Below are 60252 nucleotides of genomic sequence, written 5' to 3'. Positions count from 1 at the left end.
CTACTGGCTGGCTGGACCCTGTCCTGATGACTGAAGGTAACTGTGACATCAATAACTGACAACCTGGTGGGTGTGGACAATGCTCAGTACAGCATTTACTAGACAGAAACTTTCTGACAGTTTGGATTTCAGTTACAGCAGGGGCTTCCTACACCAAAAGTTGAGAGTAAAACCTGAAGAAGGAAATAAAAAAGGTTTCATGAGTATAGTTCAAATGTAGGGGATAGTTATTGCTGTGGCCCTGAAAACCAATATCTAGTACAATTTAGACTGGCGCAGGGGGCCATTTGGGGATCAAATGTTACACTATGGGGCAAATTTACTAAAGGGAGGATTTTCGCCTCAGAAGCCTCCGCCATACTTCGTTCAACTTTGCCAGATGTTATTTTGCAGCGAATACGCATATTTATCAAAATGCCACAAATGTGGCATGAGCTTCAAATGGTTAAACTAATTTAAATAACATATATTTAACAGTTACAATTTGTAAACATAATCCCATATTAAAATATGAAAAAATATAAGCATTTTATTCTAATTCACTTTTTTCGTGATAAACCATGAGATACGGTTTTCTGAATTGAATTGCATCTCAGATTGAGCTTTCATGGGATCAACCTTTTTTCACTGAATTGAATCTGGCTGTTATTATTCATGTACACAAAAAACACACGGAGCAACTCATAAGAAACATTATCTTTAATGTGCAGGTAAAAAAAATAACATTTATGGCAAATATTATCTGCTAAAATGTTTTAGGGAAAATAAATATGTAAAACACGTTATAACACTCTAGTATCCAAATAATGTACAAAATGCAATGAAATAAATATAACTGAAAAAAAGCTTATCATAACACATCCATAATAAATGCTTCAGAGCTTGCATGAACCAAAACAGTTAAAAATATCAAACGCATTGGTCCAAATGTTTCCCTTGTAAGGTTTATGTATTTCTCTGATTATCCTTTATATTTTCTTTCCAACAATCGTGGCGCGGAGAAATACATAAAACACAATCACATTGTATTAACAACAGGAAACCAATTCAAAGTAAGCTATGCAGAGGCTAGCAACAAAAATGGAGGTTGTTGACCTTTGTTCAGATGGAATTTGATATGTGCAATAAGCACAAAAAAATAGTGAAATATTTTACTGAAAATGTCCCATTGTATGACTGATTTAACAGACCTGTTTATGCCATAGTTGGTAGTGAGAAGTGGGTTGTGGTAGGGCTAGCGGTTACAACAGAAAACAAGACACCAAGCCTTACCAGTGTGTTGATTTGCTACACTAAGTACAATCTCATGGGTAAGCCTAAGGCGCTAATTCATGAATCTGTATTCAGGCATGCATATACAGTAAATCACTAGTAATATTGTGACAAGTGGTTTAAAATGGAAGATAGAATACAATAAACACATGTATTTTCAGACTAAACATTAATACTATATAATAGCAATACACTGTTTCCACGCTGCCAGCATGCTTTGCAGTCACACTTTTCCTACAGCCTAATATCTGTAAACAAAACTGATATAGCTGCTCCAGCCACATCTTGGTACAGTATTGCACATAAAAAGGTTCGGATCTCAAGCACCAATAGGAAGGCAGAGTCACATGAAGTGCCTATGATTACGATAGTTTAATTAATGAGAAGAATGGTGGGTTTTTATTGGCCTTTGTTCCATTGTATTTGAGAATATTCAGGACAGATTTCACTTCTTGTTTGCTTAGGTTGCCTTTTATGTATAAAATGCCTTCAATGTGTTTTTTCCTGCAAAGAAGAGACAAAAGGTTTAACACATTTTGGAATTTCCAAATCCTAAATGACTAATTTAATGGTGACACATAAATTTCACAACGCTACTTTTGAATATAAGACAAATTAAGGCATCTGCAAACCATCTAAAATTCATTTTTATGGACTGAAAATTACATGTCACAATGTCATATATTCACCCATTTCTATTTACTATTCTTTCTTTCTTTCCATTAGTTTCATAAGCTCATGTTGCCTAACTGGTTGCCAGTTCTGACTCTTTAGGTAGAGGTTAGTCTCTGCCAACTGCATGTAAATGAGAGAACCCAGGGACATATTCCACCAAAGTCAGCGCTCCTTATAGAGTTTGACACTTTTGGCTGTTCTATCTTCTATCTACATAGATAATACGTATTATAATTCAATACACTATATATTGGACACACCGGGGCCCATTTACTAAGGGTTGAAGTGAATTTTCGAATTCAAAAACGTAGAATTTCAATGTAATTTTTGGGTACTTTGACCATCGAATGGGCCAAAATTAGTTTAGAATTGAAAAAACGTCGACTTCGAAAATCGAAGTACTTTCGAAAAAAAACTTTGATACTTCGCCACCTTAAACCTGCCGAATTGCTGTTTAGCCTATGGGGGACCTCCTATAAACTTTGGCTAAGTTTTGAGTAGTCAAAGTTTTTTTTTGTAAAATCATTAGATTCGAACGATTTAATCGATCGATCGAATGATTCTTACTTCGATCGAAAGCGGCCTTTTTCGATTGAAAAAATACTTAGACTATCGAAGTATCAAATTCGACGCTTAGTAAATGTGCCCCACCATGTAGCCTTCATATGAAATATTTGATGAACTTGAACAGAGCCTTATTAGCTTTGTCTCTGCATTTATTTTTACACTGCTATTTCAGCCACTTAATCAGAACATGCTGACTCAAGACTCTTACCCAACATCTGAGTACTCTTCTACAAGGGCTGCCACTTCAATCTGAATTGCTCCTATATCCTGAAGTCTGATGATTTCAGCAATTTTGTAAATCAGAGGTATCAGCCATACTCTGGGTGAATCCTAGAAACACACAACAAAAAAGTTAATGCTCTTAGCCTTTATATATTATTTATATTTCAAAGTGATATTAGCACAATTCAAAATGCCAAGGACCTGAAAAAAACGAACACTTGGAGCACATTTACTAAGCTCGAGTGACGGATTCGAATGAAAAAAACGTCAATTTTTTTTCTGGCTACATCGACCTTCGACTTCGAATGAACGATTCAAATGAAAAATCGTTCGACTATTCAATAGTCGAGGTACTGTCTCTTTAAAAAAAACTTCGACTACCTACTTCGCCAACTAAAACCTACCGAGCACCAATGTTAGCCTATGGGGACCTTCCCCATAAGCTTTCTTAGCAATTTCTGATCGAAGGAATAAAAATCCTTCGAATCATTCGATTCAAAGGATTTATTCATTCGATTGAACGATTTTTCCTTCGATTGTTCGATCGAACTAAATGCGGTAAATCCTTCGACTTTGATATTCGAGGTCAAAGGATTTTACTTCGATGGTCGAATATCTAGGGTTAATTAACCCTCGATATTCGACCAATAGTAAATGTGCCCCTAAAAATCAAATATTAACTAATACGTTCTATAAATGATAAAATAACTAAAACCAGGAAGACATTTAAAAATAAAATAACCATTCAAAATAGGTAGACTACTTAGAAAACTTTTGTAAAACCTCTTTATAATGGAAAAATTAACTGATTGTTTTTTATTTATTACATATATCTTAGTCTAAATATGTTCTAATATTTATGCTACTCTACAATACATTTTACCAAAAGAGTACTGACTTATGGGAAAACCCCTTATCCTGTGTCTATTATACAACACTTAGGGGCAGATTTAACAAGGGTCGAAGTGAATTCGAGGGAATTTACGAAGTAAAAAAATTCGAAATTTAAAGTAATTTTTGGGATACTTCGACCATCGAATAGGATACTATGACTTTAAATTTACTTCGATTCAAAGTAAAAATCATTTGACTATTCGACCATTCGATAATCGAAGTACTGTCTCTTTAAAAAAACTTCGACTTCAATACTTCGCCAACTTAAACCTGCTGAAGTGCTATGTTAGCCTATGGGGACCTGCCAGAGCATATTTCTAAGTTTTTGGGTTTCGAAGGAAAATCATACGATCGTACGATAAAATCGAATGTCGGAGGATTCTATTCGATGGTCGAATTTCGAAGTATTTTCCACTTCGAAATTCGACCCTTAATAAATCTGCCCCTTGGAGTGTTCATTATAATTTGCCCATGGTAGTTAATATGTTATGAAATGTTGGGGGTCACTGTGTGCACTTTGTGCGACTGATGAAGCCATTACAAACATGGAAATGTATGTGTTTTTGTAAAATGGCACAGTGTTTGGGCCACAGTGGAGGCTTGGCCAAAAATTTTGCCACAACATGCGGCAGATTTTTCTTTCTCTTCTTTATAAGGATTGGGAAGTATGCATCTGCCAGTATCCCCTGCCAAACTCTTTAGCTTAAGGTAAATCTGCTTACAAATTACTGAATAATAATTATTGTTATCCTATTATGTGGTGGGAAGTCCTCCTCGGAGAATCTACAATCCCAATTGTACATATGCACCTTCCACCATCATATTAAGAAAAAAAAACAATGGACCAAATTCAATCCAGTGAGAAAAAGGTTTATCACATGAGAAGAAATGGACAAGATTCAATTTGAGATGTAATTCAATTCAGAAAAATGTATCTCACAGTTTATCACTTGAAAACTCTATTGAAGTCTATGGGAAAAAACTGGAACTTAATTTGGAGAAAAGTATTTTCTCCTCAAATAGAATCGCGTCCATGAGTTTTCACATGATAAACCATAAAATAACTTTTTCTCACTGAATTGAATGTGGCCCATTAGGTAAAGGAAATGATACTTGATTTACCTGCGAGGAAAAGAAGTCATCAATCATTTTTGCACTCTCATTGATTTGGTTGGCAAGAGTTTTTAATTGGTCCATATTTTTGAGGCAGACCTTTTTCTTCATGAGTCTTGTGACATATTCTGTAACCAGGTAAAAATGAATCCTTCCAATCATTTCCTATGGAAAAAAAAAAGTATTTCTGTAACTGGGGAAACTGGGGAAATTTGTGGGAACAACTTTGGAAACTTTTTGAGTAATGGAAGAGAATCACATACATTTAAAATACATTGTCATAATATAAAATATGTCTTCTACTGGTTTCCATTCTAATGAAAGCTTGTTTGTATCTACAGGTGCTGGAGTTGTTGCACTAGCACCTAGACCCTGGGACCTAAGGAGGCCCACGTGTATCAAATGACCATTTCACAATCTCACAAAGAGGAGATAAGGGTTTTTTGGTTGATAGTGGAGGGTGGGATTAGGTTTGTAGGGAGATACCTATGCAGGAGTGGTTAGAAGGGAACCCACCACCACATTTTGCACAGGAGCACTTTGTGGGTGAATTGATAGCTGAAAATATGTCTTTTATTCCCTTGTGCAGTAGTTATTTTTTTTTTTAAAATTGCCACCTAAAACCTGGCAAGCTTTTATTTAGTTTTTTTCTTTCAAAATAACACAAGCAGGGGAAAAACAATGCAATGGATAATGGCAGTGCTCTGACTGTACCCATCAATCTAGAACAATTATTATCATCTAACGTATTATGATGTCACAATTCATTGTATTTTATTTTAAAAATGGAGCATCATTGCTTACCTGATGGCAAGATGTCTTTAGAGTCGTAAGAGGATCAATGTATTTTTCTACTTTTTCGATGATTTCTGACATGACCTTGTAGCTGCATAGGCCATTACCTTGGGATATTTTTTTGAAATGTGACTGAAAATAAACACATGCTGATTATTATTATACATTCAGATGAAATGGTTTAAACATTGTTGAGTAAATTATAATTAGGTCAAATAAAGTATATCTGCAAAATGTAGCCATCCATAAATATTTCTGTACATATGCAATCATGCCTCTGAACACTGACCTACATATCTATGGCCATAAACAGGTTTATATACATATATATCCTACTACATCTAATTTATATCCCACATTTTTCTACTGTCTCTGTCCTTAAAATTACATTAATATTATTTTATGTGTATGATAATAATAATAATAATAATAATAAAAAACAAGTTTGTAGTTACCTTTAATTCTTGAAACAGACTCTGCAGGAGGACATTGTAACCAAGATCTTCAAACTCAAGCAAGATGGAATTCATATTTTCTTTGTGTCTTTGTAACTGGGCATCATTAAAGTTGTGTGTTACAAAGTCCCTAAAAAAATAACAACATTTTTAATTCTGCCTCCCTAAATCTTCATTATGCTTCACATATGTATTCTCCAGATTGTAGGAAGGATGCCAGAAAGAGATCAAAACATCTGTTTAGTAAGGACATTGAATACTGAATAAATAATAAATTGGACCCAAAGGAAAGGGTACCCCATAATAGGCAGAGATCTATATGAAAGGCATCATTGCAGGCTTTATAATGCCTTATGATTTTTATTGTTAGATATGCTGCTTTCAGTACAGTAGAAATTATTTTTCTACCTTTTCCCCTGTGCTTTATACAGATAATGAATTTCACTAGGAATATGAAATGCATGTACATTTACCTGAAATTCCAGCAGCAATTCATATTAACGATGATTGTAGGCCTTAAATTTTGTTGGTTCTTATTTTTCTCTAGGAATTCTTCAAATAGGCTCTTGTACCTAAACACATAAAATGAAATATAAGACCAATAATGTGGCTTTCCAAGGTTTCTGGAAAAAGGGTGTCATGCCACAACTTTACAGCAGCAGTTGCTCTGATATCACTATATGGGTCAGCTCATCTTGGCAATGTGCATATTCCATTTAATATACTGTATGATGTAGCAAGATAAAGGGAAAAGCAACTATATTAGGACTGTGGGACGCCAGTGTCTGCCACTAAGAGAACATCTCCTGTGCTCTTCTATAGAAAGCTATGACATTCCATTAAAACTGTTTTTCACCATTTCATCATCGCAGTGGTCAAAATGATAAATTTGATAAAATGACAACGTTTTGAATAATAGCTACTTTAAGTTCACTTTACTTATCTTACTAAGCTGGCACTACTTGTATCATAACATTGTACTAATCTCTATGGTTCAGTGCATGGTTCCTTGGCAGATTAGAAAGTGAAAAGGAGCCACAACTCCGCTTTACTTCTAATCTTTAGACTAGCAGCTCGTATAAACAAAATAATAGAAAGATAGAGCCTCATGCACTAACCATCAGTTCACCCTGTAGACTAGTAGGCTGGATACCGTATGGGTAAAGTTGGGTAAATTGTTAATTGGGAAAAAAATGTTCAATGTTTAAGAAATATGTACCTTTTGGCAAATTCCACCAATTCTGCTGCCAGAAGTGGCTTGAGTCTATTTGTCAATCTCTCTGATATTTCCATGGCTCTCCTTATTCCACCACTAAAATTCTATTGGGCAAAAAAAAAGATTTGTCACTTAATGAAGAAAAAATCCAAACAACATGCTACAAGAATATTATTTACCTGTAGGACATCAATGTGTAATTCAGTATGGTATGTTTCATCCAGCTTCTCAGGTTCTTTTCCAACATTCCAGAGTTGGGCTTCCAGGTCTAAACTTTTATTAATCCATGTCTTTACAGTAAACTGTAGAGAAATGGAGATTATATTATATTAATTATATCACTTTTTCCTTATCTTAACTTCCAGTAACTTTTATAATATCCCAATATAAACGATCTGTTAAAATGAGGACTGACCTCTACCAAAGCATTTATTAAAAAATGTTCTAATTATTTGTATAGTTTTCTGTTTAAAATATAAAACTGTTAGACATTTTCCTTTTCCTGTTTATATGTTCTAGTTTTGAGTCTCTGACTTTGAGAGCTTTGTTCTAAATCAACACAATGTAACAGTAATGTTACTGAATGAATTTTAGCAAATCGATGTGTTTGTATTATATTTGGAGAGCGGAACAGATCAAGGTTTAATATCCTTTTGCTATTTAATAAAACAAATCATGACTTTTTACCTCTGCAATGCACCAATGCTGTTTGAAATTTGTACTTAATTAAGACAGCTGAATATATGCACTTACAATTTTAAGTAAAGCTTCTCTAAAATAAATTACATATGCAACTGAATTAGAACCTACCACTTCAGTGGAAACATAACTGCTTTCGTAGTCCCTGATTTTCTGTGGTGATAAAAGACTTTTTAACCTTGTCTCATCTATGTTCCCAGCTAAAGGTGGGTCTTTTAGGATAACACTGCAATGGAGAAGAGCATGAATTAGATACATGATACATGAATGAGTACAAGACTTGTATTTACCAAATGACTGAAACATTTTTGTTTAAGAAAAGAGAAGGTTTAATGGCCTGACTATTATTGTTATTGCAAATGAATTACAACCTCTAGTGCAAGCAAGGCCTGTTACATTGCACCTAAGGACCATGCAAAATCAAAATGACTTGTTCCAGATACTGAATTTCTCTTTCAGTGGGTAGAGTAGTGGGCCATCTGTCACTCTGCCAATCCAGAGTGATTCCCATTCTAGTGAATCAACACAAGTAGTACAGGTAGTTGTAAAAACACTATGGGGCCCATTCACTAAGTTCGAGTGAAGGAATAGAAGGAAAAATACTCGAATTTCGAGTCGTTTTTTGTGCTCCTCGACTATCGAATTGGCGTAAATTCGCCTGAGTAGAATGATTCAAATAGACGGAGCGCAAAAACGCTGCGACTATTCGCCCAGTCGATAGTTGAAGTACTGTCTCTTTTAAAAATACTTCGACTGCCTACTTCGCCACCTAAAACCTACCGAATTGCTTTAAAAGCCTATGGGAAAGTCCCATAGGCTTGTTTTCTAATAATATCGAATAAAAAGGCATTCGATCGATCATTTGATTGAATGAAAATCCTTCGATCGAATATTCGATCCTGTGACTATTTGCTGGGCGAATATTCGCCCATTCGACTATTCGCTGGCGCGTAGATTCGCCCGAATTGCCTATTCGATTCTATTCCCCAGTCGAATTTCGAGGGATTTAACCCCTCGAAATTCGACCCTTGATACATCTGCCCTATGTGTGCCATGAAACTAAAATTCTCTGTAGTTTGGACAAATCTGAACTAAAGAGTACCCCACCCCAGGGCTGAATCAGCTGCTTTCTGACACCTGTCTTAGCAGGTTCGGCCTCGCATAGAACATTATTGCCTCAATGAGGCCCCCTGTCTGCTCTTTACCAAAATCCCTTTAAAACTATGACCTATACTCTAATAGAGAAATAAAAATGTATACAAACACGTACTTTGGATAAATATCATGAACCCAACACAGCAGAAAAAAGATATCCTTGTCACTAAGTTCAAACTCTGTTATGGTATTGGTATGCGCCAAGAAAGCCTGGTGATAATGTTGTGCGTAGCTGTTGCAAACATCAAAATCATCGGGATAATGCTGCTTGAGATGGTATATTATGTGAGTTAAGTCCTTCTTGAATATTTTTCCCAGACTTGTAAAAGATTGTGAAAGAGATGAACTGGAATTGTTTGTTTCATCCTCAGGTAATTCTTTGACTCTATCATTCACCGACTCCTTGACAGTGCTGATCCACTTTTGCTTCCATTTTCTTGGCCGTTCTGGGTTGTAATCTTTGGAGTCTGTAATATACCTGTTGTCTTCCTTTTCTTGTTCTAGTATTGCCTGAACTGCTTGCTCTATCAATTCCTCGCATTCCATTGTGATTGAATCTTTTATTACTGTAAATACCATATCCTCCAATACCTTATAAAGAGACTCAACCTTTTTTTTGTTTTCATGGTGTAGTTCATCATCAGTATTACTGTAGCACTCTTGTTCCAACATGATCAGATCATTGCTGGCCTTAGAGAATAATTTTTGATCAATGTCCCTCTGAATACTTTCAGCTGTAAAAATGAAACACAATATTTTGAGGGTTATTTACTAAAATCTGAATTTATCTCATCAAAAACTGATCTTATTTATTATTTTAATTAATTGGTTTGGGGGAAAACCCGGAAAAATTGTACAAAAAATCGTTGTACGATTTTTCAGGCTTTTCCCCCGAATTGTATGATTTTTGGGGGTTTTTGCCTGAAATGATTGGATTTTTGGTTAAACCCAGCACAGGCCACAATAACTTCCAATTAGGATAGAGACCTCTGCTATTGACTTATACAAAACCTAGGCATGTCTGAGATGGCGGATTTTTGGATTCTGGCTTTTTGCTGCAACGGGCTTTAATAAATCTCGAAAAATTTGAGTTTTAAAAAAAAAAAAACTAATAAGGAAAAATTTGAGTTTTTAAAAAAAAAACCCAACCAAATAAATTTGGAGTTTAGTAAATAACCCCCATAATGTGCATATATAAAACTCTTTATATAAATATCTTGCTTCCATATCCATAAACTAATGTACATCATTATTATGGCATGTAACCTTCAACAAACACCCTGTTTCCTTGTTAATCATAATTTGTTCTTTGTAACCATTTGATTTGCCTTTATTACCATCTACTCTGATAAGATTATACACATTTTGTGCAAATACAGCATTAACTGTTGCTCTATTATGCCTGATGAATGAAATCAAATGTTGCCCTTCAGGTAATGTTTTACTTGGATATGTACATGACTGGTTTGGAAGTACAGTATGCACCGGGATGAAGTAAATGGTGTGCCGAATATATATATATATATATATATATATATATATATATATATATATATATATATATATAAATATATATATATATATATATATATATATATATATATATATATATATATAACTTGGATATTTAGCCCTAAAACTTGGATATTTAGCCCTGGCTCTGCTCCAGAAAGACATCACAACCACTCTTTCCATTGGGAAGTTTGGTTAATGCAGACCCATTTAATTTTCAGAGAAATGGCAATGATGTCGGAACAAGAATGCCATATCATAGCTGCCCCAATATTGCTGTGTGCATCTGCTTTAGATTATTTGGATTCACAATGTTAATTAAAGTAGCAACAGGATACATTGCATTAGGAATATAAAAGACAGATTCTGCTCATTTATCCCCCATAATGACAAATTCACACCTGTTATATTTTCATGGATAATCTGTTGGTTGTTTGGATCCCCTGTTGTTCTTTTACAGTAAAATAATTTTTTAATAGCCTTTATATGGAGTAATCTGTGTTTTTTCTTGCCAGGCGGGTCCCTGCTTGTACCATGTTCAATATCATTTTCTGTCAGCGGCTGCTTGCCTGCACACATTTTAAATACGTTGAATATGTTTGAGGACATTAATACTCTTGCCCCTGTAAACAGAATAAAACAGTAAAAAGTGATTAATCAGTAGCAAGGTACATACCAGATTAGCCATCTCAATAGCACATCACTTGTGGGGAATGTACAATTTTTGCCAGTTTTTACCAGGCATTCAACCTCTTTAAACCTCTGTAACTACATTGCATGACTGCACATTCCAATCTTCACTAAGACATCTCTACAACTTCAGCACACGGTTTATAGCAACCTTTAAGGCAGTCATATATGGCCCAATGGCCTGGTTGCCACACAGATGGACATCTACAAGGAGGATACTACACATTTCCTGTAACTTTGTTTTGCCTCCCATAGAGGTGATCGATATGCTGCTCTTCCATCTGACTTACATTTACAAGATCAGCATTGAAACAGTTGTTTGAGTTACTGTGGTATAGGCTATTGTAGGACTCAAGCCCAGCACTGATATCCTATGAACACTTACAGCACTTTCTTGCCAATGTATCACTGGGTCATTCATGTCACCCTATTAGCTGTGCTATCAATAGGTCAGCTCTGCCTGTGGGAAGTTTAGCATTTTCAGAAACAACTGGGTGTCACAATGAGGGCAGGGCTACCCAGCCAATGTCTCAGCAATGTTTCTGAAAGGTGGTGGGAACATGGGGAACTTAGATTCCATTAGGAAAACCTATTCATCTTTTGAAAAATATGCCCCATATCTTCTCTGGATAAGAGACAGCAAACAAAATTCCTGGAAATGACTAGGGTAATTTCCTATCATAAGTACCCTGTATAGTACATTCTCTAAAGCAGTGACCCCCAACCAGCAGCCCGCGAGCAACATGTTGCTCACCAACCCTTAGGATGTTGCTACCAGTGGTCCCAAAGCAGTTGCTTATTTTTGAATTCCAGGCTTGGAGGAAGAGAAGTTTTGGTTGCATAAAAACTTGTACTGCCAAACAGAGTCTCCTATAGGCTGACAGTCCACATAGGGGCTACCAAATAGCCAGTCACAGCCCTTTTTTGGCACACCAGGAAGTTTTTGCATGCCTGTGTTGCTCCCCAACTCTTTTTATTTTTGAATGTGGCTCACGAGTAAAAAACGGTTGGGGGCCCCTGCTCTAAAGTATATCATTTGCAGCAATTCCACATATTATTCTAAAGAAAAACCATGGCACTGGAAGCAGGGCATTTGCACGTACCATTATCCTAAAGCTCTCCATAAATCACATAACTATTTCAAGAGTCAATTCAAAATTTTACATTATCAGCTTATTCATTAAGGAAATGCACATATTCTCTAGATATCCCTCTACAAATATTACTGAGATGTAGAAAGACAAACTGTCTAGTTTTGACAAGCCTATTTTTATTACATCTTCATGAAGAATATAAGACCAACATTTTATGTGTTACATGAAAACATAATAAATTATCTTTATATAAGACTCTATACTTTCTAAACGAATAATAGCAGTTTCACATCATCATATTATCTACCAAGCTGCAAACAGCTGAAAACCTAGAGGAAGTCAATATTTTCAATGCATCCTCTTCAAACCAGAGCCGTCCGTGCAAAAACGTGCTCTTTTAATGTCAGAGTTTTTCATGATTTCATGATTTTGGTAGTAAAAATCATTGCGATAACATCGCCTTTTGCTCATATGTCTTGCAATGGTCAAATGCTAATTTAAAAAAAACAAAAAAACCTATAAGCCTTCTTGTATTTATTCATCATTATAACCTGATATCCTATTACTGTGGGACTAATCCCAATTGCATTATTTACAGAAAGCATTTAAAATGACCTTTCTCACCCACTATATTAATATAGTGATTAAACACAATAAAAACTGACTTGGTAAAGTTTTGTTTAGACAACAGATACAATATGTTAAGTTTATAGCAAACACAGTTATATGATACATAAGTATATACATGAATATGAAATCATAGGACATTGAACACTTCAGCATTTGCTTTAGGTGTCTGTCTTTTGATTAATATCCAAGCAAAACAATTTAATTATGCAGAAAAACATTTTATAGATGACTATTCCACACTGCTTGCAGTATCACGTGCATTTAAATGACTTTTGTACCTATTCCTATTTGTAATTGCAAAATGAACTGATCCATATTTGCCTATTTTTAAAACTTAAAGACTTAAAAATTCATTTTTATATGACTGGAGTGCTGAACATTTCTTTGCAGAACAAGCAGAGATACAGGAATGGTAAAGGTCGTATGAAAGCATTTACATCTCTTTGTTAAATTCATTTAGTAAAGGAAGTGCATGTTGTTATTGCTTACCTGACAAGATCTAGGAGCTGGAGTGTGAATAAATGATTTGATACTGCGTGCCTCTCAGTAGACCCTTATATATAGAGAGAGAGAGACACGGAGTGTCTCTCCTCCCACTGTTTCATCACTGCAACAGAGCACTGCAGGAAAAAGCTTAATGTGGCTGGGAAAACCCAGGTCAGAGACATTTGATTGAGTCATTTTGGAAAGGGGAGTTGTAATGCTCACACAATTCTGAAAGGCTCTAAAACAAAATCCAATCTCAGATTAAACCTAAATGCAGAGGCTTGTACTAAAACTATTATTTTGTAAGGGATGGATATAATACAGTTCTAAATCCAAGATACCATATGATGAGTAGCTAGCATTACATCAAAGGTAAATGTAATTCTAATGCTAGTGTTCTAGGGGGCACCAAGCTGGTATTCTATAGTGGAAGCCGAAAGTGAAAGTGAAACAACCTTCGGGGTACACACCCTAACTGTGCTGCATTGCAGATATCTGATTCAATGTTTACAAAATAAGCAGCTTGCCTTTTATTGATCACTATAAGAAGGATAAACATAAACACTGCTATAATATATTGTTTGGAGATTAAAATACTAAATCATCTCTGCAACATTTATATAAAGCACATATCTCACCCAAGATATCAATAAATGTTTAGACAAAAGATAAAAATTGTCTGTAGACACCTGAACTCATAGCAAACACACTTAAATGATATACTTTATATAGACAAGCATAGAACACTCACTGAGACTTCGAGCCATTGCTTCAGGCTTCTGTCTTTTAATTTTGTTCCAAGGAAAACATTTATATTATGCAGAGCAGAACAAGAGTTGTTGACTATTCATCCCTATATGCAGCATCACATGCATTCAAATTATTTGTTTTATGACACTGCTTGTAATTACACATTCACAGCAATGCACTGATCCTTATTTGTTTATTTAATTAAAGGAGAACTAAACCCTAAAATAAATATACTTAAAAATGCCATATTTTATATACTGAACTTATTGTACCAGCCTAAAATTTCAGCTTCCCAATAGCAGCAATGATCCCAGACTTCAAACTTGTCACAGGGGGTCACCATCTTGGAAAGTGTCTGTGACACGCACATGCTCAGTGGGCTCTGAGCAGCTGTTTGGAAGATAAGCTTAGGATTTGTTGCAAATTATCCATCAGAAAATGAGGTTGGCCTGTAATAAAAGCTGATGCTACACTGCTGGTTATTAAATTCTGATGCTAGTTGTACTGGTTTCTGTGCCTCCATGTAGTAATTATCTGTAAAATCAGCCTTATATTGTGACATTTATTTACTGTGTACTGTATATTTTGAGTCTGTCCCTACTGACAGCAGCACAGAGCATGGGCAGTGAATCAGCAGAAAAAAAGATGGGGACCTATTGGGGCATATTTAGAGACACAGCTTTACTGCAAAAGGACTGTGGTTGCCTTGGGCTGTAACAGAAGCACCAAACATAATGTACAACATTTCTCCCCTACTTCTTTAGTTCTCCTTTAAACTATTATGGGAGTCATTTTGATATCACTGCAGAATTCTAAAACAGGAACGAGAGAAATAAACATAATGGTTATGATTTGGAAATATATATTTGGATTTATATCATCTGGCTAATGTAAATGTCATCTTAGTGTCCAGGGCACCAGTCTAGCGTTCTTGAGGGGAAATCGAAACTGAAATTGAAATAGCCTTGGGGGGAGTATACCAACAGCTCTGCAGTCCAGCATTTTACTTGCAAAATCAGCATCTGTATCTAATTTGCTGGGAAAGTCCAATTCCAAAGAGATGACTTCACCAGATTTGTTTGTCTTTTTTTATTTATCGTCTTTATAGCAGTCTTCATCTCCTATGACCTAGCCTTTCTCTGGACAATTACAATTTAAAGGAAAGTTATGGAATTTAGCACATCTCAGTAAACAGAAATAACAAGTACTACTTTTTGCTTTTACCACCAGATTTTTTCTCAAGTTGCTTGCTAATTTTGCTATTCTAGGTCTGTGGTTGTTTTGCTATTCTAGGTCTGTGGTTGTTACAGTTGCTTCCCCATGTGTGTGGTGCCCTCAGTAGTTTCCATACTGCCCATATGATGCAAAGAATAGGAAATATTCACCTTGAATAAATGGCGTGACCATCACAGTCACTTTCACCTTATTAATGCTGAAGCTGCATGAACAGAAGCTGGAGAAGTTGCATCTCCCTGTACAGGGCCACTACATGTTTCCTACAGCTTTGTTTTCCCTGTAGATGTAATCCTTGAGCTGCTATTCCGGGCTTTCCGGCTATCGTCATTACCATCACCCAAAGCCCTCTAAATATCCCCAACATGCATACCCAACCAAGTGCACTACTGGTTTCCTCTGCATTTATTGTTACTATTCTAAAGGCTGGGGTCACAAGGGCAACTACTTGCACAGAGAACCCTGTCTAATGTACAATATCTTGTCTTGGTGATAAGGTATGTAAAAAAGATTAGCAAGAATAGATTGTTTGAATTGGTGTGGCATGAGGTGTTCTACCACTGAAGCCCCGGTGATGGCAGCACTTTTATTCCATGAAGGCTCACAGCAATTACTTTGCATGTATCACTGGGTCTTTCATGGCATCCTATGGTAAACACTTTCTATAAGCTAGCAATGCATGAAAGGAATTCCTAAAGGTTTACTATCCAATATCTTAGCTAACAATGTTTTTTCAGGCTGACGGTAGCCATATGTGATACTTTACAGCATCAATTAATTCCTTGCTTAGATTCAGCAAGATAGACCAACTGGGCTAGGCTTAAGCTGGCCATAGATGCAAAGATAAAGTCGTACAAATGTTTTTTCTTATGATTTTCAGACTGTGTGTGGATCGTGCCAACATTTTTTGTGCCACGGCCAGTGGCGGAACTACCGGGGGAGCAGAGTGTGTGAGCGGGCCAGGGCCCGCACCCCCTCAGGGCCCCCCCAGCAGCCTGTGCGCCACAGAAAATGCGGGCGTACAGAGGGGGCGGGGCCCGGCTGTGCATCACGCACCAGGGCCCGCCCCTCTCTAGTTACGCTACTGGCCATGGCAATCTGTTATTTAATCTATCGGTTAGAAGATTTCTGCCGGCTAACGATAATATTTCTGCATTTATTGCCTATCTGACAATATCAATGGGTGACTGTCACTACTATTTGTTGGTCCTAACTTTTGTATAATTGCTCTCATCAGCTGATTTGTTATTTGTACTACTTTATTTAATCTGAATGTTTAGTGGTAGGTCGAAAGCTTGTAACGAATGAGCGTTTTTTGGACATAAGGATATATCTGCACGTATATGGCCAGCTTTCATGAATAGAGTCATGTATGAAAAGAATGTTTTTTTAGAAGCAGAGAGGATTTATTCCTTCCCACTACAAGCTGAGTGTCATTTAAAGCAACAGATCATCTTCTCAATAGCAGGAAGACCCAAAGCAACCTTCTGTATTTGTAAATGACTAAACAAACAACAGTGACATCTGATTTATTCATAGAGATGAATGAAGATGGCATTCATAGTGTGAGCAGTTGAAATAAACTCCAATATTTAGCATGTTATAACTCCTTAAAGGGGGTAGTATATCCCCCTGTTCAACTTGAGTTCAATGAATATGCCTTGCACTGAACATACATTCTTACTTATTGCTGTTTTCTTACTTATTGCTATTTCTTGGGCTAAAAATTAAAGCTGAGGCTACTCCATGTTTGGTCCTTGCTAATTAGATCGGTTGTGATTGGTTGATTAGGAGGAGGCCATTATGCAGGGGGTTTATATGCACACTGGTTATATAATTATCTACCTCACAAGAACCAAACATGAGTTTACTAGTTTGTCCAGTTTAGTTCAAGAAAATATTGTTTTTTTCATCAGTAAAAAGCTAGACAAAAGGTATGTTCAGCACAAGCCCTATTCATAGAAATCACGTTGAACAAAGGGGGTATTTTGCCCTTTAAGGCACTCTTAGTTTAAATCTGAAGCACACCTAGGAGGTTAATTAATAAAACTCCAATTTATCAAATTTTTTCATTAAACCAAGCTCGACCAAACTCCAATCCACAATTTTATCTTATATATCAATAAAAAAAGTCAGGCCGGGAAAAGACGATAAAATCAAGTGGAAACTCGAATCATACAATTTTTTTTTATATTTGGCACCCAAATCACTCGATTTTTTCAAGAAACCCCCCATTTTTTCGGAATAATCACATGAAACCCATTGCAGATCCCGATATCTTCAGATTGTAAAGGGACATCTGCCATTTACTTCTACATGACCTCGTCAGTTTTTGCAGTTCTCTGAAGTTTTTGGCCAAAAAACCTCAACCAAGGTTTGGTAAAAACCCCCTCAAACCCCCTTAATGTAGGGATGAATACAGTCTGACACAGGTCTGTCGTCTCCGGATTTTTAGGTGTCCCTTATCATAGGCTGCTTTTGGTAACTTTCGCAAGCAGTGTCAGCAAGTAGCCATTATAACCATCTGCAACTATTGCATTTAATCATCAACACTAATGTGACAAAACACAACAGGTGCAGTAACCTCAACCAGTGATAAAAATATAGTATAGAAATTGCACAATGTTGCAGACACCACAAACAATACTCATTTTGCTATAGAAACACAAAGTGAGGATGTCCTAATCATATGGAAAATTACCCCTTTGTTAAAAACGAGATCATATCGTGACTTGTATTGTATGAAAAGATCCACAATTCAATTCTCAACAAAATCACATGGTTTTTTTTAACCTGACTAATAGGATATCCCGAGCCTGAGCTAACTGACCATGCACAGAGAAAAGTGACTAAGATGGTAAATCATTACTGTGTGTATGAAGTAGTTGGTTCACTGCTGTAATCTAATGACTTCTTAACTGAAAGTTGGCAATAGGTGTAAAATCAAGGTCAGGAAAGATCAGGGGCTGCTTGTTTCTCGTGTGATTTCATTCTCTAGCTAGGTCAATCAGGCCCTTGCAATGTGGCTATGTGTGGCCAAAATGAACACAATGTGGTTGGATTGCTTGTGAATCAGGATGGTCTGGCTATCTTACATTATAGATGATCAGCACAGTCCTTTAATTTGGGAATACACTTACCAGCAATCACCATTCCATAAGGGATTACACTCATTGCAATGGCATTTGTTTTTTAATACTTGTACCAATGTTGTATATTTCATAAGTGATATATGTTCCTAATTTCCAGTGAGAACACCTTTTTGTGGTTTGATTTTTATGGGATGCAAGCAGAGGTGACCATTAAGCAACCGTAACACCAAAAAAATGAAAGTGTTCTAAAGAAATGAACATATAGGGGCCGATTCACTAACTTCGAGTGAAGGATTCGAAGTAAAAAAACTTCGAATTTCGAAGGTTTTTTTGGGCTACTTCGACCATCGAATGGGCTACTTCGACCTTTGACTACGACTTCGAATCGAAGGATTCGGAGTAAAAATCGTTCGACTATTCGACCATTCGATAGTCGAAGTACTGTCTCTTTAAAAAAAAATTCGACCCCCTAGTTAGGCATCTAAAAGCTACCAAAGTCAATGTTAGCCTATGGGGAAGGTCCCCATAGGCTTGGCTAACTTTTTTTGATCGCAGGATATTCCTTCGGTCGTTGAATTTGAATCCTTCGAATCGTTCGATTCGAAGGATTTAATCGAACGTTCCTAGTCGAATATCGAGGGTTAATTAACCCTCGATATTCGACCCTTAGTGAATCAGCCCCAAAATATACTGTTAGCAATCGCTGGTAAAAGCTGCGTGTTTGCTTCAGAAAGACAACTATAGTTCATAAACAAGCTGCTGTGTAGCCATGGGCGCAGCCATTCAAGCTGGAAAGGAGACAAGGCATAGTTACATAGCACATAACAGATAAGCACTGGCCAAAACAATGGGGTTTTATCTGTTATCTGCTATGAAACCTGTGCCTTTTCTTCTTTCTTGTTTAGCTTGAATGGCTGCCTCCATGGCTACACAGCAGCATGTTCATATTAACTATAGTAGTCATTCTGAAGCAAACATGTCAGTTTTACCAGTGCAGAGCAACAGTACATTATGGGGGATATTTATCAAGGGTCGAATTTCGAATTTGAAATTGAAAAACTTCAAAATTCAAATTCAAAAAGACCAACCTAAATTAAGTAGAAGTTTTTTTTGCTGAATAGGTCAGTTTTTGATCGAATAGGTCCGTATTCAGCTGAATTTGAATCGTACGAATCGAAGTAATAGCGCAATCGATTGAATTGAATCAAAGTTTTTCCCAAAAAAACTTTGATTTTTCAAAGTCCACCAATTGACTCCAAATAGGTTTTAGGAGATCCGCCATAGGCTAAAACAGCAATTCGGCAGGTTTTAGATGGTGAATGGTTGATTTTAAAGAAACAATACATGATAAATTTCAATATTCAAATTTTTTACAAATTCAAATCGAATTTGAACTGTTCCCTAGTCAAGGTACACAACAATAGCTCAAAATTTTAATTTTTAAATTTGAAAATTCACCTCAACCTTTGATAAATCTGCCTCTATATTTTAAATACTTTCATACAATTTCAGTTTTTGATGTTACTGTTCCTTTAATGCTCCAACTATTTGTTTGGCCCCGCATACAGTAGCAAATGAAAGCAACTCAACTGGACCCTGCAAAGTTATCTATTTTCATGGAAAGGACAACAACAGTAAGTATAATAAGGTAAAAAAAGTATCAGCAAGATTTTAGCAGTGTCCAATATACAGCTTCCATCCTCCAAGCTTACTACTTGTTTAAGGTTTGATTGTCAAATGATTGTCAAATGTATTACCTATGTAATAAGAATATATATACAAAACAGCATGCAAAAGAAGTCATATCATTTTATAGAGATTAAATTGAGGCTAGTGTGTGTTTTACTGTGCAGCATTATAGAGATACTATGTGCATAATTTGCTTTAATTGCTTTAAAAAACACCATTAAAATCTTAAAATACACAACATAACAATTATACATATAAACTGATAAAATGTTGACTCTTTTTATGCATATAATTCAAGGATAATGTTTTCTTTCAGCCGGTCAGGTACCTGCTCCATAAAAGGGGTGTCCAGAAATTCTCATCAGGACTGGCCTGTGCAGTTCGTCAAGCTGACAAAATATTCACAGTCTTTTCTAATATTATTTTATGTCACAAACTTGGGGATTTTTTGGTAAATTAAATAAAAAGCAGAAGTGGTTTAATTCTCATACTTAGAAGAAGAAGCATTGTTCTGAAAACTATTCCTGTTACAGAAATCTCACTGTCTTCATCCTGCTGATCTGAAACTAGTAAATGTATGGGATCCAGTAACCGGGAACCTGAAAAGCTCTGAATTATGGCAAGGCCTCTTAACATAGACTTCATTTTTTTTAAATGCTTTTCTTTCTTTCTGTAATAATAAAGCAGTACCTTGTACTTGCTCTTAACTAAGATATAATCAATATTGAATACAAAACAATTCTGTTTGAGTTAATTTATGTTTAAATGATTTTGTAGCAGCCTATGTATCCATACAGAGAGAGAGAGAGAGAGAGAGAGAGAGAGAGAGAGAGAGAGAGAGAGAGAGAGAGAGAGAGAGAGAGAGAGAGGAAAAAACTTTAGGACCATATGAATTTAATTTATAGAAAAACGTGGCAATATTGGGAACAGTAAGACAAAAGTATGTCATTTGTATATCAAGGCAGTCTATGTTCTTTTATTACACCACCCCACTTCTAGCTAAAGGGTATTTCTGGCAAATGTCGAAATGTGTTACATTTGCAAGATAGCATTTTGTTCTTCTTCTCGCCAGATGTGCTGAAGGTCCTTAAAAGTAAGCTTGTGTAGAAATGTAGTACTCTAAAGGGCAGATTTATTTAATTGAAATTTTTTTATGGTCAAAACTGTCAAATTCAACTAGGGAATTATCCAAACTTGATTTTTTTTTTTTAAAAAAAAAATTTGAATAAAATTTCGGGATTTATCATACTCTGGCACTTTAAGAATTCGACTATTTGTCACCTAAAACCTGCCAAATTACTGTTTAAGTCAATGGGAGAGGTCCAGGGATCCATTTGGAGATGTTTGTAGCCTTCCTGACATTCAAGTTTGTTTTTGGAGAAAAAACTTGAATCGAGTTTGATCGAATTCCATTCAAGTTTTCAGGTTTTTGATTTTTTAAATAAATCTCCCCAAGTTGGATTTCGAATTCATTCAAATTTAAGGGAGTTTAAAAAAACTCCCTTGAATACGAAATTCAACCCTTGATAAATCTGCCTCCCCATGCCCCTATAAATTGACCACCTTCCATGTTGGTGTGAAAAGAGGGACTAACTTTTTCCAGTATATGCTGGCTTTAAACATCCCTAATACAGTACATACACAGAATCAGGTGACCCCCTGGTGAATATAAAGCAAGGAATAAGCTATATAGTATCTTTCTTGGATAAGTTGTCTTCAGAGAAGGGCTGAATGAGAATGGTTGACCATTGAAAATGCAGTTGCTCCTAAGGTGAGGTGCTATAGATGTACATGCTTGCCAACCAGCCTTAATATTGAAGGCCAAATGGGGAGTTTTAGTTAGGTCAGCACCCTGCTGGTAAAGACCAGATAATGAACCCAAGCCCTGATGATTTAGAGTAGAAATTATCTTTGATCTGTTCTGTTAAGTGTGTGGCCTGTAAGAGCTGAATGCGGCACTGACTGTGAGTCTAGAATTTAGAAAGTATTTTAAAACTGTATAAAGAGACCAAAATAGCCACGCAGATCTACTACTACTTACTGAGAGATTAAATACATATATCTGCATCACAACACCTGTACATGTGGCAGACAGGGGGACTTTCAGCACATGCAGTTGCATTTGGTGGCAAAACAGCAGAGCTTACTGAATATGGGTATAAAAAGAATAATTTTCCCATGCCATGAAGATTCTGTGATCTAATTAGAGTCAGTTCTTTTTAATGCCTGCAATTTGTTTTGCAACTCAAACATATACTGTATGAATTTGTTGTGATTACTGTTTGCCAAAAAGCTGTGTTTAAACAGTTAGAGGAACCACATGCATCATTCGTGATTAGAATATAACTGCTTTAAATTAAATGCTCATCTGCATTGGTATTTTTCTTCCACATGCCAAAAGTATAGGGCAATCCACTTTTCCCGAATACTAAAGTTCTAGCTAGTTTCCGCCTTTTTTGGATACTTGCATGTAAAAATTGAATGGGGCACAAAACATTTCACTAAAGCAGCCAGCAACACTGAAACACTAAGCAGTAGCCAATGAACTAATGTTTGTGAATTATGGAGATATTAACATAATTAAAGAAAATAACAGTTTCTATTGCTTTAAAGGACAACTTAAGGTGGCTATAGACCTGCAGATTACCTGCAATATCAGAAGAACGATCAGTCAGTGCCCTTTCCCGACCTGCCACTACTCATTCAGATAAAATAGAGCAGCAAAGAGAACAAACCAGCCGATGTCTTGCCCATCACAGCAATCGTATGAAAGTATGCCCGACAAATTCTACTGGGACGCTCACAGCGATATCGTTGGCAATACATGCAGAGATATTATCAGCAGCCGACAGAAATCTTTTAACCTGGCCGATCGTCCAAACGACCGATCTCCATGGGACGGAAAATGTTGGGACTCTCCACACAAGGTCAGAAAATAGTACGAATCGAGGATTCGTACGATCGGATCTTTGCGTCTATGGCCAGCTTAAAGCCAAAAGGTGAAACATATTAGAACAGCGGATTCAAAACAAAACATACAAACTCCAATGTCGTCCAAAACATTTACTATAGTAGAATTAATCAGTTAATTGATTTGTGCAGATGGATGCTATTATGTTCATTGCGTGTCTACACTAGGGCTCAATAGACATGGCCTTACCAGAAGGAAGAAGTAATATAAGGTGGTACATAGTGGGTGTAATGTAAGTATCACATGTCACACCATAGCTGTAGTTCCAAACAGGAAACAATATATATAGGTATTTACAGAGGAAGTTATGTTAAACAGAATATGCATTTAAATCTCTTCCTCTTGAAATGATACTTCCTAAACAGTATGTTCCTTGAGAAAGGACATACAGAGAACGTGATTTGCAGTCAGCTGGGAAGTATATTTAGCGTGTGGTATTGTGCATCTATTTTCTAGATAGGAAGGAATTTCTCTTATCAAGAATTGCAGGATGATGGAATTTAGAGAGCAACAGGGGCAAAAACGCATGCCCTGTTATGGCAGTTTCATACAGTTTGGTGTTGTAGACCTTCCATACAGTTACTTGGACCATTTTGATCTGTGAGTTGCTACAATGTTTTCAGTGAAAGACAAAGTTGTACAGTATGTCAAAAGATGGACGGTTTTGTAAAATTATTGTATATTTAAAGCACAGGTCTAGACAAATGGCACTTAAACTGTAGTATGGTCTACATACACCCAAAAACAGAAATGGAGAATATAGTTGCGCTCACTACTACCAAACTGCAGACATCATAGCCTTTAAACAATAGGGATGTAGCGAACGTCGGAAAAAAAGTTCGCGAACATATTCGCGAACTTGCGCAAAAATGCGAGCGGTTCGCGAACGGTTCGCGAACCCCATAGACTTCAATGGGAAGGCGAACTTTAACATCTAGAAAAGACATTTCTGGCCAGAAAAATGATTTTAAAGTTGTTTAAAGGGTGCAACGACCTGGACAGTGGCATGCCAGAGGGGGATCAAGGGCAAAAATGTATCTGAAAAATCTGCCTGTGTGTGCTTGGAAGAGATAGTGTAGGGGGAGAGCTGTTAGTGATTTCAGGGACAGATGATAGTAAGCTTGCTGGCTAGTAATCTGCTTGATACTGCTCTGTATTGGAGGGACAGAAGTCTGCAGGGATTTGAGGGACATTTTAGCTTAGGTAGCTTTGCTGGCTAGTAATCTACTGTTCTCTTTAAACAACTGCCATACGTTGACCTTGTAGGCATTGTTTGCCCAGTTTTTTTGGACGCAGCCACTGAAGCACAGTTGCCAGAAAAAATATGCCATATAAATGCTGAAAATAGTAATTTTTCGCCATACGTTGACCTTGTAGACATTGTTTGCCCAGTTTTTTTGGACGCAGCCACTGAAGCACAGTTGCCAGAAAAATTATGCCATATAAATGCTGAAAATATAAATTTTTTTGGTTGCAGCCACTGAAGCACAGAGGCCAGAAAAATTATGCCATATAAATGCAGAAAATATGCATTTTTTTGGTCGCAGCCACTGAAGCACAGTTGCCAGAATAATTATGCCATATAAATGCTGAAAATATAAATTTTTTTGGTTGCAGCCACTGAAGCACAGAGGCCAGAAAAATTATGCCATATAAATGCAGAAAATATGCATTTTTTTGGTCGCAGCCACTGAAGCACAGTTGCCAGAATAATTATGCCATATAAATGCTGAAAATATAAATTTTTTTGGTTGCAGCCACTGAAGCACAGAGGCCAGAAAAATTATGCCATATAAATGCAGAAAATATGCATTTTTTTGGTCGCAGCCACTGAAGCACAGTTGCCAGAAAAAATATGCCATATAAATGCTGAAAATAGTCATTTTTTGCCATATACGTTGAGTCAACGTATGGCAAAAAATTACTATTTTCAGCATTTATATGGCATATTTTTTCTGGCCTCTGTGCTTCAGTGGCTGCGGCCAAAAAAACTGGGCAAACAATGCCTACAAGGTCAACGTCGTTGACCTTGTAGGCATTGTTTGCCCAGTTTTTTTGGCCGCAGCCACTGAAGCACAGAGGCCAGAAAAAATATGCCATATAAATGCTGAAAATAGTAATTTTTTTGGTCGCAGCCACTGAAGCACAGTTGCCAGAAAAATTATGCCATATAAATGCTGAAAATATAAATTTTTTTGGTTGCAGCCACTGAAGCACAGAGGCCAGAAAAATTATGCCATATAAATGCTGAAAATATAAATTTTTTTGGTTGCAGCCACTGAAGCACAGAGGCCAGAAAAATTATGCCATATAAATGCAGAAAATATGCATTTTTTTGGTCGCAGCCACTGAAGCACAGTTGCCAGAAAAATTATGCCATATAAATGCAGAAAATATGCATTTTTTTGGACGCAGCCACTGAAGCACAGTTGCCAGAAAAAATATGCCATATAAATGCTGAAAATAGTCATTTTTTGCCATACGTTGACCTTGTAGACATTGTTTGCCCAGTTTTTTTGGTTGCAGCCACTGAAGCACAGAGGCCAGAAAAAATTAAACCAGTAGGGTTTGCACCCTAGTTTGTAACGGTGGCGGAGGGAGGAGGAGGACGCTAAAGGACAGCTGTGTGTGGAGTCATGAGGCTTGAAGAGAAGGACAGCTGCATAGAAGTCAGAACAAGTCTTCCGGCGTGCAGTAACCCTCCGAGATCCACCCCTCATTCATTTTAATAAAGGTCAGGTAATCGACACTTTTGTGACCTAGGCGAGTTCTCTTCTCAGTTACAATCCCTCCTGCTGCACTGAAGGTCCTTTCTGAGAGCACACTTGAGGCTGGGCAAGACAAGAGGTTCATGGCAAATTGTGACAGCTCTGGCCACAGATCAAGCCTGCGCACCCAGTAGTCCAGGGGTTCATCGCTCCTCAGAGTGTCGATATCTGCAGTTAATGCCAGGTAGTCCGCTACCTGCCGGTCGAGGCGTTCTTTGAGGGTGGATCCAGAAGGGTTGTGGCGCTGCCTTGGACAGAAAAACATTTGCATGTCTGACGTTACAGACTGGCCAAAGGGCTTTGTCCTTGCAGGTGTGCTCGTGGCAGGATTACTGGCACCTCTGCCCCTGGAATGTTGATGAGTTCCTGAAGTGACATCACCCTTAAAAGCATTGTACAACATGTTTTGCAGGCTGGTTTGTAAATGCCGCATCTTTTCGGACTTGTGGTATGTTGGTAACATTTCTGACACTTTATGCTTGTACCGAGGGTCTAGTAGCGTTGCGACCCAGTACAGGTCCTTCTCCTTAAGCCTCTTGATACGGGGGTCCTTCAACAGGCATGACAGCATGAAAGACCCCATTCTCACAAGGTTGGATGCAGAGCTATCCATCTCCGCTTCCTCATTATCAAGGACTGCATCATCCACGGTCTCCTCCCCCCAGCCACGTACAAGACCAGGGGTCCCCAAAAGGTCACCACTAGCCCCCTGGGAAGCCTGCTCCTGTTGGTCCTCCTCCTCCTCCTCCACAAAGCCACCTTCCTCCTCTGACTCCACTTCTGGCACCTCTCCCTGCGTTGCAGCAGGTGCCTGGGTTCGTTCTGGTGATTCCGACCAGAAATCGTGCGCTTCCAGCTCCTCGTCACGCTGGTCTACAGCCTCATCTGTCACTCGTCGCACGGCACGCTCCAGGAAGAAAGCGAAGGGTATTAGGTCGCTGATGGTGCCTTCGGTGCGACTGACCATATTTGTCACCTCTTCAAAAGGTCGCATGAGCCTGCAGGCATCGCGCATAAGCACCCAGTAACGGGGGAAAAAAATCCCCAGCTGTGCAGATCCAGTCCTACCACCCAGTTCAAAAAGGTACTCGTTGACGGCCCTTTGTTGTTGCAGCAGACGTTCCAACATAAGGAGCGTTGAATTCCAGCGAGTCTGGCTGTCAGAAATCAAACGCCTGACTGGCATGTTGTAGCGCTGCTGAATGTCAGCAAGGCGTGCCATGGCTGTGTAGGAACGTCTGAAATGGGCCGACACCTTTCTGGACTGGGTGAGAACGTCCTGGAATCCTGGGTACTTGGAGACAAAACGTTGGACTATTAAATTTAACACATGTGCCATGCAGGGCACATGTGTTAAATTGCCTAGTCTCAACGCTGCCAACAGATTGCTTCCATTGTCACACACCACTTTTCCGATCTGCAGTTGGTGTGGGGTCAGCCACCGATCGGCCTGTGACTGCAGAGATGACAGGAGTACAGATCCGGTATGGTTTTTGCTTTCCAGGCACGTCATCCCCAAGACAGCGTGACAACGGCGTACCTGGCACGTCGAATAGCCTAGGGGGAGCTGGGGGTGCACAGGTGTGGAGGAGGAGAAGGAGGACCCAGCAGCAGAGTAAGAAGAAGAAGAAGACGAGGTAGAGAGCGATGGAGGAGTAGAGGTGGTGGCAGAACCGCGTGCAATCCGTGGCGGTGACACCAACTCCACTGTTGTTGTTGAGCTACCCATTCCCTGCTTCCCAGCCATTACCAAGTTCACCCAGTGGGCAGTGTAGGTGACATACCTGCCCTGACCATGCTTGGAGGACCATGCGTCAGTAGTCATATGGACCTTTGGCCCAACACTAAGTGACAGAGATGCGGTAACTTGGCTCTGCACATGTTGGTACAGGTGTGGTATTCCCTTTTTAGAAAAAAAATTGCGGCTGGGTACCTTCCACTGCGGTGTCCCAATTGCTACAAATTTGCGGAAGGCCTCAGAGTCCACCAGCTGGTATGGTAAAAGCTGGCGGGCTAAGAGTGCAGACAAGCCAGCTGTCAGACGCCGGGCAAGGGGGTGACAGTCAGACATTGGCTTCTTACGCTCAAACATGGCCTTCACAGAAACTTGGCTGGTGGCAGATGACTGGGAATGGGAACAGGTGGTCAAGGTGGAAGGCGGAGTGGAGGGTGGTTCAGACGGGTCAAGGAGAGCAGAGGTAGAGCAGTAAGATGCTGGACCAGAAGGAGTGTGGCTTTTAGTTTGCCTGTTGCCTTTGAGGTGTTGCTCCCAAAGTGCTTTGTGCTTGCCGCTCATGTGCCTTCGCATAGAAGTTGTACCTATGTGGCTGTTGGGCTTACCAAGGCTCAGTTTCTGACTGCACTCATTGCAAATTACAATGCTTTTGTCAGAGGCACACACATTAAAAAAATCCCACACTGCTGACTTTTTGGAAGTGTGCGATCTGGCGGTAACAGTAGAAGTTGGCGGAGTTGGCGGTATTGGCGGCAATGGCGGGTGCGTTGGCCGGCTGAACACAGGTGCCGATACATGTTGTTGCCCTGCTGATCCCTGCGGGCTGTCCTCCCTGCTTCTTCTAAGTCTTATTCTCCTACTGCCTCTCTGACTCTCCGTCTCTCCATCTGAACTACCCTCCTCTTGCTCTCTTCTACTAGGCACCCACAAAACATCAATCTCCTCATCATCATTCTCCTCAGATGCATCAATTTCTTCTGACACATCACAGAAGGAAGCAGCAGCGGGGACCTCCTCCTCATCACTCATTATGTCCATCTCTATCGTGTTCTCTGCCAGAATTAAATCTGGTGTAAGGTCCTCATCTCCTTCATCTTCTTCTGGCAATAATGGTTGCGCATTACTCAGTTCAAGAAACTCATTGGAAAATAACTCCTCTGACCCCAGTGAAGAAGGGGCACCGGTGGTGGAGAAGTGTTACGTGGTGGCCATAGCAGTGGAGGATGAGGAGGATTTGTGGTAAGTTAGAAACGGTAGAGGATGGGGTGTGCTGTGTAAGCCAGTCAACTACCTCTTCAGCATTTTGGGAGTTCAGGGTCATTGGCTTTTTAAAACTGGGAAATTTGCTAGGGCACAGGATTGCATAGCAGCAGGGCCCTAGCACGGCTCTGCGTGGCGGCCTGCTTTGCTGGCATTATTTTAAAAAAACAACAACAACAAAACTCAGTTGGTTTTTCTGGAAACGATAATACACACAGCTAGATGGCGGGTTGAAGAAAACACTGTGCAAATAATGCCTACAAAGTCAACGTATACACTTACTCAGCGGTGATACGGATTACGTAAAATATATGAATGCTGCTTGAAAAAAAGTAACTCAAGTGGTTTTTCTAGAGACGATAATATTATCAATATTTAGACAAAATGTGAACAGGTCACACGCTCGATGGCGGGTTGAAGAAAACAGTGTGCAAATAATGCCTACAAGGTCAACGTATACACTACTACAGCGGTGGATACGGATTACGTAAAATATATGAATGCTGCTTGAAAAAAAGTAACTCAAGTGGTTTTTCTAGAGACGATAATATTATCAATATTTAGACAAAATGTGAACAAGCTCACACAGCTCGATGGCGGTTGAAGAAAACAGTGTGTAAATAATGCCTACAAGGTCAACGTATACACTACTACAGCGGTGGATACGGATTACGTAAAATATATGAATGCTGCTTGAAAAAAAGTAACTCAAGTGGTTTTTCTAGAGACGATAATATTATCAATATTTAGACAAAATGTGAACAAGCTCACACAGCTCGATGGCGGGTTGAAGAAAACACTGTGCAAATAATGCCTACAAGGTCAACGTATACACTACTACAGCGGTGGATACGGATTACGTAAAATATATGAATGCTGCTTGAAAAAAAGTAACTCAAGTGGTTTTTCTAGAGACGATAATATTATCAATATTTAGACAAAATGTGAACAAGCTCACACAGCTCGATGGCGGGTTGAAGAAAACAGTGTGCAAATAATGCCTACAAGGTCAACGTATACACTACTACAGCGGTGGATACGGATTACGTAAAATATATGAATGCTGCTTGAAAAAAAGTAACTCAAGTGGTTTTTCTAGAGACGATAATATTATCAATATTTAGACAAAATGTGAACAAGCTCACACAGCTCGATGGCGGGTTGAAGAAAACAGTGTGCAAATAATGCCTACAAGGTCAACGTATACACTACTACAGCGGGGGAAACTACGGATCTTATACGTCAAACAATTATGAATGAAATGCTTGGGGGCATGTGCAAAATAAGTAAGTAAACTCAAGGTGTGTTTTTTTCTTAAGTAGTGACGATAATATTATCAATATTTAGACAAAATGTGAACAAGCTCACACAGCTCGATGGCGGGTTGAAGAAAACAGTGTGCAAATAATGCCTACAAGGTCAACGTATACACTACTACAGCGGTGGATACGGATTACGTAAAATATATGAATGCTGCTTGAAAAAAAGTAACTCAAGTGGTTTTTCTAGAGACGATAATATTATCAATATTTAGACAAAATGTGAACAAGCTCACACAGCTCGATGGCGGGTTGAAGAAAACACTGTGCAAATAATGCCTACAAGGCCAACGTATACACTACTACAGCGGTGGATACGGATTACGTAAAATATATGAATGCTGCTTGAAAAAAGTGACTCCGGTGTTTTTTCTGGAGACGGTAATATTATGGATATTTAGACAGAATGGGAACAAGGTCACACAGCTCGATGGCGGGTTGAAGAAAACAGTGTGCAAATAATGCCTACAAGGCCAACGTATACACTACTACAGCGGTGGATACGGATTACGTAAAATATATGAATGCTGCTTGAAAAAAGTGACTCCGGTGTTTTTTCTGGAGACGGTAATATTATGGATATTTAGACAGAATGGGAACAAGGTCACACAGCTCGATGGCGGGTTGAAGAAAACAGTGTGCAAATAATGCCTACAAGGCCAACGTATACACTACTACAGCGGTGGATACGGATTACGTAAAATATATGAATGCTGCTTGAAAAAAGTGACTCCGGTGTTTTTTCTGGAGACGGTAATATTATGGATATTTAGACAGAATGGGAACAAGGTCACACAGCTCGATGGCGGGTTGAAGAAAACAGTGTGCAAATAATGCCTACAAGGCCAACGTATACACTACTACAGCGGTGGATACGGATTACGTAAAATATATTATGGCTGCTTGAAAAAAGTGACTCCGGTGTTTTTTCTGGAGACGGTAATATTATGGATATTTAGACAGAATGTGAACAAGGTCACACAGCTCGATGGCGGGTTGAAGAAAACAGTGTGCAAATAATGCCTACAGGGCAAATAATGCCTAAAAGGTCAACTTATACACTACTACAGCGGTAGTAAAATAAAAAAAAGTAAAATAAAAAAAAATGAATATTAAAAAAAAAAAAATTAAAGTTGGTGCTGCTGAACTACTAGGAGCAGCAGATTAGCACACCAGTCCCACTCCCCAACACTGCTAGACTAATAGCACTGGGCTCTTATAGTAGTAGTAGTAGTAGTAGTAGTAAAACAACAAAAAAATAAATAAAAGCAGTCCTTACAAGGACTACTGTTATTGCAGCAGTCAGCAGATGAGATCAGAAGCAGGACAGCTGCCCACTGCAGCTACATACAGAGCACTGCAGTAGAAGGTAGATTACTAGCCAGCAAAGCTACCTAAGCTTAAATGTCCCTCAAACCCCTGCAGACTTCTGTCCCTCCAATAACAGAGCAGTATCAAAACGATTACTAGCCAGCAAACTTTCAACTGTCCCTGAAATCACTAACAGGCAGCAGCTCTCTCCCTACACTATCTCTTCAGCACACACAGGCAGAGTGAAAAAACGCTGCAGGGCTTCGGTTTTTATAGGGAAGGGGAGTGGTCCAGGGAGAGCTTCCTGATTGGCTGCCATGTACCTGCTGGTCTGGGGTGAGAGGGCAAAAAAAAGCGCCAACAATGGCGAACCCAAAATGGCGAACGTCGCGCGACGTTCGCGAACTTCCGGCGAGCGCGAACACCCGATGTTCGCGCGAACAAGTTCGCCGGCGAACAGTTCGCGACATCTCTATTAAACAACCTTGTATGTATGTGTAACTTTATTTACACAATGGTTTGGGATTGCCACCTCCAATATCCAGTAACATAATAATACAGGTATGAGAGCCGTTATTCGGAAAACTGGAATACAGAAAGTTCAGAATTACGGAAAGGCCATCTCCCATAGGCTCCATTATAATCAAATAATCCAAATTTTTTAAAATAATTTACTTCTGTAATAATAAAATAGTAGCTTGTACTTGATTCAAGCAAAACCAGCCTATTGTGTTTATTTAATGTTTACATGGTTGTCTAGTAGACTTAAGGTATGAAGATCCAAATTACAGCAAGATTGGTTATCCAAAAAACCCCAGGTCCCGAGGATTCTGGATAACAAGTCCCATAGCTGTAGGGTCCTATTTATTAAACCTCAATTTTTGCTGGTCGAGTTTTTAAAGGGAAAAACTAAAAATTTTAGAGTAAAAAAAAAAAACACAAGTTTTTAGAGATTTTTCATACCCCAAAGCTGCTAAAAATCCTAAAATACTCCAGCTAAAACTTGTTGAGGTCATGTAGATGTCCCTGAAGATGTTTAGTGATCTGCGCCGGCTTTCGTTCGATAATCGGCTAAGTTGTCGCGGTGATATAAAGTCAAGTTTTCGGAGCATGAATTTGAAAAAGGTGCACGATTTGAATTGACGCCCAGTTTTGTCGCAATGTTTTTTAACACCCATAGTCTGGCCCATAGTGAGGATAGCCCATAGCTTTCTACCTGTCAGGTGAAAAAGATTGTGTTTTGTAACTTGCACCAGTACTGGGTTCATATAATAAAGTGCTTTACTGTAAAAAATCTGCAACCTTCAAACAATATTCTATGCTAGGAATTATCAGTTTGCAGTGTATCAAGCTAAACAGTTACATTGGAAAATGTGATTTTTAATTCAGCATTGTCAGGAGTTACAATATGCAGTGATCTCATTTAGGTTTTGAATTTAAAATATCTGGATAGTTTCATTTCTATGTGAATATATAGGAACGTGGAATATAGCAAATATCTATATAGAACATTGTCTGTTACAAAGCACTGACACAAGCAGAATACACTTATATGGAAATTTCATTCTTACTTTGTAAGTATTCAGATAAAGGGGAGGGTGCCTGCTGGAAGGCATTCCCCTTCAATGAGTCACACTGTGGGCTTTCAGCAAATTCATGTGATGCTCTTGTATTAAAGTGAGTGTTGTAACATTTACAGACAGGGCCGATTTAACAGTGAGGCATAAATGGTGTTTACAAATTATGGAAAGACTCCTTGTCTGGAAAAACCCCAGATTCTGAGCATTCTGCATAACAGGTCTCATACCTGTATTTGCCTTCTTTCCCTACTTTTATCCAGCTTTGCTTTGTGCATTGCATGTTACTTTTACTAATTATCTATTTATTCAGACCCTTTTCTATTTATATTCCAGTATCTCAAACCACTGCCTGGTTACTGGAGTAAAAGGGACCGTAGAAACAAGGTAGATGCTGAAATTTCAAACTGGAGAGCTGCTGGACAAATAAAAATAAAAATCACTAAATGGAAACAATTCAACATAATCCTTTAATTATCCATAGGCTGGTTCGTATGAGGTTGTGGCAATCCAACCTGCCCATGTTTTATTATGTTTATTTGTGCAATCCCTTGTCATGTAAATTATCTGGGGGAGAGCGAGAGTGTTGTGGATCAAGTTAGCCTCTAGTATAGAGTTGGTAAATATTCAGACATCCATTTCGGGCCACTTTCTGGCCCAGAATAAAGGGCAGAGACACACGCTCAGATTCGGTGAGATTATTTGCCCAGCGACAAATCTCCTCTTCTTCAGGGTGACTAATCCCCCCAAACTCCCTTCCCGACGGCTAGAATGTAAATCGCTGGTGGGATGGCACTCGGAGTGCTTTGTTTTGCGAAGTTGCCTGAACTTTCCTTGTGAGGCAACTTCGGGCAACTTCGGAAAACGAAGTCGCCTGGAGTGGAAGGCAGGGAAGGCAGTTTGGGGAGATTAGTCTCCCTGAAGAAGAGGAGATTTGTTGTTGGGCGACTAATCTCTAAATCTGAGCGTGTCTCTCTGCCTTAAGAGTGCTCTCCAAAGTCTCCTCTTATAACAAACGCACACTAAAGAGGCAAACCCCTAAAAAGTAGTTAGTGAAAGCTGTTACGTCTTATACATAGCTCATGACCTTGTCCTTGGCACCATAATATATTTAGGCATGTGTCATTTGAGTTGCTGCACTTGGAGCAATAAGAATGGTCAGCTCTGTGACCAAGATGCTGGACGTAATATATCCATGGTGTAAAATCATGGTTAGCCTTTTATGTACAGTCATTAAAGGTACATTATGTTGCACTGTATTTAGTTGATACACCATGAAAGCCTGTTTGGTCTGTAGTTATTTACATAGAGCTGCAAACCTAATATGTGATGCTTGACTCCTGTTAAAGAGAATTATTTATCTGGGTGCAAATTAGAAGACAGTTTTGGTCAAAAAATTTAAAAATAAAAAGCATGCATTCTGTAATTTGTTGAAAGGAATTACTGATATAAAATGATGCTTCATCTGGATTAAAAAAAGAGAGATTTATCCAAATATCAAAACATTCACATGTTTCATGTACTAACCTTTTGATTGTTCAGGTTTATTCTGCCATGGCAAGTCCAACTTTTAGTTAGTACTCAAGTATAATAGATTGTGATTCACAACACAAATGGTTATTGTTGTATAGTTGCTGAGTATGTTGGGGAATAATGACATCCCAGAATGCTGCTTTTGCTTGCTCTTCACTATACAGGGAATGGTATCATGCTCATAGATCCTTATTAAAAATGTGACTTTAAAATGAATACATGGTCATTGTTTGTGCTCTATTTCCACAGGCAACTGTGAAGAATTCCAGCAACCACTGTGCCCAGTCTGGTATGTAGATAAAGCAGCTGCTCTGAAGTGTCCTCAGGACAAGCCCATTGACCTCAGAGTTCTATGATCTGTATAAAGACACTCAGACAGCGGTCACGGAAATCTTTGTAACAATGCTAAACTTTTTAATGTACAGTAGGGCATGCATTATCATATTTTTAACAACGGGATCAATATTTATCATGTATTGTAAGCTCTTGTGAGCAGGTCGCTCACAAGAGCCTTTTTAAAATAGATGTAAAACACAGAGTAACTTGCTGGCACTATATAAATAAATGATGATAATGATTTATGCGTATACACACACTGTAATTATATATGTTCGTTTATTTAATACTACAGTAACTTCCACGGGTATATGTAATAATTGCTGGGAAATTTCATCTTTGTGTTCACATACATGACATTCACAACTATTTTGAACACATGACTGTACTAGAGTACACTTTCTTATGTCTTTTCAATATTAATTTTATTCCTCAGTTGCAATCACATTTTAGTAACATATTAATCTAAAATATAAGTTTACATAGTAGTTATACATTAGCATATATATAATACAAAGAAAAACATATGAGTTTGGGAGGTTATTTACTACTTGGATCCAAAGTCCATGTCACAGATATCTGCGCTCCGAGGCCTTAGGCTATGGACAGACCGAACGTTGGATCCACTACTCTCAGCCGGCGTAGTTTTTTCAAGCTGAGAGAAGCTGATCTTCTCCATGTCCCATCTTCACTTTTTTTTAGGCTGACCTCCACTCTGCTGCATGCGCCTGCATGCAAGCAGAAGCAATTCAAATGAATGTAGCTGGGGCAAGGAGCTGATCCACTTCCCTCAGTCTAAAAAACAACACAGGCTGAGAGCAGCAGAGCCAATGTTCTGGTTGCCCAAAGCCTAGTTTCTTATCATTTTGCTAGGGCTGTTTTTTTGTATTGTGTGGCACCATAATATTTACATTCCACGGCTTTTCATGGATAGTGGACCAGCAGTGCTTAATTGTTTTGGAAATTCACAAGCAATCCCTTCCTCCAGACTAAGGGAAGTGTAATCATGGAAATTCCAGAACCCTGCAGAGCTTCTAGGAATGATGTTTTAAATTGAATGATATAATAAATACACACAACTGGCTCACAGAGTATCTTAGGTTTACTTTCCTACATAGCTGGAATTCTTCAATTATAAATCAAGAAACTCAATATTATGATCTGTGTTAGTAAAGTCTGGAGCCCTATCAGGGAATTAAGTAAATTAGAGATGAGGCCATCTAGTTGTTTTTAAATTAAAGTCCTCTGAACCCACCCAACAGCCTTTGGTTTGGGAGTTGTAAGCTCTATGGTGCAGGTAGCATCTTCCTAGTGTCTCTCTTCCTACATGGCATTTAAGCTTTGTGTACTTATATATATTTATTGTATTTATTATGTTACTTGTCCTCCCTGTGTGTACGATTGATTGTAAGATTGTACATTGCTGCGTATCCATACAGTGCTTTTTATATAAAGTTATACATACATATAAGTATATATAAGTATATCTCATGTGTTGCCACTCTTTTGAGTGCTTACTACTCAGATGGACAAAACCATTTTTTGCTCAATTCAGGTATTAATAAGCAGCAGTGCAAATTTTTTACATTTTGCACTTTGCACCTCTGTTGAAGTGAGATCAGTTAGCAAAAAATTTAAAGATGTAAATATATATATAGCTTTATGATAGTATTTATAATCAAGCTGAAGACCTCATTCACCCATTCAACCCCATGAGAGCAAGGGGCCCAGGTCTGCTTCCGTTATACAGGGGAGTCTGCAAGGTGAAAGTCAATGGTGACCCATGATCTCGCAGGCATGTAATTTTGGGTCTAAGCTCGAGAGACCATATGTATGATATAGAGATATACATATCTACCTGTTCATGTTGATTTAGTACAGTGCTTTGTGAAATCTGACTCTTCTCTTTCTTTCTCTAGTTGCATCAACACCACATTCAAAATCTGTTGTTTTCTGATGCCAAGATGTCATCATCCTACTGGCCTCACAACTGTCAGATAATTGGACTGCGTAAATGACAGCCCGCCCCCCTAACCAGAATCTCATTAGGGCATGAAGCTGCTGAATAAGGGCATCTAGAATGTGTTACAAAAATGTATGGTTATTTATGCTATTCCACATATTGGATTCACACACTTTAAAAAAAAAGAATTTAAACTGAAGTTAAATAAGTACAGGTATGGAATCCGTTATCTGGAAACCTGTTATCCAGAGAGTTCAGAATTACAGAAAGGCCGTCTCCCATAGACTCCATTTATCGAATAATCCAAATTTTTTAATTTTTCTCTGTAATAATAAAACAGTACCTTGTACTTGATCCAAATTAAGATATAATTAATTTTTTTTGTAACTTAGATTTTTTATTGGACAAAATTAAGTTTACATCAGTTGCATAGAGAAAACATTACATAAAATGGATACACACAGTGCTCCTTTCACACTTTACAACAATGACTTTATCAATGTATTTTGTTATCCATTTGTAAATACTGTTGCATACTGTAGTGTCAGTTAAACAAAAAATGAAATGTAAATAACATCAACTGGTCTACCTTTACTTATTCCTTCTGTATGTTCAATATATTGTTCTTGGGAAACAGATAGTTGTTCTATTTTTGGACATTGGCCCAATCATGCCATTATATCTCGGGATGGATCCCAAAAAATTGATTAATATTCCTCTCACCTTTATAACCGTTTTTTTAGTACAAGTTATAAATCAGCTGGTTTACCTAAAAGTTCGTAGGAGCCCATATAGCTAAGAACTTAGGGGTTTTGTTTTGGATATGAGCAACCACACTCTTGAAACACATATTTGTGACAAGCTTTCTATGGATTTCCATAATTGAGGGAATGGTTGCTGATCTCCATTTGGCTGCTATAGCTATATGTGCTGTAGTCAATATATGGTTAGCTAATTTCTGGGAGGTGCTAGCTATCCCTTCCAAGGGTTTTCCCAAAAAATGAGTTATCAGGTTTTTCCCTATATCTTTACAGATAACTTATGTTAATAAACTCTGTACATCCTCCCAGAAACCCGTAATATTTGGACATTCCCAGAGTAAGTGGAATAATGATCCCTTATTGGAACATCCTCTCCAACACCGATCTGGAAGATCCCAGTTAATTTTATTCAACTTTTGAGGAGTCATGTACCAATGCATCATTACTTTATATACATTTTCTTTCTTTTTCACACATGTCACCCCATGATTTGGCATTTCGCCAAATAGCTTCCAAGTCCTCCAATTCCAAGGGACCTTCTAATTCTTGTTCCCAATACCTCATGTATTTATGTTTTGGAAAATTCTCTGTTGGTAGAGAAATTAAGACCTTATATATATTTGACAAAAGGGCTTTTTGAGGTCATCCTCCCCTCATAATCTTCTCAAAAGGAGTGAGAATTGTGTTGCGCTTGAACGCAAGGAAAGGTAATATAAAGTGTCGTATTTGAAGATATTCATAAAACCGTATTGGAATTTGGGTAATTTTGCTTGTAGGTCTCTGAATTGGAGGATCTGGGAGGCATCAGTGGTAAGTACATCATATAGTATTTTAAACATACCTTTTCCCCCCCAATTTCTATAAAAAGATGCTTGTGTTCCTGGTTTAAACCGGGGGTTATTTAGAAATGGGGTCATCAAGGAAAAGGGAGAAATTAAACATGATCTATCTTTCACTTTCTGCCAGATAGTGAGGGTCGATTTAGAGGTTTCCAATATAGTCTTAGGAAGTGTTAAATGAAGGTCTGAGTTCCTGAGAAGGGCTCCCATATGTATTGGAGCTATAAAGAAATGTTCTATTCTTGCCCAAAATGGTATGGTATTAAACTGGGACTAAGCTATCATCCATCTCAAATAAGCTGCATCATGATACTTCTGTATGGAAGGGGCACCAAGACCACCTTGTGCTTTGCTTGCAACAAGCACCATTTTAGCGAGCCTATGTCTCATGTTATCCCAAATAAATTTATGAAAACTTTGTTGGATGCTAGCAAGTATTTTGGACGGAACCAGTACTGGGAGGGTTTCGAACAAATATAGGAATTTGGGCAGGATGCTCATCTTTAACGCCGCTATGCGGCCAAACCATGAAATCGTGCAGTCTTTCCACTTCTGGAGCCTCTGTTTAGCTTGTTTTATCAGCGGTTGGAAGTTTCTTTTAAACAGGTCTCTAATTTTTATTGGAAGCAAAACCAGCCTGTTGGGTTTATTTAATGCTTACATGATTTTCTAGTAGACTTAAGATATGAAGATCCAAATTACAGAATGATCTGTTATCCATGAAAACCTCAAGTCCTGAGCATTCTGGATAACAGGTCCCAAATCTGTATAATTAAAACAATGAGTAATGCCAAACAGATAGATAACCTTGATCTAAATAGTAACACTCAGAATGCAGGGTAGCCAGGCAATCAGAAAGCAGCTGGCGCTGTGTTCTGCAATGAACCCTAATGTATTAAGAAATGAGGCCCACCATTCTCATGTGGCACAGCTGAGTTCTTGTCAGAGTGAAAAGGAACCAACGAGCTGTTAAATTGTTCCTTTAAGGGCAAAATGATCATGTGCTGTAAGCTAGAATAAAATTCAGACTGAATACACACTATTAATGAATATACTTTTCAGAATATTTTAATGCAATGCTAAAACTGAATTACATGACTGCAAAACGTACATTTAAATTGTAATAGGTTTGCAGATAAAGGAAACTTCCACACCAGAATGCAAAGCACTGTTATGCACATCTGCCGGAAATATTCGGTTAGCGACTTCCTGATGCACCCACTCATTCAGTCAGGGAAACAACAAGGTGAGTTACAAATTCCTAACCTTTCTATAAAACAGTAAAGCTTTGCATCTACTAGGCACTTTTGCACTGAAGCCATGTTAAGCTCGAGACTTTATTTACCATATTCAAGAATTATATATAGATATATATAAACTGTATTGTTAAAAAAATCAAAGGCTCCACAAGGTTAGTTTCGATTGGTTAAAAAGTAAACAAAATGAACTATGGCTACAGCTCACTTTTTCTGAAAATGCCAAAAATGAAGATGACCTATTTCTCTTCCCCTCAGATTCACTTGTTTCAGCCACCAACTAAAATCAGCAGAACAATGATATTAGGCCATCCCTGAGAAGTGACCAAAAATTGCCTAAAAAGACAAATAAAGACACTTTTGATGTTCAGCCCAAACATTTGAAACCACAAGGAACTCGCTCTTCTTCCTCATCTGATAATGGACTGTACTAGTTGACATGGTGCAGATGGGTTTACTTTGTTGGTGGTCAAACATACATATTGCAAAATAGCCCGTAGTTGCTTTGCAACTTGAAGCTGTCTTATTTGGATCAGACTTTTGTAATGATTAATCTCCAGAGAACCAAGCAGAAGTCTATGGGGAAATCTAGAATTGAATGGCTTGATATATTTTCTCTTTGCATCTAATCTTGCCCATTATCAGAAGGACCAGGTAACTGGAAAGTTCAGAAGAGAGAAATAAGGAAAACCAGCAACAAGGTGGTATAAACCAGAGCAATTATGAACATGCCATTGAACACCCAAACAGAAGGCAGGGCATTCAGAAGAAAAGTATGGTCAATAGGAGTCAAAGCTGATTAGACTTAAAAACAGGAAAGGACAAGCAAAGTGAAAATCACTGGGGGGTGTTCTTATTTTTATGGAACCCCAATTGAGTAAAACAACTAACCTTATTCCCTGACCCATTGCTCTTCCTTACTGAAAAATGCATTGGGCCAGGGTATACTCCTAGCTGTGCTGTGTCACCATCTTCAGCTGCTTTGCAATAGCCATTTTGGCTGTCTGGGACAAAGTACATGGCAACATAGCTATCTGAGTTTGTGCCCAGAATTGGCAGTTTTACTATACTGCATATGCTGGACATTGGCTAATGATAGCAGCACTGAAACTTTTAGTACACAAATGGGACTACTCATTTTTCATCAAAGAAAACGCCAGCCTGGGGAGCAAGGTCAACTCTTCTAAATCACTTGGGATGCCTGACAAATAGGAACCCCCTGCCAGTTATTTTGTTTTTCCTTGTCCTTTAATGGGCTATAGTACTCTTGTTTTGTGTTATTAGGACAAAATGTATTTGCTCTGGCTGGCTCACTAAGAATCACTGAAGTGTTTTGTTTAACAAATAAAAGTTAAAGGTAAAGTCAACCCCAAAATAAATCTTTACCTATTAAAAGAAAACATAATTCTAAGCAACCTTGCGATATACATTTATTTCACATTTTCTATGGTGTTTAAGTTATTTGTATATGTATTGCTATGGAAAGCAGTGTTTGTCCCTTTCTATTCTCTGCCCTGATGGCTCAGACTACAATGTAAGACAAGGCAGCTGATTAAAAGACCTGTCTTTGCTGGGGAACCAAGACTTTTGCAACACTGTTTAAAAAGTAACAACCCGGAGTTAAGCAAGTGCTGCTCTCAATAGCAATTGTTTTTACAAATAACTTTAAAAGCACTGAACATTTTAATTTGATTTTTTAATTTTAATACATGTATATTGTAAGTCGCTTAGAATGTGTGTTTTTTTTTATTCTGCAAATTTTATTTTGGGGTTGACTTTCCTTTTAATACTGGATAATAACTTGTAATAGTATATTTAAACAGGAAATGCCTCCTTTCTCTATGATCATACATTTAATTCACTTCTCATTGAGAGCAATAAAATGCAGATTTAAACAGTCAACTAGTATTTTTGGCTTCTGAAGCTCCAGCCTAATAAACCTCAGTCTGACCAAGCTATGTGTGGCTAGACCTGTGGATATACCACTCTATACCCAAGGGTCAGCTGTGAATACAAAGCTTCATTCTGATGTTTGGGAGAACTTATCTCGGATCTAAGGGTAGCTGAATTGATTGATGTATTCTCAGGCTCAGTCGCTTATTCTCTGAATCAATTCCTAGATGCACTAGCCCCCCTAGTAAAACACTTTATATGCAGTCATCCCAGGAAATTATGTGAAAATGCCTTCTTCCTTTGCACGATAACAATAATACTTGCAAATAGGAAGGCATTTTTTTACAGACTGTCATGTTACTTTAAAATATTGGCCCTCTAGTTTATATAAATAAGCTGCTGTGTAATGGAGGCAGCCATTCAATCTAAATATGACAAATGACACATGTTGTTAAGGCAGATAAAAGATAAGTTGCACAAAATATAATGGTTGGATGAACAGGGATCAAATGCCATTCATGGCTCTTTACACGACTATAGAAAAAAAATCTTTCTTAAATAAAATAGGATACTTGTTTCCAAAATAAGGTTTATTTGCAGATGCTCTAATGTAAAGTTCTGAATAACGTGCTGTCACTGTAAAATGAATAATCATGCTTGATTAACAAATACAAACTTTAAATGTAAAATGTTTAACATCACTGGTTCTTTAAGTCGAGCTCCACCTAACAAGTTAGAACTGATAAAATCCATGGATAAAAAATTCTCCAAGCAAATTTCTTAGAGTTTAGGAATAAATCTCTAGTCTATGCACAACTCTGGAAATTCCAAGTCAGAGGTCATGAAGCGATCATTTACAGCCTGCAGCTTTGCTTCAGCCTTTTGTGTTACTGAGTGCTGCAATGTATGTAAAAGAGAAGTGTTGCACAATCTGGATAAAAGGAGGCAAAATACAGCTCTGGTAACCCATAGCAGTCAAACGACATTTAGGGGCCGATTCACTAAATTCGAGTGAAGGATTCAAAGTAAAAAAACTTCGAATTTCGAAGTATTTTTTGGGCTACTTCGACCATCGAATGGGCTACTTCGACCTTCGACTACGACTTCGAATCGAAGGATTCGAACTAAAAATCGTTCGACTATTCGACCATTCGATAGTTGAAGTACTGTCTCTTTAAAAAAAACTTCGACCCCCTACTTCGGCAGCTAAAAGCTACCGAAGTCAATGTTAGCCTATGGGGAAGGTCCCCATAGGCTTTCCTAAGTTTTTTTGATCGAAGGATATTCCTTCGATCGTTGGATTAAAATCCTTCGAATCGTTCGATTCAAGGATTTAATCGTTTGATCGAAGGAATAATCCTTCGATCATACGATCGCAGTATTTGCGCTAAATCCTTCGACTTCGAATATCTTTACTTAACCCTCGATATTCGACCCTTAGTGAATCAGCCCCTTAGCTTTGATCAGATCAAACTTATATAGTGTTGGTTGCGAGGGGTTAATGCAAGTTAACTTTTAAGTCCTGACACAAAAAATTGTGACTTTTTCAGTAAGACTTTTTATTGCATACATAGCACACAGATGCAAACTATAAAATTCACAATCTTTGTTCCACTGGCCGATGTGATTCAATTAACATCTTTTATTACCTTCATTTATAACAGTTCAAAGTTTGCACCCGGCAAGCAGTCAGATGTTTTCTCTTAAACAGGTAACCAACAAATGCCATCTACAGATTGGTTTCAATGAGTACATAGACGTGGTGCAAACTTTGCAACTTTTATTATATAGCCGCAAAAGATTTATTTGTGCATAATAAGTTCTACCCTGAAAATCCATCTCTCGCCAATGCACATTAAGGAGCTGATTTAGATAAATAGGCACAAATTGCACAACTTGCTTGTACTACCAGTTAGAAAATGAAAGCAAAGTCTCTTTGATTACTGGCCACTTAAATTGTGCAACTTAAAATCTAAGTCAGTAAACAAGCCCTTACGCTTATCATATGCTATTATAATTGTTTGATTTATTATCATAATAAAAATAAACAATTCCCTCAAAAGTAACTGCTGCACTAAAATGATCTGCAATTGGACATGATGGTGATGTTACATGCTAACACATTTACAGTGGCATAGCTAATGGAGCCTGGGTCATCCTGCAAATTTTTTTTGCCCAAGCCCCCCCCCCCTCAGGCAACCTGCCAGCAAATGTTGTGCTTTCTATCACTCTTCCTTTGGTGTCCATTGCCCGAAAGTGGACCATGCATGCCCAGTTGTGGTCAGGCCAATTGCCACCATACTGTGTCTGTAGACACATATACTGGGTTGGGGTGGATTAAGACCATGCTGCAAGCCTGTCAGATCACAGTTGATGTGTATGTATTTCATGCTAATGTCATGCATTAGTGGGTGCATAGTGCATCGGAAGGCGCTGTTATGGAGTTACAGAATTTTCTGTATAATAACAAAATCCCAAAAAATAGGCATTGGCATTCCCAATACACAAAGACACAAAAAGCCCCCAACCAGCCCACTAAATAGAGTCTATTGCATCTTACAGCAGCCCCTCTGATATTTGCCAGAACCCACAGATTGCCAGTCCGGGCCTGCTCATTCCCCCAATATACTTACTTTTTCATGTTTGAATATTCTTTTGTGGATCCAACTATGTGACAGCTAATAATTAAATCTGAAATTAATAATATAAAATGCCCCTTAATGAAATTTAGCCTAACATTTAGCTAAGGAGGCCTAATATTTTATAGGGATAATTTACTCATACCCAGGGCCCACATGCCCTGGGCAAGAGTGCTCATCTTCATAGCCCATAACAGGCCATGTTGCTTCTATACAGCCATTTTCTCTCCCCTGTGATGAGACACCAGGTCCATTGAAAAAAATGGGGAGATCCAAGTGCCCTCTTCATGTGTAAGGAACTGTGTCGATGCAAAAGTTGCAAAAGTAATCGTTACACCCCTTTAATAGTATTTCTAATAGTGTCTAAAGGAACACGGCATACTATAACTACATTCAAATGTAAGAATAAGTTAAGAGTAACATAAGCATGGAAAAAGTTCCTGTCTGGCAGCCAACTGGAGGCTCTATTTGGTAGTACACCTGGTTTTTATGCAACCAAGAATAGACCTCCAAGGACCAAGCCAAGAATATAAAAATAAGCACATGTTTGAGGCCAAGGAAAGCAACACTCAAGAGGTTCATGAGCAACATATTGCCTGCAAACCACAGGTTGGCATAGGTAATGATGTTTCTCATTGTGTGCTAAATCAGTAAGAGCTAGTTCTATTCAGTTATATAGATGCTGTACACCAGTAATTACTACATTTAACATGGTAAGACCATAGCTACCTGCTTAGATGAATAATGGCAAAAATGATGCCATTATTGCAGGTAAAACATACTATCAAATGTACTAGTGCTATTGTATTGTGCAGAGTATACCATTTGCATGCTTTTTTTGAAATAGAAATATGTTTTAATACCATTAGAATCGGCTTTCAAAATAGCATCTCATGATTGCAAAATAATGTGGATACTGCCCTCTTTATTAAAAAAAAGAAAAAAAAATCTGTATAAAAGCTCGACGTAAACGACATAGTTAAAGAACAGACCAGATTTAGAAATTCCAAGGAAAAGGCTCAAGTATAATTGTTAACTATCGTGTTCTCAGCTGTTCCTGTAAACTTCCTGCAGCAAACCAACTGTCTGCCAGCAAAGCATATCAGAAAACAGAACTAACTGATAACTATCCGCCAAGATATTGTGCAGCAAAGCAAAATATATGGGAAAATTGCGCAACCCAGCCTTACAAAGGCTAACACCCAATATTCTCTGTTCCCTAGGCCTTATGGCAGACTTACCTTCTCCAGAATGCACTCATTATACAAAAGGTTTAAAGAATCACCTTCCAAATATCCCTGGCAACCTATTAAAATATTCATCCTATTTCATTTTGCTAAATGTTTTTATTTAATTTATATTAAAGCTTAATTATTGCCCTTTCACTCTCCTATTACTAAAGACACAAGGCTAGGGCAACACTTCGCCAAAATGAGGTTGCTGAAATAAGATGGCTAATTTCAGCCCTACCACAGCAGTAGCCTCTTCTCTTTTCCACATTAGCAAGTGTTGAATCGGCTCGACGTGAACAGACTAGGCGAATTTCAACTAAGAACTTTGCATTTTGGGTGGAAATCAGCCAAAGTCTATTCTTACCAAGCCAATTTAATGCAGGAAAGAGAGGAGGCTACTGCCTGAGGTATGGCTGAAATCTGCCAGCATATTTCAGATAGCTGATTTCAGCCCCCGTGCGGCCCTAACCAAAGGCTAGGGCCAGATGATTGCGGATCCTGGCCTGCGCAGATCTGACCCTAGCCTAAGAGCTAATTTACTAATGGCAGCTGCAAGAGCTTGCCAGGTGATAATAAGTTTAAAAATGTAACCGACACCATGCAGGTAATTCCCATGTCAGGCAGTGGGGTTGATTTAGGGACTTTGATGCTATTTTGTTTTGGAGTACAGCACTCCAAGTGCCTAAAACTGTACCATATACTATTACTCCCAGGGGTACAAATTTGCACACATCACAGCACAACTCATATAGCTCTTGCACAAGTTGCACCTAGCATTGATGCTGAGCTGCTGCACTTTGCACCCTTGTAACAGTTGGGTAGAGCAAGGGAGTCCTGAACTTGGCACCTTTTACTGATACGCACACTGGCATGAATTCATTGTGAACATTAACATGAAGGAGGTGACGTAGATAACGAGATGCCAAAGAGTCTGAGACTATCTTTGTAATGGTAGCTCACCAGCCTGAACCAGAAGAAATTTCTCTTGTCCAATATTAAAGGGCTTGTTCACCTTCAAACACCTAGTTGTTTTCAGAAAGATCACCAGAAATAAAGACTTTTTCCAATTACTTTCTATTTTCTATTTGTCACTGTTTTTCTAACATTAAAGTTTTCACCTTCACCTATGTCTTTCTGAAACAGTTCTGGTGGTGGTGGTGGTAGTGGTGGGGTCACCGACTCTGTAACTGTTCTAAATTGATACCTTTCTTATCTTTGTCCCTGCTGAGCAGAATCACTGAGTTTCATTACAGGGAACTGTTTGAATTGACACAATAGTTGCTAACATCCCACAGATGCTGCTGAGAAATGTATCAACTTAATGCATCAACTATTGTAGCAAATTGTAACCATAGACATTATAGTTTAAACTTAAATTTTTGAGAAATGGTAAAAAAATTAAAGATGGAAAGCAATTGAAAAAAAGTCTTTATTTATGGTGAACAATCTGAAAACAACTGAACTGAAAAAAGTATTTGGAAGGATGACTTCTGGTGCTCTTGATGAACTCTGGAGACAGTTCACCTGGAGAAAAGATGGGAATGTTCACTAATCCTAAACGTCATTCTCTCATTTTAGTAAATTGTGGTTGGGAATTTTCATCTTTGGTGAAAATTCTCCAAATTTGAACTTTCCTCCTTTAGTGAATAAGCCCCATAGACTACCCTAACCACAGTTTGAAGTGATTATGGATATTTTTTTCAACTTTACTTAACATTACACATTGTTTTCATACGAAATAAGAAACTGCATTATTGATCATATTATCTTGTTAACATAAAGTTAAATGGTTGATACACCAACTCATGCCAGGGGGAACTGTGACTGTAATATCCCCAGTGCTCTAAATGAAGGACTGGCAATATAAAGAATTGTATTAAAAAACACACAAAAGACACAAACATGTAGCATTTACCTGTCTGAAATTGCTTTTCACTTTCGCCCAAGTGTTTCCATGGTCCAAGTATTTCTCTTATAAATACTGCATCTGTATTTTATTGTAGTGATCCCATTTATGCTTTATGTTGTTCTTTGATTTCTGTAGCTCCAACTGCTAAGGAAAACACAACATTTATGGTATAAACTAATGTAAGTCCTCTTCAGTTCACTAAACTGACATGAGTGGGCTATTTTAGGAAGAGACAGTCTACAAGGAGATCTAATTACGACTCTTTCCCAAAGCCAACAACATGTTTACAGGAGAAGGTATGTATTCATTAGCTGAACAGACTGCTAAACAATAAATGACTTGCGTTGCAGAATAGAATAAACTGGAAAATTCAGACTTTGCAGATATGATTGATTCATTTTGGTACTGTAAAATGAAAGCTTCTTTACATGTATTCCTTTATTGAGCAATATTGCTCAGCTATGAACAGAAATGGGAAGTAACTAAATGACAGTCGTACAACTGTTGTAATGTACCATAAAGCTGACCCCAGCTGACCTAGGATCCACTTATTTTGGCAGTCATGAACACTAATAATGAACACATAATGATATGTTATTTAATCACAGTGGGTGCACAGGGACCTCAGGGTGCTATCAATAATAAAATAAATCTAAATGCACCCTCCACTGACAAAATAAGTAGAGATTCAATTCCCTGTGGTTTGCAGGGTATTGAAGAAATTATAAGCAAAAGAAAGAATTATTCCCCACTGCTACATGGGTATAAGTGTAATACTAAAGCACAGCTTTTATTGTAACCATAAAAAAGGTAAAAAATTGTACAAAAAAAGTAACAGGTTTCCATGTGCTGTGCAACACAGAATAATGTGTACATATTTTAATTAGTATGGGGAGTAAGTCTGAAATACAATGAGTAGACAAAGTAAGATTAAGCTAGGTCAATGAAGATGTAGGTGCACAGAATGCACCTCTGTCCAACAGTGTATTTATATTGCACTGGGTACCCCCCAACCTTACCCAGGCCCAACCCTGCCGCTCCTGTCTCCTTGCATCCCCAGCTCCTTACAAAGGAAACAGACTGCACGGTCCATGCCTCCATTTTCCCTGGACCCCCTATAACCACAGGGTCTGCTTCCTCTATCTGCTTCTATCCCTTCCTGTCTATGAGTGAATATAGGATGCCAAATCAGCGCTAAACTACGCTAGTACCCATCTGGCCCTCAAATGAATTGCTAGTATGCCAAGTAAATCCTCACCTAAATTAGCCATATCACAATTAAAACATCAGTGAAAGAAATGTTTTTTGTTCTACTAGCAATTAAAAATCCCATTAACAAGGAGAATAACACCTAACACTCTTTTCACCCAATAACTTGGGTTTAGCATAGGCACTAACAGCTCAATTTTAACTTAATTTATGGTTACAGTTAAAGTGTTATTATTTCTCTCAGTACACTGCACTGATTCCTGAAAAAATAGAAATAAAATTCAAGGAAAACTAGGGGAGCATTTTTTTTAAAATTGGTTAATTTCATTATCATTCAATATAACAACTTGGGACCAATAAAAAAGAAAGTCAAGGCCTTTTAGATACATTGTTTGACTTCAGAGAGTGACAAAGGTCCCATTGGTCCTATTATTGTTGCCGCTCTCATTGCTGGACTTGCGTGTAAGATTATGACTGTTTAGTCTTCTAAGTTTAGTAATCCTCCTGCTAGCATTGTACATGCAATCAGGCATTTGTAGTGTACAGGAAACTCAGGAACCTCTATCTAGTTTATTTTTGAAAGGTTTTCAAATGCACATTTTCAAATATCTTCTATCAGGTCTGTGGTTTCTAAACTTTTTTCTTTCAGTTAGCAACCTCCTACTGATGTGGAGAAAATGATTAAATCTTGCTTTTCCAGTGGAACCTGGTCCTAAATGAATGCCTCTGGGTCAAGCATAGTTATGCCCATGTTTCTTGGATTGTCCACCTTTAAAGAAGATAACATGGGTCATGGTTACTCACTCAGGGCTGAAGGTACTATAAAGCCTTTGCGTGGAATTGAACCTTTCTAAAAGGGTGTTAGTGTTCTTATTACATGTCATGGACCTGGAAGCAAGACGAGAAAACATTTAACAACCAATGATGCACTGTTTCCTTAAAAACAGTATTATGAGCATTTTATTTTCAATTGCATCGATATTCCTGGTTCAGTCACATGCCGAGCTATGAATAAGCTTCAAACAAGGATGTTACACCATATAATTATTTATTTATTTATTGAAAGTCATGAGAACTACACGTGGTCATTAAATGTTTAAATATAAGATCACATTGCAAAAAATTCTTACGGCAGAAAAATATGCTTTTTATAAAGCCCATTAAGTGGCAATGATTTTATTTTAAACTGTTTATTTTGTGTATTTGTTGCAACTGAAAATAAACTGCTGGAAAGAGACTACACTAATCATGAGTTGTGATTGTGCCGTGGGCTGCTTTACACCCAGAAAGCTGATCCCAACTACCTAATCCCTGACAGTATGTATTACTGATATTTGAGTTAAGTTTCCCCAGACTTTGTCAGATGTAAGTTATGGCCATATACCACACTTTTTCATTATTATGTAATGTACCTGTATGAAAAAAATTGAAAAAAGACCCCTGCTCTCAGTCTATAATGTCCTCTAATGTACTTGATGAATCAGATCTGTACAGCTACAGGCTGAATTATTGGGTAATGCCCACGTGGATTTGTCCATGACATTTCCTCGCCTTCTGCATGCCATACTATATTCTCTATCTAAAACAGGGTCCCACTTAATCTCCAAATAACCTTCTTTATTCTATAATGCCTGTTAATAACAATATTATCAGTACTTAAATTATCAGCTACACCTCAAAATGGAATCCAAAAATGAGGGGCAGATTCCAGCGGCCTCTAAAAGAAGAACAAGGGCAACATGCACTTCTCAGATAGAAATTCATTACAGAGACTTAGGTTCTCCATCAGGAGTTATTTTATTCGCCCTCCCTTTGCATGCAGCTAGAACACAATTTGTTTTCTATTCTGATTAAAAAGCAGTATTACAAGTTAAAGCTAGACCCTCCATTCAGTATGATAAAAAGTTCAAAGTAAACCATTTATATATAATTGTTAATGTGATAATAAATCAATTGCATCTTGTTTGTTTTCTTTATGAATATATATTGTTATACCCCATCTGCAGTGATAAAAGACTAGTCTTATACATCCTTGTGCCCATGTTCAAATAAAAATGTGTTGATATGCAAGGGAACAATCTAATACAGGTATGGGACCTGTTATCTGGAAACCTATTATCCAGAAAGCTTTGAATTATGGAAAGGCCATCTCCCATTTTATCCAAGTAATCCAAATTTTTTAAAAATGATTTGATTTCCTTTTTCTCTGTATTAATACAACAGTACCTTGTACTTGATCTAAACTAAGATATAATTAATCCTTATTGAAGCAAAACCAGCCTATTGGGTTTACATGATTTTCTAGTAGACTTAAGGTACAAGATCCAAATTAGAGAAAGATACATTATCTGCAAACCCCCAGGTCCCAAGCATTTTGGATAACAGGTCCCATACCTGTAGTCAAATTCTGTATTTGAAACTAATGCTTAACTAAAACAGACAGCATTTCTCAACTAGATATTGCGACCTGCATATATACTTAACTTTCCTCTTTGTGGGCAGTTATGGAAATATTTCACCATGCTCTTACATGAGGACATTAATTCTTCTAAGGCTCTTTCGTTTTCTTGTCAGAGGCATGAGGGAATTCATGGATGACATCCAAACCCTGGGGGGTTTGGCTAAGAATTTTATTCTCCCTGACAAATGTTAAGAGTAAGCATGATGCTATTATATATATTTATCTTTTATATTTCTGCACTGTTTATTTTTTGTAGTTTACTCAGTGAATTCACACTTAAGATTTCTAGTTAACTAAGATTTACAGAAATATTTTATAGTAATATATTTCGCCTCTTCTTTATCTGGAACAAATTTCTTACTTTTTATTAAAGCTATAAAATTTTATATATTATTCCTATAAGAGCATGTCACACTGAATGATTTTGGGTAATGTGACTGCTGTATTTTCTCTTATCCAAATTTGAGGCACCGTGCTTCATTGTCCCAAGAAAATTGTGTGGATTTGTCATTCTAAGCAAAAAAATGGTGGGTAAATTGCTTGTTCTTTTATTGTCTACCATTGCCCTAACTTATCTAATGAGTGTTTCCTGTTTACAGACTACCAGGAACAATAGCAGGATGCTTGCTCAGCTTTAGCATAACTCACACTTTTTGAGAAATTGAAATTTCCATTTTTTAGCTCTTGTTTAGCTCTATAAACGATGCATTATTTTAAATTTCCATTTTTTAGCTCTTGTTTAGCTCTATAAACGATGCATTATTTTAAATTTCCATTTTTTAGCTCTTGTTTAGCTCTATAAACGATGCATTATTTTCTTTTGAAATCACAGTTTAGTAGAATGCTTAATTGATATACTGGGGCATGGTATTTAGGTATATGTTTTATATTGTGCTGATAAGTCATATGTTTTTCATGTGCCTATAATGTGTAAGGAGTTCTGTTCTGGAATTTCCACCTGATTAAACATTGAATGCTTTGGTTTTGCTTTAGGGAACCTGATTCCTTCATTTGGCAAGAATAATTCCCCCACATCTTCCACTACACTGGTAACTTATAGCTGTATTATCGTGCCAAAAGGAAGTAGCGTCAGTGGTTAAGAAGTGATCCTAAAGCAGAACTGAATGTAAAGGCTGGCAATGTAATAAATGTAGGTTTATTTTTCCAGAGTGGGGACACACAGAAAAGGAGGCAACAGCCCAAAAGAATGAACAAATGACATTCTAAGGCAGACTGTGGGTCAGAATGAGAGTAGGCTGTCAGACTGGCTAATGATCATGTACCAAAGAGTTAGACCTACAGAGGAATAACATAATGTCACAATACTATTTGGGCAGTAGAGATGGGTGAATTTGTACCGGTTCCCCAAAAAATTTGCGAATTTACAGCAAAATTCGCAAAATGTCGAAAATTTTTTGAAACACATTGAAGTCAATTGGTGTTAACTTTGATGCCCGTGACAATTATTATACGCGCACCTATCTTGTCTAAATGCATTAAAGTCAATGGGTGTCAGAATAATTTTGACGGACAACAATTGTTATGCGCGTGACTATTCTGACATGCGCCAAAAAATTTCTCACTACAGGGTAGACTAAAGACATACAGAAATGCAGAACTAAAACTCTTTTCTGCAGCCAGGGGTTGGGCCTAAAAAATAGCACAATGATCTAGCAACCGTGGGTGTTAAGCAGAGTTTTCTATATGGATTATTTACATAGTGTGTAGTAAGGTAGTAATTTACGAGAAACAACTCATAACCCAACACGTACAAAAACAACTGAAGAGGTTAAATGCCAGGTCTAGTGGAGGAGTTGGTCTAGATCAAGGCTCCCCAAACTTGTTCACACTTCAGCCACAATTGGTTTTAAAAAGAGTTGGGGAGCAACACAAGAATGAATAAAGTTCCTGGGGGGGGGTGACAAATAAGGGCTGTGGTTGGCTATTTGGTAGTCCTGATGTGGACTGGCAGCCTAAAGTAGGCTGTGTTTGGCAGTACACCTGGGGGCAGATTTACTAAAGGGCGAAGTGAGTAACGCTGGCAACAATTGGAGAGCGTTACACGCTTTCAGGCACTTCACAGATTTACTAACAGGCACAGTTGTGACTTCGCTAGCGAAAGAGACAAGTGCTAGTGGTCATTCACACTCTATCTCCAGGCGAATTTTCGCTCTGTCAAATGGACGTTACTCCGCAAATTCACTAAGATGCAGATTTTACTGAACGTTACCTCTTTCTCCTGACTTGCCCTTGCCAGCTCGGACCAGGCGAATTGCATTGGAGTGCATAAATCTTCTTCAATCTTCTGTTACTTACATCATATTTTTAACTGAAAAAGTTTCTAAGTCCCAAAAAACACTGGCGCCTTTTCCTTTTTTTCAGAGTGATAGCCTGCAAAAGTCCTTAGAATTTTTTCGGGTAACCGGGTTCCCCCATACATTTTCTAACATATGGAACATTAACTATACAACGTTCTTATGTGTAGGGCATTATAACTACAACAACTTTATTAAGGTTCCCTGGGCTTGTGTAATGTAATGTATTTGCTGCAACATATACGTCCATTCAACTTTATAATTTCCCGCCGTATGCAAATTAGCCTGAGTGAAGACCTCTAACGAAGTTGCGCTAGGCATAATTGAACGCTAGCGCATCTTCACTTCGATTGCCGAAGTAACAACACTAGTAAAAATTCGCCAGCGGTCAGCGCCCTGGATGCAACTTTGCATTTTAGTAAATTAGTGTTGTCATGAGCAAATTTTCGCCTGGCGAAGTGTTGCGATGGCTGCATCTTAACATATATGTCCTAGGTTAGAATCAAACTCTGGACCTAGTGCTATGGGAAGTTTCAGTTGCAGGTATTTTTAGATACATCTGAAACTTATAAGAATCATATCTAATTATAATAATTACCATTGTTTCCATGTTTACCATTGCTACCAAAGTTACTATTGTATCCATAGTGCATTTGCTATCAGTTAATATTGCTACCATTGTTGCTATTGTTTCCATAGTTATCATTGCCATCATAGTTACTAATGTTTCCATGGTTACCATTTCTACCCGAGTTACTACTTTTTCCTTAGTTGCTATTACCATAGTTATTACTGTTACCATTGCTACCATAGGGTTCGTTTTGATTAAATACAATGCAATATGGTACATTCAGTGTGATAAATGCAACTTTTTGTGTGTCCGCTATGCAATACAGTGCGCTAAACCCTTATCGCATTAAATAATATATATTTCCGTTACCTATGTTTTCGCTAACGGCCAATTGAAAGTAGCAAGAATGCTTAATTTTCCCCGATTCAATTCAACTCAAAACTGCTTATCGCGTGAAGCTTTTTGTTTCAATAGTTACCTTTGCTATCAGTTACTTTGCTACCATAATTACAATGATTGGATATATTTAATTGAAAAGGAGGAACCTATAATGTTAACCTTTCACATCATAACTGATTGCAGAACTTTCCTTGTATACAAGGGCCTTATTTTTATTACAAAACGGAAAATCATTTTCTTAGAAACAAACAATTTAACTTCCCTATTCTTAGTGGAATGGTTGCAGATTAATTCAATGTAGTATTGTGTAATGCAGCTTGAATGGGGAAATGCACCAAAAAGTGAAAAGATAAAAACTTTTCAAGGAGGTGACAATTATAGGCACATATTTGCGGGTTCGGGCCAATCGCACACCCCCCTTTCCGGGTCGTGGGCGGGTCTGGGTTGAGCTCTTGCTGCCTGCTCTTCGCAACCTTACAATGCCGGCCTCCGACTTCTGGGTTCAACTTTTATAGACCTGCACCTGCTTGACCAGCCCCTGTTGTGACGTCATCGGCGGGTCGGGTCTATAAAAAGAACCGGAAAGTCGGGCTCGTGCAGGTGGAGGGATGGAGATGTAAAACCTGACCCGCACATCACAAATGCACAAGATGGAAGCAGTAATGGGCAGAAATATAAGAAGTTTTAGATATTATCCTGCCAATGGTGTAAATACACGAATTCATGATGCAACCAGTAATACAGTATATAGTATTATAATATGTAAATGTAAAGGAGAACAGTGCTACTTTAGCTTAAACGTTTTTGAGGAAAACATTTTATATAATATATAAACAAGCAGATTTCTATTGGAAAAGTCATAGCCACTTATACTGTGAATTCAGGTTAATATAAAGGGTCAGTATACACATTTAAACACCTCTGCAGAAAATGTCCACAATAAATAGGACTTATGATGAAAATGCATGCTGCCTATTCTTTTAAGATAAAACCATATCCAATTCTAAAGCACTATATCAAAAGATTTTTTTTCTTTTACCCCGTTATATAAACAGAGTAATTTGTTCAGAGTTCCTTATTTGAACAAACAAACAAACCTATCCCTTCCCTAAGCTGCAGCATTTGATCATATCATGTTCAGAGGGCTTCTCAGTGGACAAGTAATAAATCCTTATTGGAAGCAAAACCAACCTATTGGGTTTCTTTAATGTTTTGATTTGCTACCAGACTTATGGTATGAATATCAAAATTACGGAAATATACATTATCAAGAAAACCCCAGGTCCCAGATGTACCAACAATTTTAAAAAAGCATAGATATTTTTTTAATTACAACAATAGCCAAAAAGTATGTTCAGAACAAGCCCTATACAGCTCAGGTTTAAAAGGGGTGTAAACTGTACCTTTTAGTATCACAAAGAACTTGTTACTGGGACAGATTATTGGAAGGTTAGGAAAGGCAAAGCTATTGTGAAACACATTTGTACCAATGAAATAACAGTATAAAGCTGGCCATAGACGCAAAGATCTGATCGTAAGAATCGAGGATTTGTACGATTTTCGGACCGTGTGTGGAGAGTCCCGAGATTTTCCATCCAGCGGAGATCCGTCATTTGGTTGATCGGACAGATTAAAAGATTTCTTTCGGCTGCCGATAATATCTCTGCGTGTATTGCCGATCTTACGATTTTCAGAGGGAGACTGTCACTAGCTTTGGTCGGACAGATTGCTGTCAGGGGCAGAACATCGGCTGATCTGTTCTTTTACTACTTTATTTGAACGGAATGGTTAGTGGCAGGTCGGGAGATGGGAAGTCCGATCGTAGGATGATTCATACGATCGGATCTTTGCGTCTATGGCCAGCTTAAGAGCAAGGGGCAAGGTTCTCAAGTATGATTTAAAGAAAAAAACATTTGGAATGTTTACATTTCCAAGTAAAATTATAAAAAAAAAACATCTGAAAATCTGATGACTTGGATACTTATCTCAGATAACTACTTGCTATTAGTGAAGCAGAGGAAGCCTAGGGAGATTATTGTGTGACTAAGACATTTGTGTAGAGGGGAAGGCTTCAGGTTTTTTAGAGAACGCAACAGTCCAAGAAACACATTAACCTTTGTCCGTTTTCAATGCCGGGCCTCTGATACATTCATGCTGTATTTTGTACACCAAAGCCTTTAGTTATGAATGCCTTTTCTACCAGTGTGATACTTTTCCCACTACTGTTCCTGTTGACCAGGATATTTTGAATTCTCTGAGATCTAAAGACAAGCTTTAATACCTTGTTTACTGGAAGGGGTTTGGCCCTGGTGAAACGTCATTGGTTAAATTATGGTGCTCCTCGTTTGCTTTAAAATTTCCATTCCATCTTACCTCTCAATATTTACAAAACCGTTGTAAATAAGGATCATTTGTCTGTTCAACTCTCCTATCCATGTAAAACCATATGAGAGTAGATATGAGAGTATTGCCCCCAGAATATGCATCTTTAGAACATATAGTACACACAGAGATCAGAGTTCAGAAAAGGAACAGAAAGAAATATATATAAATTTAAAATATGCCCTACGTTTTTCATAGCCCCAGGCTACCTCCTCACAAGTGTTGCGTAAGTTGAGAGTTGCTTCTGAGAAGTAGCCTGAAGCTATAAAATGCATAAGGTGTATAGTTCGTATACTTTTAGCTCTTCATGCAATCTGCTGCGTTAGTGTGTGTGAGGACTATGGTATACACTATGTATACTAGTACACATATTTACTCTCAAGCCCAGTGAGCCCCTGGAGGGTGTTTCTTAAGCATGGAGCATTGGGTATCCAGCCCAGCTCACAAAAGAGCTAGCATACCATCTCTCAGTGGGGACCACCAGTGATTGGGTAACTTCTGGAACAACATACTATTTTTTTGACAAAGTTGGCATCTGTATTTTCAGTCCCTGCTTAAATATGATACCCTCAAATAATGGCTGTCCTAATTAATTCCTTGACTCTGAATATGAAACTCTGCTGCCTGACCTTGACCTTTTGCCTGTCCTCAAATTATGTCTTGTCTGCTGCTTTGGGTGTTCCCTAATTTTCTTAGTGGGACAGGAACCTTGCAACCATGTTGCAGTAGAAAAATAAGGTTTTTATTGCATAAACATTGCATAAATTTGAGTTAACTTTTAGTATGATGTAGTGAGTGATATTCTGAGATAATTAGTAATGGTTTTATTGTTTTATTGTTTATGGATTTTGAGTTATTTAGCTTTTTACGCAGCAGCTCTCCAGTTTGCATTTTCAGCAATCTGGTGGCTAGGGTCCAAATTACCTAGCAACCATGCATTAATTAAGAGACTGGAATATGAATAGGAAAGAGCCTGAATATAAAGATGTAATAAAAGTAATAAAAAAAAGCTATAACAATACATTTGCGGCCTTACAGACCATTTGTTTTTAGATGGGGTCAGTGACCCCCATTTGAAAGCTGGAAAGAGTCAGGAGAAAAAGGCAAATAATTCAAAGTGATTCTGTCATGATTTTTATGGTGTAGTTTTTATTCCTAAATTACACTGTTTATACTGCAAATAATTCATATTGCCATATAAAATGCCATTCCTAATCCAGCAAGTGTATTTTTTTAGTTGTAATATTTCAGTGTAGGCAGCCATCTCAGGGCATTTTGCCTGGTCATATGCTTTCAGAAAGAGCCAGTGTTGCAGAACAGAACTGCTTTCTGGCAGGCTAGTGATTCTTCTACTTAATGTAACTGAATGGGGTGGCAGTGGGACATGGGTTTTTACTACTGAATAGTGTTCTTATATGTACGAGGGAGCTGTTATCTGGTTACCTTTCCGTTGTTCTGCTGATGGGCTACATTGGAAGTTGGAGTTGGTCTCTGTAGTAGACTGTAGTTTATCAGAGCACAAGTCACATGACTGGGAAACTGACAATATGTCTAGCCCCATGTCAGATTTCAAAATTAAATATAAGGTGTATGTTTTTTTAATGGGTATGGAAGATCTACGTTTGGTTGTGTAAATTGCCTGTGTCATTAAGTGCACTGCACGTGAGGAGCAGGATGGACCCAGCAGTGCTGAGTGCAGGAGCAGTTTAAGATGCAAGTATCTTTAATGAAGGGGCCTAATGACTGCTCCAAAAATTGCCTGAAAGCAACCATACTTGCAGTTTGTGAATAAGCCCTTAGTTAAACCCAATATATACCCACAGTCCCACAATTCTATAATAATAACAATTCCCCCTCATCAGCTCAACTAATATCTTACATATGTGTGATTTCTCTGCTACCAACACTGCAAACTTGGCATCCTTGGTAATCTGTAAGAGATTTGGGGAATATCTGTTGTAAGAACTGTACTAATGTTTATTTGTGCATGATACCAACGTGGTGATCTTATTATCTTAAACGTATATATATATATACAGAGTAAATATTTGACTTGTGCATTTTCACACACACTCCAGTCCCCAGATTGTGCTTTTCTCATTTCTCTTCCTTTCACATTTTTTGGTGTGATGCTCCTCTTTCATAATATTTGCATGCAGTGTACACCTGCTCACAATGATTTACAAAATATAACCACAATGTTTTGGGGAAGATTGTGTTTAGGCAAGTTCTTAGAATTTTTTTTCATTTCTTGTCAAGGAGACATTTATGCAGGAAATCAATATTAATGTAATTTACTGGAAATTATGCATGATTAAAAGATCCTTTGTAACTAAATTAAGTCAGCAAAAGATACGGTTATATTATGCCACATATCATCTAAACAAGGAGGAACCCCACTCTTGCTCTGATAGTGTTGTACTCCCCGGCAACTGAGCACTAAAGATTTATTCATGGAGAGAATTATAATACATTTATATACATCAAAAATTCATAAGTGTCCCTAGTATTACCCAAACCAACCCCTTGCTTCACACAATTCCGGTGGCCCTACAGTGCTTACCATGGTCCAATAACATCATTCTGCAGTACATTATGCTACCCTCACCATATTACCTTGAAGAGCTTCATTCTTATGGACAGTGGTGTAACTATAGAGCAAGCAGACCCTGTGCTCGCTACAGGGGGCCTGGGGGTAGGGGGTCTGGACAGCAGGGTCTGCTTCCTCTATAGCTTCTCCCCCGGGCATTCTCTTACATAACGTGCTTGTGGTGTTTATACAAATGGCCTGTAGATGTCACTGTGCTCAATACTTATACTGTGCATACTTTCTATACAGCTTGTGGTGTTAGAGTTGCTTACTGTTGTGTAATGGCTGCATGAACCTGCTAATAAAGCACTGTTATATTCTACTCATCCTCGGCTACCCAAAACATAACAAATTGACGACGAGATGTCTCTTCTACCTCTGCATCAGCCTGCAGCTTTTCTCCCAAACTCTGGTGAGCCTACCATACCTTTTACTGCTTGGATCTGTATGTTTAAAAATTACATTATTGCTGCTGACCAAGGGGAGATTTCTGCTGCTAGAAAGCGTGCTTTACTTATTCACTGCCTGGGAGCAGAGGGACAGCGTATATTCTATACATTACCATTACCTGATGATACTTATGAAACTGCTCTTACTGCTATAAAGAACTTTATCATGCCAAGAGTAAATGTGGTGGCTGAAAGATATAAATTCCACCAACGTGAACAGTGTAATGGCAAATCCACAATACAATTTGTAGCAGCTTTGAGAGAGCTGGTTGTTACCTGTGAGTTTGGGAATCTAACAGATGAAATGCTAAGAGACCAAAAAGTGAAAAAAACAA

The 60252-nt window shown here is 38.0% G+C and overlaps 1 protein-coding gene across 2 annotated transcripts; it reads right to left on the bottom strand.

The window, feature by feature from the left end:
* Positions 1-681: 681 nt before the first annotated feature.
* LOC108698790 (tumor necrosis factor alpha-induced protein 2) lies at positions 682-47690 on the bottom strand. Of its 2 annotated transcripts, none has more exons than XM_041573082.1 (12): positions 47548-47690; positions 10977-11198; positions 9179-9797; positions 8020-8134; positions 7389-7511; positions 7213-7313; positions 6467-6565; positions 5994-6123; positions 5548-5670; positions 4753-4908; positions 2723-2844; positions 682-1776 (listed from the first exon to the last, which is right to left on the bottom strand). In XM_041573082.1, the coding sequence occupies exons 2-12, from the start codon at positions 11182-11184 to the stop codon at positions 1635-1637; spliced, it is 1938 nt and encodes a 645-aa protein (XP_041429016.1). In that variant the 5' UTR covers positions 11185-11198; positions 47548-47690; the 3' UTR covers positions 682-1634. The 2 variants fall into 2 exon arrangements, with proteins under 2 accessions (XP_041429016.1, XP_018086065.1); XM_018230576.2 differs by lacking the exon at positions 47548-47690 and adding an exon at positions 13479-13584.
* Positions 47691-60252: the final 12562 nt, after the last annotated feature.

The sequence above is a fragment of the Xenopus laevis genome, chromosome 8L (assembly GCF_017654675.1).
Source record: "Xenopus laevis strain J_2021 chromosome 8L, Xenopus_laevis_v10.1, whole genome shotgun sequence".
In the NCBI taxonomy this organism is placed as follows: domain Eukaryota; kingdom Metazoa; phylum Chordata; class Amphibia; order Anura; family Pipidae; genus Xenopus; species Xenopus laevis.
The sequence above is the reverse complement of the archived record's forward strand: the minus strand, read 5'-3'. Positions and strand labels throughout refer to the sequence as shown.

Bases quoted from the DNA above. Each gene is read 5' to 3' on its own strand.
- LOC108698790 (XM_041573082.1), bottom strand. From the start codon at position 11,184: ATGTCCTCAAACATATTCAACGTATTTAAAATGTGTGCAGGCAAGCAG. The intron at 4,909-5,547 runs GTAAGCAATGAT...TTTTTTCCATAG, and splicing joins TAAAGACATCTTGCCATCAG to GAAATGATTGGAAGGATTCA. The intron at 2,845-4,752 runs GTAAATCAAGTA...GTGTGTTTCTAG, and splicing joins ATGACTTCTTTTCCTCGCAG to GATTCACCCAGAGTATGGCT.